We start from the raw sequence: 60,948 nt of genomic DNA, 5'->3' as shown, positions 1-60,948 counted from the left end.
TCCCCTCCTAATTTTTATTTTTTTTACAGTTTAACCAAAAAAATTTCAATGGGTAAAATGGTCCAAAATTTATCATGTGATGGTTTAAAATTGTTCCATTTTTTTATCCTTTTTTTTTTCTTCCAATATTGTCATCTACATCATGAAGGTGAGAAAAACACACAAGAAGGTGGGTTGAATTGTGTGAGTCGTTTCTTCTTGTAAGGTGTTAAGAACAAATCTGGACAAAATCTGATGTTTCATATTCTGACTCAGAGTCTGAATGCAGCGGAAATAAATAACATGCAGATTAAAGATAAAGAGTCAGAGAGAGAAGAAAGACACAAATCAATTTATACTGATTCTGTCCTTCAAGGTGTTACTCTTCGTTACAATCCATACATAGTTCATCATGTAAATAACACGTCACATCGAAAAATACATCCTCAAAACATAATCTAATAACATAAATAAAATCCCAACAGTCCTAATAAGAGCACCACTAGTCAAGACTCCAAAAGGAAGCGGTAAAAGAATGCTTCAAAGCCATCCTCGAAAACTCACAGCAACTATACGTCCAACCCGCAGCAAATGTCAATCATCATCACAAGATTATAAACATGTATATTCATATTATATTAGTTCTCATACAATTCACTAAGTCGGTATAACAAACTTCAATCATCATCACAAGATTATAAACATGTAATCACATCATCAAATAATCGTCAAGTTGAACACATTGCATTCACACATCATTGCCATTGTCGAATCACACATTTTTCAAATAGTCACACATAGTCAAGTACACATCTTTCGCATAGACTCACATGTAATGTCCCTAACTTGACTCTATATGCATGTGGTACCGTTTTTGAATATCAGAGGTATGTATTTGAGTGATACCTCATCGTCAAATATTTGGATAATCATAAGCATATTACTGATTAATCCACTCATCGTCAAATATTCGTCGTCAAATAGGACAGACCATGAATGCATGAACATCACATCATGACTCGACAAATAAAATCAACAACATTGTCATATCATCATTGTATAAACATCATCATATATCATATCACAATATTTGGATAGAAATCTTGGTGATTTTGCAAGCAATCTTGGTGATTTGTCTGCTTTTTAGGCGAAGCTGATAGGTATTATTCTTGCTTTGGAATATGTGGCTTCTCATTCTTGGCACAATATTTGGATAGAAAGTGATTCGACTTCTGCGGTTCAGGCCTTTAAGAATGCTGATATTGTTCCTTTCCGTCTTCGGAACCATTGGCATAACTGTTTTCATTTGGGTCTCCAGGCTATATGCTCTCAAATTTATCGTGAGGGAAACTGTTGTGCAGATAAATTAGTTGAGTATGGACATGCGGTTGTGGGTACTGTTTGGTTAGACTCCATGCCTTCGTCTTTGTTGGCTGATTTTTTCCGTGATCGTATAAGTTGTTGAACTATCGGTTTCCTTAGTTTCATGGTTGCACGCTTATTCTTTCTGAGGATCTTGGCCTAGCCCCCCCTCTTGTACATATTATTTTCTCTTTTTTTTTTAATAATATTTATAGAGTATGTGGTAGATAATAGAGGTTTTAGTTGGGTACCAACCTAGTTTGGACGTTTATGTTGCCTCTTGATGTCGTCCCTACATCTTTGCTTAGAAGAAAGAAAGAAAAAAAGATACAAAATTTAGTAAAAATGATTTTTTAAAATTTCATGAAATCTATAAAACGTCACTAATATACAACAGTAATTTCACTATTTGATGAAATTTATTAAAAAATTCAATTAAAAAAACTATGGTAAACCTGTGTTTTACGCGAAATCTATCAAATTAATTGCACTTAAAAAAACTTTTTTCATCAACTTGTAACCACCTTGTACATACAAAGACAATTCTGCTTAGATAGGAATCTCATAACCCTTCTTTATCCCAAAAACCATTCTTAAGACACAATGCTTAATTTATACAATAGCATCATATCATCAATAATGTTTTGAGTTTGGATCTAGCCAAAATGTTTGAAGTGTTTTACCTCGTTTGTGCCTGCTAAATGTGATAAAGGGGGAAAATGCAATTTATAAATCTCATTTGAGTTTATTGGAATAACTGGTGCCATTCATTCTGAAAATTTATATATTGTCGCTGACTTCATTGCAACATCACAGGTTGCTGATAAAAGTTTGAGTGTACTGTCAATGAACCATGAGATATTCATGGGCAAAGTTGTCAAATGTGCATAGACAGACTATTGCATGTTCCCTAAAACTTTTAAGGTAAGTTAAGTAAGAACAAAAAGCTGCATTGAATTTATACTTCCAACAAATAACAACAATGAAGGAGGTGTTTGCAGAGTTTTTTTTTTTTGAATCGGCAAAATATTATTAACCAACAAGCCCGTGCAAGACGCACTAATAAGCTCGGGTGGAGAAAAAATACAAAGAAGGGGAAATCAGTTGCCATACAAACTCCGGCTCGAACAAAAATCCCTTTAAAAACCACCCATAAACTAAGGAACACACCACAAGAGTAATGACGCAGGCATATACAAGTGACAGACCACAAGCATACCCCTGCATCAACACCAAAGGCCGCCGAAACTACTAATAACAGCCAAAACCTGGCAAGCAAACAACCACCAGCCAACTGATACGTCTCGCCCCAGCTGTTAAAACATACAACAGCACTGCTGCCACAAAACCAGGTAGCGCACAGACCTCCTAGCACCGCACCAAAGCTATACAAGCAGACAAGCCAAAGAGCACTGACACCCAAGCATACCCCTGCCTCACCAATCAATATACTTCAGCAGCAAGATGCCGAAGTAACATGAAAACAGAAAATTGAAAGTGGCAGCCGCACAAACCAACTAGCCAAAACTGCACACAAGCCTCACAGTACTCGTGGAAGACAAATCCAACAAGTAACAGCAAAAACTATCCAAAACCGAAACACACCCAAAGTCCTCAAAAGCTGCACAAACCAACCTGCATAGGAATCCCAAACCAAAAGCTTCTACCTCACGAAATACACCGCACCCAAGGACCAAACTATCATCTAGCAAGACAATATCTTGGATTCCAACACCATTCATAGAAAAGGCATGGCGGGTTATTCGTCCTATTCAACATCCATCTCCAAGACAAAACCTTAATCTCCTCAACTATGTCATCCACCACTCTACTAATACCCTTAAAGATTTTGTCATTTCTCGCTTTCCACAAAGTCCACATGGTTGTGTGCCAAATTAACCATAGTCCTTTAGTTACTTTTTTATTTCTTTCCCCACACTCCAACACTCCCAATGCACAAAGAAATTAGATGGAATTAAGAACAAGACCTCCAACCACAACATAATATTTAGCCACACCTTAGACGCCACTTCGCAGTGCAAGAGAAGATGTATGGCCGATTCTTCCTTCAAATTACACAACACACACAAGTTTGAGGCATCCGGTGGTAGAACATTCCTCAAGGCAAGATTAACTCTAGTTGGGATACGATTAAGGAGTACCTTCCAAGTAAATGCAATCACTTTCGACGGCGCTGGACTCTTCCATAATTGATCAAACACCCCTCTTTCCTCTTCATCCCACAAATCTTCCTTCAACACCACTCCCTCCAACTTCAAATATGCCGACTTCACCGAGAAAAAACCATTATCTTCTAATTTCCATCTCCACTCATCCTCCTCATTAGACCAAACCATACCCTCTAAATCTTCCCGAAGGCTAGTAAACAACTCCTCCTCCCACACAAAGAGTTGTCTTCTCCAATTAAAATTCCAATCCGTTCCTACCCCCGAAGCCGCCCCTATTTCTCCCACCGTAGCCTCCTTTTGGGTTGAAATTGAAAAAAGTCTAGGATATTTTTGAGCAAAACTCCCTCCTCCACGCCAAATATCCTTCCAAAAACTAGTTTTGAAATCATTACCTACTTTCCGGAAAACCTCCGAATTGAACCAACCTTGTGCTCCACCAAAGTCTTCTAGCTTCACTAAATCTTCCACCAAACGGAAGCATTCCTCGGCCAAGGTGTAACAACTCCTCCCAACAAAACCTCTTTGCAATGACCATACTTCTCTTCTAGAACATCCTTCGACAAAGCAATTTCCCCATTTAGCAACCTCCATCTCCATTTAGCTAGTAAACTCACATTCATCACCCGAACATCCTTAACCCCAATACCTTCATTTCTCTTTTATTGACACACGGAATTCCACTTAACCCAGTTTATTTTCTTCCCCCCTCTCACTCCTCCCCAAAGAAATTCTCTTTGGATTCTAACAACCTTCTTGCACACTTGAACCGGCATTTTCAAGAAAGACAAGTAAAAGATTGGAAGGGAATTAAGAACCGAATTTAAGAGAATAATTCTACCTCCAAAACTAATATATTTATGACTCCAAGAATTCAATTTCCCACTCAAACTTTCCAACAAAGGTTCCCAAGTAGACATACTTCATTAAACATGACATTTATCATTGTCAATAATAGTGTCATACCCCAACTATCCCAAATATCTACTTCAATCAACATCATAGAAAATGGTCAGGTCAAGTCACAATTATTATGTTCTATGCAAACATAGTTTATGCTTCCTTCCTTGTTCCAAAAGAAGAAGAAATCTGCAAATAAAGTACAATTTGAAGGTTATTGTTATTTCAGCAGTAGCCTAAAAAAAAGTATTTATTTGTAATTCACCTTGTACATAAAGAGTGGTGTGTGAGCTGCTAATATCACTCACTCAATACATTAATGACTTTCAAAGAAACAAAAGGAATTAAAATCACAACAATTGATCTCAAAGTACATTATATTCAAAAGATTATCTAAACAACCGGAGTTCCAGAGAAGCATGTGTTGATAGTAGAAGTTGCAAACTATTTTTAATTGAATTTGGGAAATACTGGAACTATGTTATTATTAATTAAAAATTCATATTTCTATATGGAAAAGATAAAGAAGTTTGTATAACATGTTATTGCAGAAAAGTCAGCATGTAAAATTTGCACAGGTGTACAATTTATAGTTAATAACAATTGGTGATATGCCTAAGTCTCTAATTATATCCATTGAGTTTCAGGAATCATACAATAGATGAGCAACTTGGTTAGCACTGCTAATAATGAACTATTGAAGAGAAAGAGGAAGACTTAAACTGCAGCAAAATCTGATTTGAAACATGGCCAAATGCAGTAGTTGCAAAAACAATTTGAGAAGTCCGAGCTTGTGATTGTGATGTTTTTGTTACTCAAAGTTGAACAATTTTCTAGTTCTAATCAATTGACTTCTTTCATGCTTGCGAGTTTTATAGGAAATACTAGTATCACCAATGTCATTTGCCCTATAATAATCCACCAACTACTCAAATGGAACTAATGTAAAGAGACAAAAATTAGAGCTAATATTTCAAAGATCTGATAAATCATACATGATGTAAAGAGACAAAACAAATAGGGAAGGAAGCAATGTGTCAAGACTTCAGGGATTTCCTTGAGCAACGGGTATCTAGTAGTTTGCCAATGGAATAAGCTATAAATCCATTTTTTATGTCTAATGTGATAAATATAAGTGATGATTTAATAATTAAACAAGATGTTGGTGTTTCTATCTGTTATTGTTGGTGAAAACTACGAACTCTCAAGATCCTATTATTTGATGGTTCAATCAAAAAAGCTTAAAGAAAATGTCGTAATTTTGTTACTATCACGATAATCCAATGGATAGATGAAGCAAGTTAATAGTTTGGACAGTTCCCAAGCTTATAATTAGAAAAGAAATAGGAGATCTGTGGTAAATTCTAATTCAAATCTATATATTTCTAAACATATAATTCTCAAAAACCAGCCCTTTACAGTGATAACAGAGGAGCATTTCAAAATCTATAATTGCCAAAATTGAAAGTGAAGGCAGTGCAACTGAGGAATCTTAATTCTAGTTAACCCCATATCACTGCATATGTGATTGCAATGATTTCCCCATCAGAACAATGTCCATAAAAAGCTAAATGTTCAACATGGAAACATCTTTGTTTCACATCTAAGTGTTGCAGGCTAGAACTAAACAATCTAGAATTGCTTTCAATATCAGTTCATGGACAACCAATTCAAGGAAATATATTAAGCAGATTTAGCAAACCAAAGCTAGCACACACAAACTACCTAACATCAAATAACATTGGAAAAAGTGTAAGACTCATGCAGCCAATGAGTCGTCACTTACGCAATTCAAGGCAAAGAGAAGAAAAACAAAACAATTTAAAACTGCATATAACACCCAAGTGTTGTTGATGGCAGAAAGCTAAAAGTCCGCCATATAGACACACAATTGCGGCGTGACAGCATGGAGGCACTGGCATTCCTTCAAAAATCGCCAATGGCTGTTGCTAAAAATCCACAATGGAGCCGTCGTTTAACAACACTTACATTATATAAATATATTACACTTAATATATTTAGGGAATTATCATGCACAAATTGATGAGTAGATGCCCATATGTAAGCTGACATTTTAAAATATTCATTTCTCATAAAACTAAATCTTAAACACAAACAACTTACAGAGTTCAAACTTTCAGCACAACACTTTCAGGGTGAAGAACGTACGTATCCATGTTCTCTCAGTTGTGAGCAATTTTCTTTCACATGTTTCACTCCTTTCTCTGTGACATCATTACAACCGTCCACAAATAATTCCAAAAGTCCACAACAGTTCTTTGAGATCACATAAAGTGTTTCATCATCAACCTTTGTATCTGACAACTTCAACACCTCCAGCTTGGGAACTACAAAGTTCACTCCAAGTAGATTCACTCTTGAACAGTGGGCTAAGTTTAAATGCCTAATATTAGAACACCTCCTTAAAACTTGACAAATGCCTTCCGATATGTGGTTGCATGAGTTCAAATCAAGCAGCTGCAAATTGGGAAAAATGGAAGCAAACATTATGATGTTTTCATCGCTTAACCATGAATTCTCAGCCAAGTAGAGATACTTTAATTGAGGGAATACACCAAAATCCGGCAAAGAATCAGAATTCTCTACACTCTTACTCCCAATATTTTCCATTTTGATCTCACTAAGTGAAGGACAATTCCTAACGAGTGTAAACAAGGTTGAATATGTGAGGTCCATACATTCACTAAGGTTTATAGACACTAAATCACCAAGAAACAAAGACAACTTATCAACATAGTGATCATTCAAAAACCCAGCACGTTGAAGATCCAAATGTTGCAAACCTGCACACTTGGATAACAAACAAAAGATTCCAGCATAGCTATGGCCAAAGCAATATTTGAGGACAAGCCTCGTCAAAGGTAGCCCTTCCCGTGCAATAGAGTAGAGCATTTCATCAGAGATATTCAGAAACCACCAAGTAAGAGAAGTCAAACCCTTCAAACTCAGCAATGAGTCAATAAAATGCGAAGAAACAGACACTTCGGCATCTTTTAGATTAAAAAAAGCATTGCAAAACGATAAAGACCTCAATGTTGGTCTCTCACGGATAGCAGAAGCAATTCCAGCAATAGTCATTTGATCACACCAAAACATGGTAACCTCTTCAAGAAGCTTACAATTGTTAAACAAGTGAAAAATCGATTTGTCGCTCATGGGAAAGCCAGAAAGATTAACCTTGCGGAGTTTGAGAAGTGCAAGTGAAAGAGCCTCTACCCCATCACAATAGTTATTGTAATGGGTAACTTTATTTTTATTTTTCCAACCTGAGCGGAAGCTGAGGTTGAGTTCTTCGAGCAAAGGAAAACATTCCGCGATGAGGAACAGGTCAGTGGTATTGAAATCTGCAATGTCGAAACAAGTGAGAGAGGTCAAAGTTGTAATATTTTGAGTGAAAACTCGCAACCCATTTGCGGGAATGGTGTGTCTGTTGGAGATAATGAGAGATGTGAGTTTTTTCAATGGGAAATGAGAGATTTTACAGAGAAACCCGTCGAGTTCATTGTACAATGCGAATTTGAGGGAGTTTAGGTTGGTGAATCTTTGGAAGATGGGGCGGATACTGATGGTTGGAGAAAAGTTAACAACGGTTATAGATAAACGGAGACGGTTGGTTATTGAGAGGAATTGTTTGGAGACAAGGGAAAGAGAATTCAAGATAGATTCTGAGTGACGGGAGAAGAAACTGTGAGGAACTGTTTGGTACTGGTTGATGATGAACCTGAAGATCGATTCCCAGCATTCATCAGGTAAATATGAATATGTTTTGATGGAAGAAGAAACCATTTGTATTTGTTGTGAGGATTTGAGAGAAGAAGAACTTCTCTTCCTTTTCATTGTGGATGTGAAATTAGGGTTTTGCGGAGGTGTGAAAAGTGGGAAGAGAAAGAAGAAAATTGGTATTGGTTAAATTAGGGTTTGGAAAATCACGATTCAAGGTGGTGATGGTGTAACCATTAACTTCTAACAATGCTTTACAATTAAGCGATGCCGTTTCTCTCCACCAATGTTTGGTAGAACTCCCACACGTTGAGTTGGGATGATTAAAGTGTTGGGGATAGGTGTGTTTTTGTGCTTGTTAGATTCTAACTTGCGATGGGTGTTTTAATTATATTTTAAGCAATGCAGGGGCTGTTAAGCAATTTTCTAAACTAATGACCTAGAGATGATGGATGTCTTGTTCTCTGAATGTGTAATGAGTAGTCACAATGGTCCTTTAGAACATCAATATCGGTTGAAAAACAATCGTGTCTTTACTGAAGTTGTCAGAAAAATATGGCACTTGGCTTTGAAAAGTGACTTTAATTGTTGCCACCGTTCCTATACAGTACCACCGTGGTATATGTTGTGTTGGAATAGAAAACATATAAATCACAAATAACACATACATGTTGGATTGTGATCGATTGTTGTGAATTTAGTGGGACCTATTGTAGATATTGGATGAGTAGTATTGATATTTAAAAAATATAGTGGAGTAGTTTAAATAATTGAGAAGTGTGTAATATTATAAAGGCTTAATACATTCCCTTGATCCCTTTACTTATTTTATTTTCTCAGTTTGGTCCTTTAACTATAAAGTGTCTCAATTTGGTCCCATAAATCTTCTGTCGTTTACTATTGTGGTTCTCTCCGTTAGTTTTTAACCTCAAATGTCTATGGTGGACTAACATTATAGATAGTCCACCATAGACCTTATTAATTTTTTAATTTCAGCCATTTGATCTATTTTTAAAAAAAATGAACAATTAGGTTATACAGGAACATTGTATCTTACCGTGCAGCACCAACATGTAATCTTATTAACATTTCTTCATCTTCTTCTCTCCCCATCTTCATCTTCATCTTCATACATTCATCAAAATATTCAAATAAGCCCGGACTTATTAACATTTCTTCATCTTTCTCACTCCCTAAATTTTTTAACGGTAAAAAAAAATCCCAAATTAATTCTCATGAGAGTCCATCATCTCATTTTTCCATAATTGTCTTCACCATCACAATCCCAAATTAATCAGAATCGTGAATACAACACCGTCACAATCTCTAATTCATCACCATCGCACCATCACTGATTCATCCTAATCTCGTTCTCTCTTGAATTCAACACCCACAACGTTCGTTCGTTCTTAACCTCATGGACATGACAACTCTGAATTCAACACTGAATCTGAATCGTTTGTTCTTACCTCATGAACATGACAACTCCAGATCTGGAATCAGATCCACCGTCACCACCACCATCATCATTAACACCTTATTTTGAATATGACACTCACTCCTTCACTCCTCGTGTTCTTATCACTATTCATAGCACTGAATCCTTGTTTTTGCTGCAGTTTTGGGGCTGTTGCAGAGTCGTATTCAGTTTGTAGCAATTTCTCCTTCTCTCCCAATTATTTTTTATGAGAATTGATTTAATTTGTGTATCAGTTAGTGTAATGACAATGGAATTGCAGGAATGGAAACGTGGAAAGGAGATACTAGAGACATATAATTGATTTGGTCCTCTTTTTAGTTTTGAAAAAAATGGAATTGCAGGAATGAGTAATGAGAATGGAATTTCCAAACAGCCTTCTGACATGAAACGATAGCAGCACACTCCACCATCACTTTAGAATTTGGGATTTTTGTCATTATTTAAGATTTTTTTTTTCTGGTTATGTTTGATTTGGAGAGATATACTTTCTAAGTTTGAAGATGAAGAAATTGGAAATGATTTTTCAAATTTATGAGTTTTAAAATTGAGTTGAAAAGATTAATTTTTTGGGTTGATGAATTTCTGAAAAATTTGTTGGGATTGTTTGTGGTGATGATGATTTTATTGTTGATGAATATCTGGATTTGTTGTTGTTGTTGTTGATGAATTTTCTGATTGAAGGGTTGTTGTTGATTGTTGTTGTTGAAGAAGATGAAGAAGAACATGAGGGGAAAGATGAAGAAAAACAAAAAAAATTGGTGTTGGTGGTTCACCATTACATACAATGGTCATTCAATCTAATGGCTGAAATCATATTTGAAATATTATACATTCTCAAACTAATGGAGATGACCAAAATAGTAAACGGCAGAAGATTTGTGGAACCAAATTGAAACACTTTATAATTAAGGGACCAAACTGAAAAAATAAAATAAGTTACGGAACTGGTGGATGTATTAAGCCTATTATAAAAAATTAAGTGGGGTCTATTTATACCACTCATATAGTGGTATGGATGTGGGTGCTCTTAATGCATCAAAAATTCAAAATAGTCTTCATTATTCATTTTATTAGTCAAAATAGTCCCTATATTAGTCATTCAATATTGTCATATTAATCATTCAATATACTTATTTATTATCATAATAGTTTTTATAGATACTTACTGACTGTCATTTCAGTCCCTATATGAAAAGAGTTATCGTGAGCATTGAGATATTATTTTAGTGTCAGAGACTATTTTGACTAACGGAGTGTTCAATCAGAGACCATTTTTAAATTTTGATACATTGAAGGACTATTGTGACTACTTGTTACACATTTAAGGACCAAAGTGGTTATTAGCCCGAACCAGAAATGGAGAACACCCAAAACTAAAGACCCATAAAGAAACGGGTACCCAAATCCAGAAATCCAAATTTTCATTAAAAAAAATGAAGCTAATCAAAACTCACTTCATATCTCATACTTTATACTTTGCTTTGAACCCTTTAAAGAAACAAAAATATAATACTGTTATACCTGGAGCTCCAACGCCGCCTGATACAAAGTTAAATTTACTTATGAGTGTTTTGGAAACCATGTAATGAATGCTTGGTTTGGAAACAGGTTGAACTACACATGCCAAACATGACTGGATGGATTCAAAATTGTCCACCATAAAAGGATAACAAATTTGAGTTCATTGTAAAATCTTCATAAATAATTTGTTGTTTAAGAATGTATAGCGATTCTCTTGAAATTGATTTCGTTCTGAGATCGACCACCATTAAAATTTAAAATAAATTATCAAGTTTCTGTAAATCTAGTTATTTGGGAAATGCATCATTCAACAATTGATACTTGATAGGATAAGACAAATCTTAAAACTGCAAATAAGAAAAGTATGAGGTGGGATTTAGGTAAATGAAAAGCATTCGTGTTCTAGCAAATACGACGAAAAATGAAAAAACTTAAGACATCCAAACATGTCCTCAAGATGATTACTGCAATGTCTGCAAAGCGTGTAACAAGACCATTCAGGAAGAAAACGAACAAAAAAATCAATAATGTAAGAAGTCTAAATGAAGTGAAGTGAATAATACAACACATCGTGGAATAATATGCATTTCGCTAATAGGTGAAGTAATAAACAATACATATCATGGATTATGGATAGTCCAATACAAAACAGTTAGCTAGTGATAATTAATTACACTTGGAATAAAATAACTCTGAACATGATATAACCAAAGGGTCCATGATAAAGGCAGATTCTGGGTCTAACTTGGGCTAAACAGAGGGGTCACCGTCCTTTGAACTATCTCTTCAATCTCCTCAGCTGACAAAATAGATGTCTCACTTTCATAATTCCCATTTTCCATCTGCTGGTGCAACTGGAAAGTTCATCGAATTAATTTGTTTTCATTTCAACTACTATAACTTGGTACATAATTTTCAACAAGAAACTCATGCATAAATATTATCAAGCTGTGAAACTATCTGCAAAGTAAGCAAGCTAAACCAAGTTGAAATATTTGAATATTATACAGAAATTTTAGAAAGAGCATCATAGACTGACCATTGAAGATTCAACAACCAAGGATATTAATATCATGTAACTCAGATAAACTAAGGCCCTGTCTAGATAAACGGTTTAATTATCGTTTATCGTGTAAGTACTGATGTACAAGTTATTTCTATAACAAGATATAAATAAAGTCAAACAGTTTTCATATAAACTGTAAATTGTTTTCATAAGCTATTCTGAAAAGCACATAGAAATACGTTGAAAACCGCTTATGAACATGTCTTAAGCTATTGCATAAGTTCTCCCAAAGAGTCCCACAAGTTGTTATGATGCTAGATAAGCTTAAATAAGTCAATTCGAACAGACCCTAACTGAAATATGAAAGCCCAAATGAACAAATCCTATTCCTAGCAGACTTGTCCCAGTACCAATCACGCTAACATTTAAATAATATTTTCAGACCCATTCAGAGATGCATTTGATACTTATGGACCAAAATCAAATACCTTGCAATAATGTGATATATAATGATAGCAACCAAAAGACAGATTTCTGCATTAATTGACTACGCCCATTGGATAATCCATAATTCGAGAAAATTAAAGTGCTTGTAATTTGAAAACTAGTGTGCACCTTCTCAAAGATGGCAGATTGATCATCCAAGTTAAACTTGAGCATGTATTTCAGCATCTCTAGTTGCTGTGAAGATTTACTCTCTCGATATTTGTCACAATTTTGCGGCAGCATCTCTATCTAGTGTACACATGTGAGTACAGAAAAGTTCAACATGAAGTTGAAAATCTTACATGTTCCTGTAAGTTTTGTTGATGGCGCATTTTTTCTGCAAATTCTTCTTCTCCAAGTTCTGCTTCATCGCAGGCCATCTCTTCTCTGACATTTCATAATTTTTAGTATAATGCCCTTTTTGCATTAAAAAAGTGTTTGCTAATAGTAATAATCCTTTTTTGTGCAAAATGAGAAAAGAGAACATAGATAACTTTGAAAGATTCAGGTTCTTTCTCCTTAGATTGATTTTTTGTGGAAAAAAAAAACTCCAGATAAGTTGTTTAGAACACACAAACTGGTCCAGAATATTAGAATAAATAAAACATAAGCATAACTATGCACGACCATCTTTCAAAGCCCTCCAGCATGAAAAAAAAACATTAAACTTATTCCAACCAGTATGAGGATTATGTGGCTCCAAAGAATGAAAGTGTTGTCCCTTATATGTAGCTAAACATTAAGAAGCTCCAACTGTGATGTCGATAAAAGACGTAAATTTGCGCGGAAATTTAGTCTAAAACTCTCTTCTCCACTTCCACTCAACAGAACAGAAGCAAAAAAAGGTGTGCTGGACTCTTTGAGAGACCTAGACACTCCTTCAGTCATACTTGCTTAGGGAGATGATCCCTGCTTCTTATTTAACTTCTAAACAAAAACCTTAGTGAGTAATTACCTAGCATTTTTCCACTCAAAGCTAGAAAATATATTGGCATGGTATGTACTTTCATGAATTGCTCAAAGAAGTGAAGAGAAAACGTTACAAGGATAAAAATGAGTTAATGCTACACATAAAGATAGAGAGAACTTACTTGGCGAGGAATTTATAGAATTGAATCACCAAATCTTGGTCATTCTCATATCAGTGCTGATTTTTTCAAGACATGAAATGCCAAATCCTGGGTCTGTTGTATAAACAAATAATGGAAAAAATATATATATAAATAGACATATTAAATGCAAGATATCCTAAAGAAAATTATATAGTAGTAAAAAGAAACCGCAAACCTATTGCCTTGGTCACCAAAATAAATTACTATAAAGTTTGATTAGATGATAACATAGATTCTGCATATAACAATCCGAGTATCAAAATGCCCCAATTTACCCCACAGCTATCCTAAACTAAAATAGAGAGAAAATAAATGTAAAATACAGGAAAAGAAATGTAAAACAGATTTGTTCATACATCAATATCAACATTACCCCCACAGATATCCTGTTAGAATAGTCTTACCTAGATGAATCCTATTAGAGCAGGCAGAACAGAGCACAGGAGTAATGAGTTTTAGCAACCAAGAACCAGGAAGATCTACACAGAGATGTGAAGGAACTCTCCGCAACCAAGCTACCAACATTGGCAGGGTAACAAATTCTGTCAATAGAATCAGTAATAAATAAGTGACTGATAAGAACAAGGGGAAGAGGATTTGATCTATTTCAGAAGGAGAATATTGGAAGAGAAGGAGGAACTCTACTTCACTTGTAATAAAAAATTCACATCGACACATGTTTGTAAAACAGCATTTCAAGGTGATGATTGTGAAGGAATTAGAGGGAGTAGAAGGGGGGAGCTAGAGAAAAATGGACTCGAGGGTTCTTTGAATGAGAGAATGGTGAAGTTAGACATTCAAAGCATGGTAGGGCTTACTCCGGAGAGAGAACTCAAACTTGGGGTACTTTTCTGAAAAGTGTGGTGACAATCCTAATTGACAGTGGACTAGTGGAGCAACCCACAACTTTATTTCTCAGCGGGTGGTGAGAGATCTCAACATACCAGTAGAGAAAATTCCTACAATCCTACCTATCGGGTGATGGCCACAAAGTGCAGTCGAAGGTTTGGAAATCTAGCTACATGGATTGGAAATTCAGTAGAATATTTACTAAGCCAATCAGCTGTGTTAACTTGCTAAAGTCAACACTCCTAAAATTTGGTTTATATTAACCAATTGTAGAGTAGACATAGCTTACAAAAAACCATGTAACTAACTGGTCAAGTTAGTTACAGGTTGTTGAAGCTTGAGTGCAGCTTAACTGGCCTATGATGTAAAATAAAAGAATTCAGAACTAAAACTTAGATTCAAAGTATTCTGTCAATTGAATAAACCAAGTGTATCTTCTAACATATCTTTTCAATTTTTCCCTGTTAAATTAAATACGAAATATGTAATTTTACTGGAACTTTTCATTAACCAAAGATATTATCAAGCATGCATTTTATTAATAAATATGGTTAATTTGGTAAAACTAGCATGTAGTAGTCAATTTATTGTTTTTCTTAATAGTTGTGTAGAAAGAAACCTTAAACGGCTGTTAATTCGAAACAGAGTATGTATAAGAGAGTTGATGCAGTAATTTTTTGGGAGGCAATGAAAAGAGATATACAGAATTTTGTTGCAAACTGTGACATCTGCCATAGAAACAGATACTTGACCTTGTCCCCTGCTGGTCAACCCTAAAAATTGACTTGTAAGGTGAAGATTGTCCAAGCTTCCTATGCTCTGTTTAGGTCATGACTTTAGGCATTGTGGGACTAAACCCACCCCCTCACACCCAACACAATGAAGGAGTTGGAGGCTGCAATTTAGGCAACCCAAATGCCGCAAGTAAGGCAGCTAGGGCAGACACCAATTAAGGCGGAATTTCCAACAAGGTGTATGTCAAAATTCAATCATAAAGGCTGAGGTCCTTAGCATTAGCAAGGAAGAGAACACAGTCCAGAAATACAATAGCAAGATTCTGAATCTCATATTACGCCCCACAAGTGCAGCAGAGCTTTCAACGCACTGGGAACAGCTTCCCTCATGTAAAGGTGAAAGCTTCCATCAAAAGCAATTTTCCCTTTTGAGGACAAACGAAAGATTTCAGGGGAAATTGACAGTAGTAAGCCTTTGATTCAAAATGTATGGAGTAAGAAAGAAAAGGAAGAGCTGCACTAATGGAAATAGGCCAGAAGTGTTACTTTGAATGCGTTACTTGTTCAAAATCAAACTCTTTGTTTCCAAAACTCAAGCCAGCACAGCTCATCTCAATACAATAGCTTTTGATTAAAATACGGTTTAAATCCACTGAAGCTAATCAGCAAAATCACAGGTTCAGAACTAAACTGTAGATAACTGAAACCACCCTTTACATCAATTGCTGTCACAGGTAATTTGTGCAGAACCAAAAATCCCCAAAACTAAAATTCATGTAAGAACACATGCTAATACTTAAACTATAATAAAGCTTCGCGGGTGGAGGGGGGCGATAGAACCAAAGGTTCAGTTGAGAGAATAAAGCCTCGTACAGGGTTCGGATTTTCATTCGATGCAGATACAATAAAAAGGGGAGGCTTGTAAGCCTTTAAGAGGCTGCTATAACTCAGTCTGTGAACTCAAAAACCTAACACTACATCATAGATACACACACGTGTAGAGATGAATTTTCAGGAAAAAATGCATTGTGTGACAAGCAATTTCACCTAACATTACTAACCCAAATAGCAATTTCACCTAACATTGAAGATGAACTGTCCAATTAAATTGATACCCAATTCAGATAACAACAAAAGAGCACAGAAAATAGGAAGAACATAAATAAACCCCCAAGACAAAATACCCAAAAGAAATTCACCTGCTCATCCAAAACAGCATCCACAATCCTTTTCTTCACATCTACCACACAAGAAATCATATTACAACTTAATTCAAAAAGGGTAAAAATCAATTATTCAAAATAGAAAAAGATAAAGAAACTGTGAAACAAAATATGGGTACCAGGTTGTGAAGTAAGAACACTGAATCGCTCAAAAAGATGAAAAAGCTGCTCCCTAGTTAACATTTCAATGCTGAGTTTCAGAAGCCATTAACAATTCACAGAAAGAACACCCTTCTCACTGCCCAAACAAGGCGTAAAAGAATCGTATCTATATCATTTTTTATAACCTATTATACCCTTTTCAAAAATTAAATATTGGATCTTTTTATTTGACGGAAATAATTAAATTAAATATATAGAACGCATCAGTTTGCTGTTCACAAAATTAACCAAAGCAAAAGAAATTGAATTTAATCAAATTTCATTCAATCAAAATTAACTAATAAACAAGAACAAATTCAATCAAATTACATATAAATTTTAAAAAATAAATAAATGAATATTCAATCACACAATCAAAAAATAAAAAGAATTAAAATCAATTATTTAAGCACAAGAAACAAATTTCATTAAACATTGAGCTGCATTTATACATTGACCATGATCATGAAAAAAACTAAGAAAAAGAAACCTATGAATGCATAAAAACTCGGCCATTATAAAATTATTAATTAAACAAGATTCAGAAATTAAAATATAATAAAAATACTAGATAATCATAACCCTAATTTCTTTCTTGATCTAAAAATCTTCATCCAACTTGAAGCAAAAATCAGCAGCACCATTTCCATTCAAGCTATTCATAACAGATGCTTTCTGATACTCCCCAACGCGCTTCTCAAAAAAATTGGTTTTTCCCTGAAGCGAAATCAATTCCATCCAATCAAACGGATTCTGAACATTGTAAACCTTTTCACAACCAAGCTCACCCAATAACCTATCAGCAACAAACTCAATATACGTACTCATCAAACCCCCATTCATCCCAACCAACGCGCAAGGAAGCGCGTGGCACACAAACTCCCTTTCAATTTCAACAGCATCACAAACAATTTCTTTCACGCGCTCTGAACTTAGCTTCTTTCGTAGAAGTGAGTATAACAAACAAGCGAAATCACAGTGCAATCCTTCGTCGCGTGAAATAAGCTCGTTTGAGAAGGTTAATCCCGGCATTAAACCGCGCTTTTTCAACCAGAAAATCGCACAGAAGCTTCCGGAGAAAAAGATTCCTTCAACACAAGCAAACGCAACGATTCTTTCTGCAAAAGAATCGCTTGAATCGATCCATTTCATCGCCCAATCAGCTTTCTTCGCGATACATGGAATTGTTTCAATTGCATGAAATAAGCGATTCTTTTCAGCGGAATCGCTTATATACGTTTCGAGGAGAAGAGAATACATCTCAGAGTGGATGTTTTCAATTGCAATCTGGAAACCGTAGAAGGCACGTGCTTCAGAGACTTGGATTTCTTTCATAAATCTACCGGCGAGATTTTCAAGGACGATGCCGTCGGAGGCAGCGAAGAAGGCGAGGACATGAGAGATGAAGTGGCGTTCGCCGTCGGTGAGGTTTTGCCAGTGCTTGAGATCGGAGGAAAGATCGACTTCTTCAGCGGTCCAGAATGAGGCTTCGGCTTTTTTGTACATTTCCCAGATTTTTGGGTATTGGATTGGGAACATGCAGAATCGGTCTGGGTTTGGGGCAAGAAGGGGTTCTTCTGGAAAAGCAGGCATGTTTGGTTTGGGAAATTGAAATTGAAAGAAAAAAGTGATTATTTTGATAGGTTGAAGTGTTGTGAGTAAGAATGAAGAGGTGAAGGGTTTAAATAATGATTTTTTAGTGGAAATAGGAGCGGGAGAATTTGTAAATTTTGGGGGGGTTTTGGATTTGGAAAAGCGTGCGGGAGAAGAAGGAAATTGGAAACTACGCGGGTGAATTTTGAAATGAATTTGGGGAAGCTTTCATGAGAAGATTTATCTGGTGGAGGGTAGTTTGGGGAGAGAAAAATGTGGGGAAAACGGTATTTTGGGGTTTTGAGGAGGGAAAAATCAGGGATAAGGATGAAATGGTGCGTTGGGATTTTTGGATTAGTTTGAAAATTTGGGGTTTTTTGATCGGTGGTAAAATTTGTGACGTGGTAGTGTTTAATTGACTTTTGAAATTGGAATGAGTGTCTGCTGAGTCCTGTGATTTTGGTGCCATAATTTTTTGGTGTCATTGGCACCTTTGTGTCTATCTCTTTCTTAACAATTCATTCTCTCTCATCTAAATAATTTATTTTAATCATCTATTCATCATTCTCTCTCATCTAAAATGAATCTATGTCACCAATGACACCAAAAGCTATGGCACCCAAGTATTTCCCGTGATTTTGTTGTTCCGTGCTCGTCTGTCTGCTCTTTCTACTCCGCTAACGCATGTATATTTTACCTTTTTTTTTCATAAATTAAATTCTGTATAGTTTGCCATTCACAAATATAAGAACTAAAAGCCTAATGAGTATAGATTTATTGATGTTCTTTTTTGTTTGCGTGTTGTGATAGAATATGTATACAATATATTTACCCTTCTTTGTAAAATTTAATTTCAACATAAATATATATGTATGTGGATGACATGAAATACATTCCCAGTTATAACACATATTAAAACAAAGATAATATAACCAAATATTAATATAAAAACACATATTAAAATATAGATGAAATGAGAACTATATTTGAAATCATATTCAACATCATACAATCAGTAGCATTAATAATAATATTGTACTTTTATCATCACTAATATTTCATTTGTCGTCATTGGTGGAATTTGATGGGAAGGCCAAACATGAAATTAGAATAAGAAGCATGTCTCATTTCCCTACATTTTATTTGATACAGATGACTTTCATTAGTTATTAATCGGAAAGACTAAATTGTACGTGAAAAAGGCTCTAAAACATCATTTAAAATTTAAAAAGTTGATTACTCCCTCTGTTCCTTTATAAGTGTCACTTTTGGAGAAATTTTTGTTTCAATTTAATTGTCACTTTCAAAGTTCAATGCAACATTAAATGTTGTTTTACCAATATTACCCTTAATTATTTATTGCGGAGAGAGAAATCTATGAAACATAATATTAAATGAATAAGACTATTTTAGTAAAGGTATAAATTATTGTATCAAAAGTAGTAACATTATTGATTGTCTTGGTTTGTGTAAAATGTCAAAAAAGGAACGGAGGTAGTACCTTTTAAGAATTACAGCTAATTCTTCGTACACCCCTTTATCGAAAATTTCTTGTCTTTCGAAAAACTACAAATTAATTGCAAAATTTTATATGAAAATATAATTTATTGAACACCATATATAAGAGTAATATATAAAGCTTATAACAAAAAAAAAAAAAAAAAAAAAAACTGATTAATAGAGATATATTGCTTTAACTTAGATGTTGTAGATTGATAGCTCTCCGTAGTTATTGGATTGTGCAAATTGCTAAAATAAATAAATTATTGTTTTGTCTCAAAGATGAATTAGTGATAAATAATATATTTGATAGATAATATTTTTTATTAATGAATGCATTAAATACCTATATTTTCTTTGAGCCAAAATTTCTGTTTTCACAATATTCCACATATGTATTTTATCTGTTATTATTGTTGAACCCCACCCAAGAGAGTACACCTTCAGACGATGAATTAAGTATTAATGAAATGATGATGAGGTTGTCATAGGAAGACGTGGTTTTTGACACCAAGGTAAATATCGTCATCAATGTTGCACATAGAAGAAAGTGACTCCTCATCCTTCCAAATGTTCCATTTTTTTCTGAAATTATCCCTCGTGACTTTTGTGATAGGTTTGAAACATGTTATTGTCTATCATTAGTTGTTGAAAACAACATGTTAATTTAAGATTTAAGTGTAACATACTTTTTTTTCAAAGTATATATCAAGATGCTTTTTTTTCAACTGCTTACATAGATGGAAGATATCATTGTGTTCTAACTTTCCTGCATAAGAAAATAAAATAAGATAATATTATATATTGTTTAAATGAACATGATGTAATCGTTTTAGTTAACTTTTATTTATGATGTACTTGTGTATGTTAGATGTTAAATGTAATTAGTAATCAACACATTTTGAACCATCTGCATTCCTAGAGGCACAAGTGCCCTCAAGAAGTCTCCCTGAAGCTCAGGCGTGTCCCTCCAATAGATCCCGCCTCTAGCAAGCATCTGACAGTACAATAAACTTATATGAGTAGTCAAAACCTCACAGATTCATCACTTCACCTTGTCCCAAGACTCGTGTTTATGGGCTGTGGACTATCAAACATACTCTTAAAAACTTAGAGCCCCCCCGCGTAAGGGCATAATCACCCTTAGGGGATCACAACATTACAAGTATCTGAAAAACGCAAGATAACTTGTAGAAACCCTCGCAAAATTCATCAATTCGCCTTGTCCCAAGACTCGTGCTTGGGGGGCTGTGGACCGTCAATATATTCCTAAAGACCTATGAGTCCTCCAAAGGGGCCCAGGAATCCTTCAGAAAGGCCAGGACGCCCTCCATAAGGCTCCTTGGACCATAGGCACTGCCTTAGCTGGCTTCTAGATGTTTCTAGAAGCCAGACAAAAGACCTAAACCCAGCTTACTTAGGGCATAAGTTACGCTTAAACAAGCCCACAATAGGCTATAAATACCACCCTTGGGATCAGTCTCAAGGCATCTCATAATACATTACTAAACCCGAATATCTATTATTGTACTTTTGCAAGTACACACATGAATTAAATATAAAATTTAAGCGCCAAAAACAAAAAATTCAGATAACTAACTCGGTATCCTTTGTTCAATTGCATAATTGTTAAAGATGATCTGACATTAGTTCTATTTGTCTTTTTTTTTTTCTTTTTCATATCTTTATATTTGAGTCTAAAATTTGTTACTAATTCACATTTGTAGCACTAACACTTCTAATCATAGGCATGTTCGATGTTCGACACATGTGTGTATCCAACATCGACATTTAAGAAATATCTCTCCCTAAGACGTAGGTCAATTTTTGTCCGAAAGGGTGAACAAATATCAGGTTGTTTTGCACTCTTATCCTTTATCATGTTTTAGAGTTTGTGCTTGTTTAATCACTTTGATTTTGGTTTTCGCTAATATTGCTCTACACATCAAAATGAATGCATAGAAAAAATAATAATGAATAGAAGCATATTTTAGTGTTACTTTTTTTTTTTGTTGTTGCAAAGTATAGTACTTTTTAATGAAAATAAATATAAAATAATTGTATAAAAGATACATTAAATTAATAAATTCTAAGTATTTTTAATATTTTGTAAAAAAAAGTATTATATAAAAGGATACATTAAATAATGGATTGTCCTTTTATGTCGTTTTACATTTATTAGCTAGTTGAATCGCTAATTTTACCAGATACTTTAATTAGTTTATGAACTATAAGTCATCAACTATTCGTTATAAACTACAAGTCATCAGCAATCGGTCAACTTATCAGTTTATCCACTGTATTTATCAAACAAAACCTTTAAGTCATTTTTACCGAACATGATCTTAAGTCATTTGGATTGGTTAAAAAAATCATTATATTTTTTATGTCAAACATAAACTAACTCAATTCTATGATGATGAAATTAGTTTGAGTTGGCTCAATCGAGTCATTATGCATATACATTTTTTCAAAATTTCTCAAAAAAAATATAGTTAAATTACATTTTATTTCATGAAAATTTTAACACTTGGCCTAAATTTCATTATCTTAAAAAACTAAAAGTTTAAAAAAGCACAATTTTTTTTACAGAATAAACACAAAAATCCAAACACAATACAAACGTAGCTTTATACCGTATTCTTTCCTTCTTTTTTTTTTTATTATATTTTTTTCTTTTCTTTTCCTCTCTCCTTTCTCTCTTTCCTTGTTCACTGAAACTGTATGCCTCTTCCAACCGCCACTCTCGCTTCCTCCCTGGACATCTTTGCTTTCACCTCACCACCGCACCTCTGCTCCTCTCTCTCTCTCTCTCTCAGTGATACGCTCTCTCACTGTTCGGCGTTCAGACTGATCGGATCTGAAGTGAAGAGATTTGGTCAGAAATAGCAACATCGGCGCGCAGGGAAGAAGGGTGGTTGTAAACGGAAGAAGAGGACGAAGGTATGGTGGGGATTTTGGCGGACCAGATCTGAAAAAGAAAGGACAACGACGTCACCAGCGCGAGGGAGAAGAGACAAAGGGTGCGGTGGCGAGGACTGTGGTCGGTGAGGATGGTGGTGGTAAGGACGCATGATGGTGGGTGGGTAGGGATATCAGAATCGCACACAATAGAGAGGAAGAAGAGAGGGTGTATGGTTATTACAAAACTGCCCCCATTTTCTTTAACTATGAAATGTCCAAATTGTCCTTAGTGTCTGTAAAACCCTTATCTCAATTTAGGGGGGGTGTATTGGATCATGATTCTAAGGGATTTTAAAAGACTTTTTTATCTTGAAAAAGTCTTGTGGTATTCAATCAAGACTCTTTCCAATTTAAAAAAAGTCTTGTGTTATTCAATCAAGATTCTTTGTCATTTAAAAAAAGTCTTGTGGTATTTAATCAAGACTCTTAATCACTTAAAAAAAGTCTAGTGGTATTCAAAATCATTCAAATTTCGAAGGATCGTTTAATAAATCAGATTTTGATGGATTTTGTGGGATTTTCTAGTGAAATTTTAGCATGAAAAAGTCTTTCATGAAAACATGAGATTTCTTATGATTGTTTTTTTCTTTTAAGATTTTACTATCTCTCCCTCTCTCTCCTCCCTTCTCTCTTACTCTCTCTTTTCCTCTCCTCTCTCTCTCTCTCTCTCTCCCTCTCTCTCTGATTCCTTCACTCTCTCTCTCTCTCTCTCTCTCTCTCTCTCTCTGATTCCTTCACACTCTCTCTCTAGCTCTAGCTCTCCCGTAAAAAATAAAATAAAATAAATAAAAGAGTCTTTATTGAGATTTTGTAACTCTAACTCTCCCGTAAAAAATAAAATAAAATAAATAAAAGAGTCTTTATTGAGATTTTGTGAAAGAGAGTGTGGTATGATATTTTTTTCAATTATTTCTTAAAATTCATAAAATCTCTTGAAATCCATAAAATCATTTCAAATCCTTTAAAATCTTTTGAATTAAATCCATTGAAATCCTTAATAGTCTTTTAAAATCATCAAAGTCATCAAAATCTTGCAAAGTCTTTTAAAATCCTCAAGACTTTTTTAAACAAAAATTATCCTTTAAAATCATAATCCAATACACCCCCCTTAAACCCCTCTCATAATCATAAAAGTAAAACCCTTATAAATTGAGAAAATTTATTTCCAAAATTTTCACTCCCGCGCTTGTGTTCGATAGAAATTGCCTGCCGTCCATATCCCGTCTTTTCATCGGCTCTCAATTGGAGGTAAGGTAATCCTCTCCCTATCTTTTGAAGATAACTAATTTCATTGTAATAGATGCAAATGTGAATATTATTAGTCAATACGACACTAACACGTTAACACCGGTAGAGATTTAAGTATATTAATAATTGAATGTAATCATATATGTCCGTGTCGAACACCGAACACACCTTTAATGAGAAGTGTCAGTGCTACAAAAGTAAATTAATAACAAGAGAAAGCTATTGTGAAGAAGTACAGATAACTAATATTTTTTGCAATTGACAACACTGATAGCTACGTTGTATAGCACACTGTAGCGGAATTGTGTAGCGGTAGTAGAGCTCGGCACGACTCTGTTGCGGCTCTGAACTGCTATTGCGTCCGCTGTTAGGGTTTCTGGGCGAAATTTCCTAAATCTCTTTTTTTATAATCGTTGTCGATTAGAACCCTTTTAAGGATATTGTTGTGTTTTTCATTTTATTGTGTTCTTTCTCACAAACAATCGTTATGTTCTGCTTCCTGCTTTTAGTTCACTGCTTTAGCATTTTAGGTGGTCGGTGGTACGGGACACTATCTGTGATTAACAACATAGATATAATTCATGGCTTTTATTTGAATGTTATTTCGATTCGATTATTTGACGAGCTTTGCTGACTTTGGTATATTGATCTGTTTGTCACTTTTCCTCAAATCGAATCTCAGGCAACATGTCCGAGAATCCTGTACAGGCCTTATTTCATCACTTTGAGCAAGTCACAAATTTTGTTCAACATCATGTGTCTAATTTTATAATCCATATTCAGTTATCAGGACCCTCTGGTAATGCCTCCGTTGAAGTGCCATTTTTAAAAGCTACATCTGTACAACCTCGTGATCCCGTTCTCAAGGTATCCATCATCAATGCCTTGCAATCTTAATTTTTCAGCACTTTTATCATGAATCTTGTGCTAGTGAGTGTGGTTGTGCTTCTGAACTATAATCCGCTGTTATTATTATCACTAGTATCCCATGTATTGACTAGTATTTTTTAGAACCAATATGTTATTTTGCTACGGTTCTACTATTGCAACACTTTCCTGATTATTATAATCCTAACTGCTTTGATTTGCTTGTTATTAGTTAATAGTGAATTTTCATTTTTATTGGAAGGGTTGGAGGTGAAGCAGAGCTTTATACTTGTTGATTACCATTTTTTGGAAGTGATATAGGCAGTTTTAATCCATTTACCTCAGTACTTATGCTGTTATCTATCACCAACTCGGTTTCTTACTAGGGACCTTTTAATTTTTGCTTACTGTTTACTGAAATCTAAATGTTTCATCATTTCAATTGTCAAGAATTAAATTTTATGTAGGGAAGGGTATCTTGACCATTGTTGTTAAAATCCTGATCAGAATCGTTAAATCCTACGCTTTTGCGATTTTGCTTTGCCTGAGCAGAATCCTAAACTATGCAAAATCTGTTTGAAATCATTTATGTTTTAGTCTAAACTATGTAAAATCTGTTCGAAATCATTTATGGTTAAGTCTAAACTATGCAAAATCTATGCGATTTTAGGTTTTACGATCTTGCTATCCTCATTCGACCTGAAGCAAAGTCTCGATTTTGACAACCTTGATCTTGACAGTTATAGTGGAGGAAAGAATAGTACAACATATCCAGATATCCTATAATTACAAATTGCATAAATGTTTCAATGTTTTTATGCATTTTATTATGTTTATTATTGTAATATATGCAAACATAGTGATTATTTGTACTCGTTTTAGAGAACTTTGTTGAGTCAAATTATTTATCAATCAAGGATACAGATGTGCAGTATATATTTATGCATATGAACTTGTTTTTATTAATTTATTTTTCATCATTCTGTTTTTGTAGGCAAAGTCCTCTACACCTGTGACCAAAGAAGACCTTGGAAGGTCTACATGGACTTTTCTTCACACTCTTGCTGCTCAGGTTTTGTGACTTTTGTCATTGCAATTGTTCTGAAACTATTGATTCCTCCATTCTGTTCAATCACATTGTTTTGCCATTACTTTATCTGAGAAGTGGACAAACATATTAGTGAGTAGTGGTCATTTTCTCGCGTTCCTGTTAACTGCTTTAGATGGGATTTGGATGTTCTATCAACAAATTTAACTTTGTATTTTGTAAAAAATTTACGTGGTTAATCACTAGGTAATGATTTTGGTGTAACTATTGACAACATAATCCCCCGTTAGTAATATTGTATGAGGAGCCATTTCTCATTATCATGGTGTACTACCATTAGTTTACTAAAGTTTCAATATCTTCGAACTTTTTGTTTTCCTTAATTTTCACAACCAAACTAATGGATTAGTAGTTCTGTTTTGTTGCTGGCTTTCAACTTCCCAACTCTTTACATGCTGTTACTTGCTTTCATCTACAAAGTTGATTCATTGTGTTTTATGTCACACATAATAAATATTAGAGTTAATAGTGCATTTGGTCCCTAAAATACGTGTCTGACTCTGATCACATTTTAGTACCTGCAAAATTAGTTAATAGATTTTGTCCTAACAATTTTAGATTCCTTCACTTTTAGTCCTTGGTAGTATTGTTCCATTTAAAAAATGATGATGTAGCAAATATAGTCAATATATTTAATGATGTGGCATTTTTTTTTTTATGTATTTAACATTTTTTGAAAAAATATTTAAATAAAAAAATATTATGTATATAAACCTAAATATTATTATTTTTAAGTTTTCTCAATGTGGTCAACGAGTTTGATTCAAAACAAAAAATGAAAATTTTGACATTTTTAGATACACAGTTCTGAAACCTAGTTTCTATTTTCATTTTTCAGTATCCAGATAATCCTACAAGACAACAGAAGAAGGATGTAAAAGAACTGGTATTTTCTTTCCCTCCTGTTTCCCTTGTTATAAATAATAGAATTTCAAATAGTCAGAAGTTAGACCACATTGAGGGTCTTATTTGAGTATTTTAATTGATAGGAGAAACCCTTTCAGTTAAATTTATTCTGTGATATTGTCTTATGAAACTTTAATGCCTGATATATGATTTATCATGTTGACAAGATTGCAAATTATGCTTACCAATAAGTATAAAAGAAATGTTCTTCTGGGCTCATTTGGGCTTAAATGTAGTTTTGGGCTTCATATGTATTGAGTGAGTATTGACTTTACAGCAACTAAATCTTGCTGGCCCGTTTCCAAAATCAATAAATAAATAAAATTTGCTGGCCTTATTTTGTATCACCATGGTTGGCCTTATTTGTATTATCATGGTTGGTTTTCTCTTGCATCACGATGGTTTATTATGTTACTGGTTTTTTAATACCTTGAACATTATTTTACGGGTTTAATACATTATGTTTTCTGGTTTATTCACTTTCTGTTTCCACAACATTCTGGTTTAAAAACAAGTATCTGGTTTATAAATCAGGTTTTCTGGTTTATACACAAGTTTTTGTATATAAGAATGGAGTGTGATGCAGGTTCATGACATGTGAAATATGTTTTCAGGACATGTTTCTGTTATATGTACCATATGTTTTCTGGTTTATACGCAAGTTTCTATTTGAATACAATTAGAAAAACAACATCATTCAGGACTCAGTACACCATTACATGGTATAATTATGGACACCTCTAGAAAGATTACAACAACAGCACCCTTAACATGAACATTGTATTTCAGAACATGTGTTGCAACTAATGGAAACACAGGTAAAATTGCAAACACACTAGATAAAAAAGAATATAGAACCATTACTTTAATCTTCATTTTCTGCTCATCCTCACATATCATTAAGTCAGTTTCTTTTTCTACATCAATCTTTATTAGTGAATATAATATAACCTCCTTGGCACAATCGCCCATCTCATCATTGTAAAAAAAGTTGCGTTCTTTTTCCTCCTACAGGTACAGATCTTGTCTCGAATGTACCCTTGCAAGGAATGTGCAGATCACTTTAAGGAAGTTCTTAGGTATATCAATCTTTCACCATTTGATTGATCTGAATTGTTTGTGTTGGTTTTGATCCCTTTCTTTTTTATCCTTTCAAATTTTCTTTTTTAGACTGTTAGACTATCACTTTTTTTTCTTTTACAAATTTCATTTTAGTATGATTTGGACAATAAATGAACGATATCCTTGAGGCAGTGGTTAGAGTAGATTTAATCCCTAGCTTCATTGATTAAGGCTTTACCCCGCAATATGACGTGTCTTCCCAATTATAAATTGAAAATGACAATTTCCTTTTATTTGGTCATGGGTTTGGTATATGTCCCCCAGGTTTTGTATTCTTTTCTATTTTTTAATGTAAAGTGTAGGTATACTACACATAGTTGATAGGGTGTAAGATGCCAACATAGTTAGAATTTCTCTCCATGGTGATGTCTTTTCATGCTATTTCTTTTGCTTTAAAAAAAAAACAGCAACAATCTTTGACAAGAATATCACAGATTTAAGTTGTGTAATCAATCTCTTTCAAATGCAAGATAAGGCTGCCTACAATAGACCCACAATGGGTCCGACCAATTCCCTGGACGTTGTCACGACTGGAGTTTTGTAGCATTGCTTATGATTAATTGCATAAACTTTGTAAACTAATGATGGATGTTATTGAATCCTCCGGAAGTTTGAGTAATTTACAGCAGTTACGCGTGGGTTTTCGCATGTTTGATTTATCTTTTAGATAGCTGATCAATAATGAATTTAGATTTCTTGTTTGTGCCTCAACAGAATAAAGTGTAGCATTGCCTATAAAATTGATCTTATTTCCTTGTGATTTTCCTATAATTTCCGGAATGTACAATTCAGTCGGACATTTTTGTCGTAGAACAAGATCAATCCATTTGGAATAATACAATTATAGGATAGATTGATGAAAACACTTCGAATTACCATCTGCAAATCCATGCCTTATTTACTATCACTACAAAATAGACCAATATCTCTGTTCATCAGAACTAGGAGGTCGTGACCATAATTGTTTCTTTTTACTCCAATATAGTAGCTCTTATGTATCTTTGATATAGTATCATGTTTCAGACAAAGACACACATGCTGCGGTTTTCACATGTTGCACTACTATGTTCGAACAACAACTGAACCTAATTTTTAATATACACAAGCTCTTACTTGAGTGCTCCTTGATATGTTTGGCAGATCAAATCCTGTACAGGCTGGGTCACATGCTGAATTTTCTCAGTGGCTATGTCATGTGCATAATGTTGTCAATAGAAGGTAAGTTCTGTCCCTTTTTCTTTCAATCATGTTAATGCTGACTAGTATTGTTGTTATCATATGACTTATACCTCAAACCTTTTCTTTATCCTCGGATTTTGTCGGCCACATTTATCGTAATGGGCACGTCCTGTTAAAACTTGTGATATGATTTTCTAGCATATAGACAAATATATTTCTCAAATCGTGAAATCTCTTACAAATGTTCCAATTTTTATTCCATGAAAAGTTTCGTAATGACAACAGACAACAATCTGTTACTGGTTGAGACGTCCTTGTTATGTTTATGCCTAAAAAAATGCCCCTGCCCCTTTTATTATTATATATTTTAAAAACTTATAAGTTTACTCAAACTTTTGTTTTCCATTTTCTGTTGCATTTTATAATAGAGACCAAATTATATAAAAACATGCATGGGTTTCCACTCTCCACCTAATCCACTTTCAAAATGGGTCTCAACTCTTCACCTAACAACATATGTGATTTGGATTTATTTTTTTTTTAAATTGTTTTGGTTATGATTGTGGTTAAAGTGAAGTGATTTGCATTTTGATGATTTTACTCTGAAAGCGAGTTTGATATAAAATTTGCTTTTAATTTTTCATTCAAGATCAAAGGATGGTAGAAGGAAAAGTCAAATATAATATTCATCGTAAAACCAAACATACTTTCAAAGCTTTTGACAACTTATTCTTGCCTCCGACAAAGGATAATTGCGTTTCCCACATCAAAATTTGCTTAAAAACACATGAAAATGACGTTTTTACCCCCAACGGTAGTTAACTACCGTTCCACATATACAATTTAAAAAAAAAAACTCCCAATGGTAGTTAACTACCGTGGAGCATGCAAATTGATTATTATCACCTAACAGTAAATAAGTGCTCCATCCCCCTGCCTGGATTAGGTTAATCTGGCTTAGAGTGGCATATAACTTGTTAGAAGATAAGTTTGCTTTACGCGCACACAACACCAGTGGATGAAGAGCATGCTCTAAGACAGAAATTAATCGTGACCATGTATTGAGTAATAACCGATCTCACTTTCATCGGCAATTTCCGCCATTAGATGATGAAATTCTATTAAATGTATTTCAGCCACGTAGCAGAAGATATACGATATTATTCAATTAAATTTAAACAAAAACCATGCTAGTGTTCGGAGGGGACTGAGATGTTAGGTGATGAAAAAGAACGACAAAGATGTTGTTCCTTGTGAACTTATTATTTACCGTTGGAGTTTCTTTTTTTTTATAAGTTGTATATGTGGAACGGTAACTACTGTTTAAAAGATCGAAAGGTAGTTAACTACCGTTGAAGGTAAAAACGTCATTTCCTTATGTTTTTAAGTAAACTTTGACGTGGGAAAAGTAATTTTCTTGACAAAGTGGTATGGATCAATCTGGACTCTGATCCTTGCCATCTCATTGTTGTAAATGAGTACTTTCCACATCGATAATTGCTCTTTGGGCCCCTTAGTTTTGGTCAAAAGCCCCTTGATTTATCGAATCATATCTTTTGATCGCACAAAGCCTATTAGATCGTGTCTCCTGATCGGCTTTTTTCTATCAGATTGTAACTCCGGATTACTTATTTCATGGGGTGAATAGTCCAAGGGGCGCATAGACCAATCATCTACCACATATTGTAATATGGGCTTTGTGTTTTATCCGCGCAATCACGCATTAAACCCAAATGGCTCTTACACGATGGTGCGGTATTAATTAAGTATATAAAACTTATTTAGCCTCTACTTATCAACCCAAGTTTTTAGGGACTTAACAACCTAAAGCTTTTCGAGGTTGTTGACTATGAAGCCAAAGCACAGACACAAACAACAAATACGATATTGACATGTTTACATCATAATACTAATAGTTTGAAAAAAATAAAATAATTGAATGTAACCATATGTTTCGGTGACTGTTAAGTGTCGGACAACTACACATGTCGGACACCGAACACGTCATTAATCTGAAGTATCAGTCCTACATAGGTTGTTGTTTCTTGTGGTTCATACTTGAGTCGCTGGTGCTTACAGATTTTGCTTCCAAACTAGTGTATTAATTTTCCTTTGACACTTACATTTGTTTGACAGCATCAGCAAACCAATATTCCCATGTGAACGAGTTGACGCAAGGTGGGGAAAACTGGACTGTGAGCAGAATGCATGTGAAATTATTGGAAGTATATCAATTTTTGGGAAGATATGGTAGATTTTTATTTTTTACAAAATAATAGTTATTTTTTGTACGGGAAATAATAGTATTTATACCATACAAGCTATTTATTGAATTCGAACTGTTGAAGAAATCTTTAAGATTGTTATCCAGTGATATTTTTTATTTTTTTCCGATAAATGTTATCCAGTGACTTTGTACTAGATTTTATAAGTAAATTCTATGTGTAATATTTTGTTTACCTAATTTATTGAAAGATAAATTTTTAAACCAGGATAATATTGGTTTTATTGGAAATCAAGATCAGAGGGATTGGCCCTGTTTATTGAAAATAGTTTGCTGTTTGTTATCTGGGATTGAAAAGCAAAAAAATGGCCTATTTTGCTACTAGGATTTTTTTTTCTTCTTCAAGAAGCTAAATTAGTCCATCCAAAATGGCATCGGGGAAATCGAACCTGAAACTTTGAGTAGAAAGTATTAGGATTGTTTTAATTGTTTTGTATAAGAGAAAGTAGAAGCAAAGAATGATAAAAATGACTTTATATTAACAAAAACCTTATATTAAAAAAACAAGTTCAAATTTAGTACAAGCAAAAAATAAAAACGACAATGGCGTTGCAAAGTAGAATTTCCGAAACTCATTCCACCAAGAATGAAAATTGAAAAAAAAAAAAAAGAAAAAAAAAAATTAAGTTTGTAAACCTTAAGCTACCGCAATGAATGAAACTTTATCCTCTGATCGATAAAAATATCCTTATTTTAAAAAATTTTGGGGTTACGCTCCTTCCAAATAATCTAGTTAGTCACCAACCAAATTAGTTTTTAAAAAGTAATTTATTAATTTTAACTGTGCATAAGTTAATAAAATAGATTTTTGTCATTTAATATAAAAAAAGAGAAATGAAACAACATGAACTAATAAAAAAAAAAGCAATGTTATTTGAACAACTATTTTATGTAACAACTTATTGGACAACTAAAATATACAAAGATATATAGGTCTTGGCACAAAAACCAAAGCAATAGAGAGAGAAAATGAAAACATAATGTGAGTATAAGAAAAAAAATTGTTGGTGTATAAAAGTTGTCACAAAATGATTGTTCAAATATCATTTCTCTAAAAAAATAACACATAAAAATCGCAATGTTGTCAGAGAGTACATCAAAATTGAACCATTGTTTGTGATCGTATCTGATCAGAAGGAGACTGCCGATGCTTTGAATGCGGTGGTGAAATGCGCCAAAATGCTTCTTGGAGCGGATGGAGGGTGTGTACCTGCAGGCACTCTGACACTCAAGTAAGTAGAGATCAGAGAGAGTGAGGGTTTAGAGGAAGAGATAGATTCTACCTTGGGGACTGCTGTGAGTCCCCTATTTATAGAGGTGGAGTGCTGCAAAGCCGTTGTAATGACACATCTGACTCTGGCGGTTACGAAATCGGGGGAAGTATAACCGCCAGAGAGTTTATTGTGGGAACGTGTAGAGAGACGTTGTGGTTCGATTGAACCAGTCTCTTTCGCTCCGCACACCCCCTTGTGTGGAAGGGGTGTGTCGCAAGTAACTTTGCCAAACGTGGTGTTTGAGTTTTGGATTGTATTGGGCCTAAGTAAATGGGCCAAAGGTCCTTTTGGCCGGTCCAGAATAATTTGCATGTGGAGCAAAAAAAATTGGCATGAAATAATTGCAAAACATAGTGGTTTTTTAGTCATTTTAGAACAAAAATGTTGGTCGGTCTTTGCTTTCCGTCCATATTTGCGGGGAAAGTTTTTGTGATTATTACTTTTTTCACTTACGCATTTTTCACGCATCCTGATTTTTTCTTTATAAGATACTCTTTGTTTGGATTATATAATCCGAACTTCTTTAAAGGGATTTCTGGATTATAAAATCTAAAACATGTTGAAACCTATAAATGATGTTGTAGTTGATATCAAAGGTTGACCATCATACGATCCTTAGGAATTGCAAAACAATTTCAGGGATCGTATGAATGGTCAGTAGTGACCATAATATATCATACACCACTCATAAATAAATATAAGAAAGAAAATTTAGAATAAATGAGAAATGAAGAATGAATGAAAATGTGGAAGGATGCAAGACTATTTAAATTGTCTAAACCGACAAAAAAAAAAAATGAAATTAACAAATCACAAATCGTCCAAACTTTTGATGTAAAGCCATCGTCCATAGTCTGATACAGTTCAATTGATATAATCCAAAATATTCAAATAAGAATTCAGATTATATATTATGAACTATCCCAAACTGTGTTTAAACTTGATGTTTGAAGGGTTTTGCATGGTGCATTATACATGAAAAAAATTAAAAGACATAATTCAACCGCGTAAATTAACATAATAAGATAAGTGATGATGAAATGGAAGATGTTCTAAGATTTTTTTTTTTAATGAAATAAAAATTAAACGTGAGGTCCTTTAGAGCCCTGATTTCAAATACTTAAAAAAAATTAAACGACATAATTCAATAACGTAAAACATATAATAAAACACAAGGAGTACTAATTTTTTTGTATGTTTTGGGACAAATCAATTTCTTCAATATCTTTTAAAGATCATATCTAGGAAGTATCCATCTCGATTTGTCCTCTAGTAATGTACTGACCAAATATTGAGAATATTGTTCTCACATCGACGTCACTCCTGAGCTTCATATGGGTGAACTGGACGCTTCCAACTAAGTTCTTCATCTAGTTTCTCCATGAGAGCCTTGATTTCTTCGTATGTTCTAAGCCAAATCAATTTTTTTTTTAGAATATCTTTGAAAGATCCGACCAAGGAAGCGTCTAGCTTGAGGGATCATTTAGTTCTGTACTGACCAAATATTGAGAGCATTATTCTCACGTTGTCGTCATTTCTGAGCTTCATATGGGTGAACTGGACGCTTCCAACCTAGTCGATTGATGTCATTGATACTCAAAAGTATATACCCTCCTTGTGTCTTTGTGGTTGAGTCAACTGTTGATTTGGTCTAGCTGATCATTCAACCCACACAATGTGGCATCATTTTGAACACTGAACAAATTTGGTTTTTCCATGTTGTAGTAAACTACAACTAGTTTGGCATCCTGATCAATGACTGAAGTGTCCAAATTTATCTAGTGTGGTTTACATCAAATGAACAAGCACATTGACTTAAATAAGTTTCAGTGCTTCGTAAACCGCATAAATTTTTGATGCAATGTCGACCACAGAAAAATCCTATACTTGACAAGTTCATATTATACAATCTGGACTGTCCCGCACCCCACAAAGTAACACAGTCTTGAACCAGTTTGAATTATATAATCCTAACATTTCTGAGATAGTTTCAAATTACATAATTTGAACCAGTTCAGAATGTGAACGATGGCTTGCTCAACAATACTGATTCATTCAACCCGTTTTTCCGAGTCCCTTGATTGGTCAAATCAGTTTGACCATGTTTTTTGACCCTAATTAATGAATCGTTACACTTTATGCACCATCATTCACAAATCTCTTTTTAAATACCCACCCATCCTTCACAAATCCTCATTCCATCTCACATTCTCTTCTCATTTCTCCTATAATGTTCCATCATTGACCTTTCATAGAAAAGTTTCATTAATTTTCTCAAGGGATAATATGAAGGGTCAAAGGGCAGTATCCCACTTTACAAATTCGCACCCTCTGTCTGGGTGTAAGGTTACTCATAAGAGTCTCCTTCTTTCAACTAATTTTGTTTTCTCCCACTCCTCCCCATTCTTCTTAGGATGGGAGAAGAAACAAACCTTACCCCATAACACTATTTTTTTGACAAGCTCTTTGGACAACACGGTCTTTAAGATTCCATCTAGTTTTTTTTTTTTTTTTTTTTTTTTCCTTCTAAAGAGATTAATGAATTAATAAAATTTGATATATATGATTTATCACATAGATTAAATATGTATATATTTGTAGATCTATTTATCTCTTATAAAAAAGACCAGAAAAAGTGCTTATTCATTTATTGAATGAAAAAATTATATGGATCAATGATTCATGTGTGACTTGTTTAACCCACCCAATAAATAAGTTGGTGTGAGATAAAATGTTGCAAATCCTCGAATTTGTCACAATTTTATTAAGAAAATGCTAATTCATACCTTTAAAGCAGAAAATGGTAAAAATAGATTTAAAATATAAATCTTGCATTAAAAAGATAAATTTATAAATTTTTAAGACTATGATAGCAAAATTTTCAATATTAAATTTTACATTTAATTTCTTATCACATGGCAAAACTCATTTTATTATTATTATTATTATTAGGCTTAAATATGATTTTCGTTCTTGTAATTTGGGCCCGTTTTGATTTTCGTCCCTGTAAAAAAAAAAGTTTGAAAAACATCCCTGTAATTTTTTTTTTGTTTGAAAAAGGTCACTGGCCCCACATTTTTGATGATATGGCATGGGTTTTGCCATGTGGCAGTTGCTGACTATGCAACTTCTGCTACGTGGCGCTGACGTGTCCATGTAATTAAAAAATTAAAATTATCTTTTTAAATTAAAAAAATATGAAAATAAATTCAAAAATCATTAAAAAAAACTGTTAAAATTAAATTTTCGACCATTAATTTTTTTTAATTTGAAAATTATATTTTTTCTTCATATTTTAAAAAAAAATTTAAAAAATCATTTCATATTTTTTTTCAGAAATTTCAGATTTTATAATTTAAAAAAAAATATTTTTTTTTTGAAAATTATATGATAAAAATAATTTTAATAATTTAATTTTTTTTTCAGATTTTTTAATTTTTTTTTATATTTTTAAATTTTAAAAACAATTTTTAGAATTTAAAAATTTAATATTATGTGACATGCCACGTCAACGTCACGTGGCATAAGTTGCACAGTCAGCAAATGCTACGTGGTAAAAACCATACCACTTCAACGTTTTAGTGGGGCCAGAGACCTTTTTCAAACAAAAAAAGTTTACATGGATATTTTTTAAATTGTTTTATTTACGGGAACGAAAATCATATTTAAACCTTATTATTATTATTATTATTGTTGTTGTTGTTGTTGTTGCAGTCATTTTCCTTCAAATTAATTAAAAATTTGGTTGGTTCCCACTCGACCACAAATCAAAATTTGCTCATCGTTCCCACCAACCAATGCCATCATCATACTACCAATCATTTCGCGTCTGTACTGTCATGTCTGTCAACTAGCAATTGTTGCCATTACAGTCTGCCTAGTTCAGCCACCGCACTCGACGGAGGTCATGGCGGGAACCACCGCCCATTTACTCATCCTCACGCCACATTCATCCTCATTCCCTCGTCCAAACCCTCTATTTCTCCCTTCTTCCCGCCCTCGTCATCTTCCCTCCGCCGTTAAATCCCTCACTCTACGCCATCGCCCCACTCCCTTCAGACCATGTGCTCAATCCAATCAGTTAGATGGTAGTGGTAGTGGAAGCAAAGAGTCAAAAGGATTGAGCTGGGTTGAACCCATTTTGAGCTTTGCTAGGGGCAATGTCTTACCTCTAGGTGCCTCTCTCTCTATCCATGCTTTTCAAATTTTGTTCTCGTATATTTCTCGCTGCCCAATTGTACCAAATTAGTCTATGACATTTTCATACTCAGAACAAATTAGTATCACAATGAGTCAGGACTAATTTGGGGATTGGGATTCAGTGACTTTAGGGCGGGAAAGTCACGCTAACTTTCCCACTCTAAAGTCATTGAATCCCAATCCCTAATTTGGTATGATTTTTTGTCAATGGCTAAGTTGGGCAGCAAGATAATTGTGAAGACCAAATTGGATTGTTTACTCATTTGATTAATTTGTTCCTATTTTGTCATTTGATTATGTTATGAGGGATAACTTAACAGTGGTGTTTGTGTTCTTTTGAGGAAATTTGTAGCTCTGATTTCTGCGGTGACGTTAGGATTAACATGTCCTAGTCTTGGTTGCGCTGTTGACAAATATCATGTATCCAAAATTGGGCCGTTTGGAATTTTTGTTATCTCAGGTTAATATTGGAGCCTAATCTTTTGCATCTATTTGTTGTTGTTTTCATTTTATTACAACCTGGTATCTAAATGAATGTTCTGGGTTTTACCGCATGGTTTATCTTGTAGGGTTGGTGTTGCGAAGCGAAGAAATTGGTGCAGCTGTAGAAGCATGGCCTGTTGGACTCTTTGGGCTAGTATGTATCAACTTTCATTTTTTATTTATAGACCGCTTCACTACGGCTTTGTTTCAAAATGCTTGCCTAGATTTGATTGATGTGCCTGTGTTTGTATTCTAGTTGTTTAACTGGCGTGTTTCATGATGTTGCTTCAAATTTATGATCAGATTATAGGGTCCCTCTATTATGGACCTCTTTTTAAAGGGTCCAAGCATGGACCTCTCCAATACAATTGGCTATAGCCCGCTTCAATTTTGTTAACTTAGTTTTTTTATTCTGCTCCTTTCCACCGCTTCTTCTACATGTAGCGTGTCATCTACTCATCTTCGATGTAATCTCAGATCCAACCACTTTTCAGATTTTGATAAACCGTTTCATTGCTTAATATTATCTCGACTTTCTGTTGTCGAAGCTGTCTTGTATCAGTTAATAATATACACTATATTAGTAATCAGTTAATTATCTTAAATCTTTATCATATCTAAACACTTTCCGGATTTTGATAACCTGATTTCTGCTAAAAACTTTGCAAAATCAGATTTGGTAAAAACTCACAAAACTGATTTAGTACCTTCTATCTTAAATTAAATAAATATGCTATAGCCCTATTTAACCATGTCAAAACAAGATGAAAACTCATTTTAAACCCCGTCGAGCTTTTAAGTTGGAAAAGGCGAAGTAATGAATGGAGTGGAAATAGTGATACAAAGTAATTGGTGTAAAAGTAATCTACAAATCTTCATGAAAAATGATTTTTCATAACCGTGAGTATTAAAGCTTGAATCTCTAACTTAGGAAAATTAAAATGTGCATGTGTTAGGGTAGTGGCGAAGGGAGATAGAGGCAGTTGTGAAAGGGTTGTTCACCTGTATGAAGCAAAGGGGCGACATTTTTTTTTTTTTGTTTTTTGATTTTTTTATCAGCCGGTTAATTACCTAGTGTAGTAGGTTGAACTAAAAGGTCCATCGCTGAACCTTTTTGCAAAGGGTGCATATTAGGGGCTCCCCCAATTATATATACCGTATGTTTTATTCTTTACTTTTGTGGTCAAGAATAAAACTCTCGACTTGTAAGATTCAATTGTTGTATGCATGTATTAATCATTTTGTAATACAATTGCAACTACTAAGCTTTATCATGCTAGGTGGGTTTCACTGAGTCGCTGAATTGATACATATTAGTTTCCTAAAACACAGATTCTATGGAAATAGGAACATAGGGGGTGGTTTGTTTATATTACGGAAAGTTAAAGACTAGAATAAATAAACAAGATGGCTCGTTAGAGAGAGACACTCTATCTCAACAACAGATACAATACAAGCCTCTCACTCCTAAACTATCAGAATATTCACCCAGTATACATGATACATTGCTGCTCACAATATTATAAGTTTATAACTAACTCGCCTGCATGATCCATGAACCTCACTTTCTTATGCAACTCCCTACTTTCAGCATGTATGACTTCAAGATTCTTATTACGAACTTTGGGCCTTCTCTTTAAAACTTCCATCTCTTGGTTTCACATGACTATTGATCAATGGTTTTAAGATTTGGATACCTATCTAAACCATTGTTCTATCAAATATCGATTGTCTCTTTTGTTCTTTTATATTTGCATATGTTCAAAAACATTAACGTAAGCTTTTATTTTTTATTTTTAATGTCTGAATATGTAACATGCTCTTTTGTTCTTTTTGCAGGTATCTATTTTATTTCTTACACCATACTTTTCCAGGGCAATATTACAAATTCAGCTCCAACCCCAAGAATTTATTACAGGTTTAGCCATTTACATTCTACTCTAAGCATAAGTCAATGTTAGCCATTTACATAGTGCTTTTGTCATAGTGTTAGATTTCTTTGAGCTTGTGTACCCTCATTGATAAATTTCTGACCTTAGATCTTTTTAAATTGAAGAAATGGCATTTGAATTGTCCATCTCTCTATATCTTACCACCCTGCTACTGCCATGCTATCATAATTCTTGGAAAGATGGAAGCTAATTTCAGAACTTTTAACACCTAAAACAATATCTTTCTCTCTCAATTTTGATCTCATTTATTGCAAATATCCAACGGCTTATGGTCTTTAATTTATGCACTATTCCATCACAATTGCTCTCATAGTCACCAATTTTCATGCAATTCAAGATACATATTTTCTTGCTTTGTACAGGGTTAGCCATATTTTGCTGTATGCCAACTACATTATCAAGTGGTGTTGCACTTACCCAGGTAATCGTTATGTTTTCTTCTTTCGTCAGTTACTTTTTTCCTTTTCTGTTTTTATTTCTATTCCTATAAGTTTATATAGCTTATTTCTAGCACTTGCAATGCAGTTGGTTTTTATCTGAGTTTTGCCACTTTGATTCTGCAGCTTGCTGGAGCAAATACTGCACTGGCTCTTGCAATGACAGTAATATCTAACTTGTTAGGAATATTAATTGTGAGTCTTGAATAGTCTCTTATTTATCAATCATCTCAACTTTAAATTTGTTTTGCATTTTTTTGCAAAGTTCTTTTTGCAGAATAATCCTATGCTCTGATTAAGTTTTAGGAATTGAACGGAAAGAAAAACGTGAGAATCTATATTGATAGAAAATATTGGATCCTACAGAAAAACTTAAGAGTGGCTTGCTTAGGATCTTGGGAGTAAGAAGATGAAAGGAATCTTCTCGTAATCTTTGCGGTCATACTTTGCAACTAACACAACAATTCCTTATATAGAAAAACCAAGAGTTGTAACACATTTTAGGGAAATAATTCCTAATTAGATTAGTGTCTTACTTGATCAACTAGTGTTTGGATTTATGGACTTGAAAGTTGAAACACGACTCTAGGAATATCAGAAAAAACCTCTAACACTCCCTTATTACTCCGAAAGTTCGAGAGCTTCAAGTTTATCACAAAAGTAATAAAACACAATTGTTAGCAATTAGGATTCATCTGTATGAAGATACCTACTACTTGATCTTTGTATATGCAAAACTTTAGCTCAATATTTTTTACTTGAATGTTTGATATGATAAGATGAAATCTGACCTTGAGTATGCCTTGAATGATTATAAAATACAGGTTTCTTAGTCATTGCCATTAGGATTATGGAAACCAGGATTGTTTCCAAATGTACTAGACAATATTTTCAAACTTAAGCCAGTTAACAAACATCCAAACGTAACAGTAGCAGAGAAGGGTAAAAAAATCAAACTCAGATGACATATACTATACTGATTGCCCTTGCCCACCACGGTTACGTCTAATTTCAGCTTAATTCAGTAGGATTTTCACCATGTCAAGTACTCTTTACAACTTCTTTATCTTTTTCAGGCTTTACTATCGAGTATTATGTATGTAATCCACAGCCTCTTCAGGCTCATAGGTCAAGTATTCTTTCCTGAGGTAGCTCCTTTGAGCTTAGACACTTTGTCACATTCTCCAGCACAACTAGCTAGCTGACTATCTCTAAGTTTATAATAGAAGAGTGACAAATTTTTTGTGCGTGGCTCTTAAAACACTTAAAAGTAGATTATACTAGTAAAATGAGCTATAGTAAAATGAGCTAAGGAATCAGCTACAAACTGATAAAAAGTGGATTATACTAGTAAAATGAGCTAAGGAATCAGCTACAAACTGATAAGGATTGAATCATTTCCTTCCTCCGATCGATCAAATCAAACATTAGAGTTTTATACAGCTTGGAAACTGTTAGGAAAAACCTTTAGTATATTTGGCAGCTTTGTGGTACAATTTCCAGCTTTTCAAGCTAGGCTAACCACTATTAGAGTTTGAGAGTTATTTATACATGCACTTACCTTTGTGTTAGAGTATAATTATTTATATATGTGCTTATTAGGTTATTTTATACTATTGGGAAGAAACTATCTTTCTTTTATTGCTTTTTATTTATAGACACAGGGAGACTGAAAATAGCGAGTCAAACGTTCCTTTTTGTATTCTCATGATTTTCTTTAACAATTGGTACAAACAAGAGATTATGTCAGCATTTTGCATCAACCTTTTATACATGTCATATCTTCACATTAATAATGTTGTCTCTTTTCTCGTTTGTCATCAAGTTCCTATATTTCAACTGGTTTGGTTGTGATTTTATTTATCCTTTTTTTTTCTTCTATCTTTTTAAACAATGTGAAACTTTTAGTCTACATATTGTTTTTTCCATCTAATCTTATTATTGTTTTCGCTGTTGTATTTTATGACAATAGTTCATCTTCTTCTAGATTCCATTTTCCATCACAAAATTTGTAGCTAGTGGAGTTGGAGTGACTTTACCCACCAAGCAGTTATTTAAAAGTCTTGTTCTTACCATATTAATCCCCCTTATTTTGGGAAAGGTAATTGAGTTTTCTCTTTCACATATCTTTGATACATAATATGCTATTGTTTGAATACTTCAGAATATGTCCTCCTTCCATGAGCTTACTGCTAGGTTTCTTTATGTTTATGAGGTTGTTTCACTTTCTGAATTTGTAATTCTGATTTTTGCAACTATGATGTGGTTTGACTAAGATATATTGCATAATGAAATTATTTGTTTTTTTACTATCATGAGTCATCTCAAAAGTTAGGTTGTTTCATGAAAGTGTGTTAGTGGTTTTAAATCTAACACCCCACTTATGCAAGAACTCTTTGGGCTTAAAGTGTGAACAGCTTAAGCACAACACCCAAACCTTTTGATGAAATTCACACTTAGAAGAATGGGCCTGGGGTCCACAAGGAGCAAACTCTGAAATGTTTTTGATTTAAACTTTGATATCATGTCATGAGTAAAATGACTCTTCAAATATCCTACTTTGCCACTTTCTTCTTTCTTGATTGCATATATAGTTTTTGGTATTTCATCTTTTACTTGTTGACCAAATTGATTTAGTCGCATCATTTCATTTTATCAGAACTATATGGAGTTGTAAACCCTGGTTGTAGTATGCATTTCTGTATTTTTTTGTGAACAGTTTAAATTTTGTCTGAGGTCTGTACTCAAATTATTGTGTTACACTCAGTTCGTTAAAAGTATTTTAATATTTTTCATTGCTTTGAATGGGCAGGTTCTACGTGAATCTTTTAAAGGTGTGTCCTATTTTCTATGCTTGTTTGAGCAGTTTGTTTGTAACCTGTTTTGACAGAAAAAAAGCGATTCTCATTGTTATATGAAGAAATGATAAGTAGTGAAAATGAAATTACAATGCTGTTTTCTAGAAGTCTTTGTTGCAAAGCAGTATACAATAGTTATGGGCAAGTAATTTTGTATTTTTGTATTATTTGCTTCCATTTCACTTGTAATTATTTCCTCAAATTTGACCATTGTGTCAAGTGAAAGTTGGTTAACATAATCCCTCAATACTTAAGAACATAATACATAACAACTGATAAAATACAATAATCCATGTAATATAGATGTCAAGTGAAAGGTTATGTACTTTGTTATACTGTATAACTATAAAAGTTAAATGCACCTAATCTTAAAATTATGACCATAGAAGCCTCCTTAAAAATATGGAAGTGCTTGATGATAAATTTCAAAGAGAGATTGATAGGCTTGTTATTGTAGTTAAGAAGTTTGCTAATTAATTTGTTAATGGGTTAGTTAGTGGGTGTCTATGTTGTCAAACATGCCTCTATAGCAGGCTTTCACAGAGCGGTGGTGAGGTCCTGTGCAACACCTTCCACCAGTGAGCCACGTTCAACAGGTGTGGCGGTCGCAGCCGTAAATCACGTCAACATCACATTCTCGTTTGGGGCGCAATCCATGTTTGCGCATGTGATTAGGGTTCACAGGAGGAATCTCACAAACAAATACCCGTAATATTTAACCGATTTTTTAAGGGTATATTGGTCATTCCGAAGAGAGATTAAGTTGGTTAGTTTATTTGGCTGAGTTAGTAATAGAAATAATAAGGCATATGACCTATAAATAAGGAAGAGAGATTTGGGGTTTCACTTAGGTGCCATTGATCTTTGGTTTCTTTGTGTCTATATCTCTCTTAACCAATCATTCTCTCTCATCTAAATAATTTATTTTAATCATTCATCCATCATTCTGTCTCATCTAAAATACACTAAAGGCACCAGTTACATCAAAAGCCAATAGCACGTATAGGCTCGTGGCCTTTTAGGAATTGGGGAAGTCCAAAGTCTCTTGAATACTTTGGGATTTTTCACATTTTAAACTGGGATCTTCCCTTAATTCTTCTTCTAGACTAGTTGCTTTCTATTATAATGCTGCAAAAGAGAAAATCGTAGCGTATTCACTCATTCACTTTCACTTTTCCCCCTCGGCCTTATTCATATATATACAGTTATATAATCATCCTAGTGTCAGCGTGATGACTCCTCATCCCGTATATAGATATACAGTTAACTGCCTTAACGTAATCACTTTCTGGTGTAAGAGTCAAAAGAATGATAATATATGCATAAAGGAATGTTGGGAATGTGACATGCCTATATGCTACATTGCTGCTTCCTTGAGCTGATTAATTTTCTTTTCATGTGGAGTTGGTGAGTCAGATTTAGTACACTTTATTTTATATTTGATTAAATAGGGTAAGTTTCATAGTCAGTTACTATCGTGAACGTGATTATACGTTATCGCTTCCCTACTGCATGTGTATGTAAATATACCAGTCAGTGAAAGAACAAATTAGAATTGTTTGTGCTCGTGGAAAATATACCTTTGCCCCTGTTATTGGTAAACCTGTTTTATGTCTTTTTTTTGGGTATTCAGCTGACAGGTTTTTGCTGTGATTTTATTTGCCAGACATATACTAGTGGTCTAATTTTTTTTGCTCTTTATTTAAGGAATGTCTTGCTCTCCTTTGGTGTTATTTCTCTACTTTTCAATGCAATAATATGATATGTGTAAAATCAGTCAAAAAAATATATGATATTTGTAGAAACTATTTGTCTTGATGGAACTTGCGTTACAGATGTTGCTGACTTTGTTGACAGAAACCGTAAGCTTTTCTCAGGGATCAGTGCATTTTTCCTTAGCCTGGTAGGAATTTGCTTCCTTCTCTTGAATTATTATACTTAACTAAACTTTAAAAAAAAAAAAGATTTAAATGGTCTGTCGTTAAACATGAGTTGTAATAGGATATTATTATGTTGTTCGATCAATGTAGTCAAGTCTATGTAGTGGGAGAAGGTTTCGGTGGGTGCTGTTTGAATCATTATATTTGCTTCAGTATTTTATCATCAAGGTATTACTGGAAAATTATGGTTTAATCAAAATATTATCCTGCAGGTACCTTGGATACAAGTGAGCAAGTCAAGGTCGCTTCTGTTAATAGTGAAGCCCAAAGTTTTTCTTGTAGCTATTGGACTGGGAGCGTACGTCCAGCATGTTTGAGTTTGTTTACATTTTGGTTAACATCATGTGATAACGGCAATATGTTGTCATTAATTTTCAATTTATTAATTGTTTGTTTTGGAAGAATTAATTGAGTGGGAAAAAAAATTAACTATACTATGCATTTCATTCTACAACTAATAGTTTATCATTATGTGTGATGGTCTGTGTGCCTGGTGCTGTCATTTTCTACATACGGATCACGGCCACTCTAAAGTGGCACTCACTTTGGAGTCTAAAATAATTAATATCATCTGTTGATAAAGTAATTAATGATTGATATTAGAGGCACATCATACCAAATCACAAGTTTTTTGAAATAACAACTCTTTATTTGCTCACTTTATTATCTGCTTACTTCAGATGAGCCAAATCCTTTTCAATTACATACTATGTTCTAATTGCCTGTAAATGTTTAACTCTATTTTCATGGGGGTGATACTTGACCTATGGGGGTCTTTTGCACATGCATATTTAATCTTCTGATAACATTAAGTTTTGTTTAATAATACCCCGGTCTTTTCTTTGACGTAATTTACTACAGGATGCTATTCTTAGGATTGGCTATTTAGTTAGGTTAGTAAATCAGTTAGAAAGTTAAGAGGATAGTTAGCAAGTTTGCTCTGTACATAAGATCATTCATTGTATAATTTACATGTTATCAATTACAATGTTACCTTCAGATTTTGTGTTCTTTACATTTCATATATGCATATAATTTGGAGCCATGGCACCCTCTGATTACCAACATAATTTGTTAGAGAAAGTATTCGAGGGGACACTAGTATGCAATTTAATTGAACTAGTCACTGTGGATTCGTTGTTTTAATGGACATCCAGCATACATGGAGTTATGGTAACTAACACTGACTTTCGCGGTGCATTGCAGACTTCTTCATCTGACCTTATTGGTATTCAATAGCATTGCTGTCCGGAGTCTTTCAATTATCTCTGGTGGTGGAAAATCAACCTTTTCCCGTGAAGAAAATGCCAACGCACTCATACTAGTTGCAAGCCAGGTGAAAACTCAACCAGTTATTTATTACTTTATCAAGATCGATCACCTATGAAATTAGTTTCAGTTTGCGACATAAGAGGCACTTTCTGACAGAATCTAGCATGAAAAAGTTATCCTTCATTTGATCTTATCTCCAAACACATGTTTTCATATCTTTCAGAAAACATTACCAGTAATGGTAGCGGTTATAGAGCCACTTTGTGGTGCATTTGGAGAATCTGGGTTACTGGTTCTTCCTTGTATTGCAACACATCTAATCCAGGTGATTGATTTATATTTAACAGTTTCTTTTAATATCTCATCCTCATGCTAACCCGAAAACCTTGTAGATTATTGTGGACTCTTTTCTTGTCAACTTCATGCGTCGCAAAGACAATCCCGGTAATGTCAAGGTGGCTTAAGAGACGAAATATTAGTCAACGTCATCATTGATTGTCGTCTGTGGATTGATGATATGCTGGAATATCGTGAAACACATCAAGCTACACATGGATATAAGAGTGTTAACAATTTGCATGGCATTTCGTTTTCCACCATGAGTTGCCAAAATTAGTATGCTCTTGTACATTGTTCATTCTGGCAGTCCGTCCCAGCATATTGTTTCCGATCTTTATTTTCAGTCCGTCCCAGCATATAGTTGAATATAATGGATATGGTAGAAATAATCTCTGATTTCTATTCACTTATGGTGGATTTGTATTTATTTCTCTGTCCTTATACCAAGGCATCATGTAAGCAGTTCACCTGATGGAAGTTGGTTGATAGCATATTTGGACTGACATATTATTAGCTTTTCTGAAAAGCAATGTATATAAGTTCCTTTCATTGTTTCAGACTTTCAGTTTAATTAGATTTGAAGTTAAGTGAAATGAAGGCTAACTTACTCTCCCGCATCCAATCTTCATTGTACACGTTAATCCTTGTACCATCTTAGGATTTCTGCAGGGACTTCATAGCTCATAAAAAGTGGCAAATAATTAATTAAAATTCAACAAATTTGGATTAAAAAATATGTATATCTAAAAAATTCATATATTATGTTTTTGCTAACAAGGGTTGTACATTTTTTTTTTTATATTGATTGGTAATTTTTCAACTTTACAAAAACAATATGAATAAAAATTCCAGAAGTAATTTTCCTAGGAAAAATAAATCCAGAAGTAATTTTTATGAAATATACACATTTATTTGTAAGAATTTTAATATAATTTTATGGAGACGATGAATTTTTTTCTCATAATACTTTGAGCAACTTTTCTCTCCTTTCTATAGGAGGAAAAAAAAAAATCGACATCTACCTGGTGTCCAATAGGATAGTGCCGACGTGATACTCGTGGAAAAATATTTTACAAACACACAGTTAGACACCGTATTGGATAATGTAGTGATATTTTAACAACAATTTTGGTACAACTTTGAGATAATTTTGTTGTCTGTTGTTCTTTTTTTCATTGGTCAAAAACAAAAGAGAGAGAAAAAGGAAGAGAAAGAATAAAATTATAATGTGAGTATGTGAGAGAAAGTTGTACCAAAATGGTTGTATAAATATCATTTCTCTCTTGGATAATACTAGTTTTTCTTTTTTAATTATTTTTTCTATCTCCTCTGGATAAAAACAACAAATACTGTTTGACCAAAAAAACAAAAAATACTGTAAACATTTAGCGAAAGTCAAAATTAGTAGTATATTTTAATCAATTACTTTTTTTATTTGTCCACCTTGCTTTACAGTAATCAAGAAGTAATGGCATGCTATTATATATATATATATAGTATAAGCTATGACAAGAACAGTCTGTGTTGTTTAATACTCAGTTACACATTTTTTTTTTTAAGGAATACTCGGTTACACGGGAAATGTCATATTAAGTGATTTCACATAAATAAAAAAAATCGTATATAAATAATAATAAATAACAATATTATCAAATTAATATTGTTAATTATTGATTGAAAAAAATATATTTTAAAATAAACGTCATGTTCATTTTTAAATGTTAACTTTTTTAACTAAACATTCTAATTAACTATGTACACTACTTTTAGAGTATTATTTTTTTTTATTTTTTGTTGAAACACATCAATAATTATTAGTGGTAGTTTAATAAAAGGGTTATGTATGTATTTTGATAATTTTGCAGTGATTCAGATGAGGGAATATATACTTTTCCAACTACGGAGAGGGTATACCTTGAAAGTGATTGATACGGAGGGAATAAATGTGTATGCACACCAATGTATAATTTTTCAACTATGGATGGAATATGTTGAAATTCACGTGAGATTAATTAGAGCATAGGGTTGACAAAAAAATAATTGATGTTACATTCAAAACTAAAAATTACCCCTTTCATTTTAAAATACACCTCACATTTTTCCAATATGTATTATTTATATAATTAGTTTCATCGTATTTTTTACCTGATATTTAAATAAAAATGTTATTATGTAAAATATTTGATTTGTTTCGATAAATATTTTTAAGGATTAATAGTGTTTTACACCCCTATAATATAAGTTATTTTCGGATTTACTCCCTGTAAAATAATTTTTTTGATTTACCTTCTGTAAAATATTTTTTTTTCTAGAATACACCCTAATAGGTCATACAAAAACGAATTATTATTTTTTTTCTACAAAAATTTTGGTTTTTGTATGGTCTATTAGGGGGTATTCTGGAAAAAAAACTTTTACAAGGGGTAAATAAAAAAATTATTTTACAGAAAAAAACTTGAAAATAACTTATATTATAGGGGTAAAATACCATTAATCCTATTTTTAAAATAGTAAATTTATATAATTTTGATAAAGTTGTGCATTAATATATATGATGTGATTCACAACTATATATATTTTGAAATAGAAACAATATAATTTTTTAAACAACTTTTCTTGTAAATATCACAATTACGTACGATGGGAAAGATGGAGTGTATATATATATATATATATATATATTCACTTGAGTGTTGGCACTAACATAATAACTTTGATTGGTTCCGTGTTTCAACTGAGAAAATGTTGAGAAGAATTGCATCAATTTTGTTGATTGGAATTTTGGGTTTAGCATATGAAGCCATTAAACCTCCACCCCCAAGAACATGTGGTTCACCAGGTGGTCCACCCATAACAGCACCAAGGATAAAGCTGAGAGATGGAAGACATTTGGCCTACAAAGAACATGGTGTTCCAAGACAATTAGCTAGCAAGAAGATTGTATTCTTACATGGGTTTGGTTCTTCTAGACATGATGCAGTGATTGCAACAAACCTACCTAAGGTAATAATTAATTCACCTTAAATTTGATTTTAATAATTATTTGGTATTTTTTATTTATTTATTTTAAATTTGGTTAGGGGTTGCTTGAAGAATTGGGAGTATATGTTGTGTCAATTGATAGACCAGGGTATGGAGAAAGTGATGCTGATCCAAAAAGAAGTGTAAAGAGTTTGGCTCTTGATATTGAGGAACTTGCAGATAAGCTGGAATTGGGATCTAAGTTTTATGTCATGGGATTTTCAATGGGTGGACAAGCTGTTTGGGGTTGCCTCAAATTCATTCCTCACAGGTAGGTAACACTGTTAATGCTCCTTCTATCCTATCTTAGACCACACATTTTTAATATTTTTTTGAGTTAAATATGTTTTTAATAAATATATAAATTTTTCGGTGGTGATTGAATATTTTATAGAGATTAAAAATTGAACGAAAATTTTATAAAAAATAAAATAAAAATTTGATATATTTATAGGGATTAAAAACATATTTAATCTTTTTTTTTACGGTATATCATAAAAACAATATTTTAAAATTGACAAATTACACAATTTTTGATAACATTATTTTTAATTTTTTATGTAATAAAATGTCAACATTTTTATTTATTTTGGTTAAGTAGCCTATAATGACCAGAGCTCACACATTTTAAATGTGGAGAAGTCGAGTGTTTTGGGTTCAAACTACGACCTCTGTATATAATATACAATATTTTACCAATTGAGCTAGGCTTACGGGGGGATATGTCAACATTTTTATTATTTTTTATTAAAAAAAATCAAAAAATGGTAAACAACTCTAAATCTTCATCATACATATCCAAAGACCTATATTTCATTGAAAAAGTTTCATTAAACCAAAACTCGGAGATCTATTGTTCTACCTAACATTGATCATCGTTTTCCCACCCACTCCAAAAACAACTATGACTTACATGAATGATGAAAATGACATTTCATTATAAATAAAACTCAAATTGAATTATGGTAAAATTTCTAAAACTTGTGAAAATAGATGACAAAATCTTGTTTCGGTTCCTCAAAAAAAAAAAAAAAAAAAAAAAAACGGTGGGGCCAGTATTGAATGTAAATCAATTTAAAATATCTTTACATAAAATGTGACAAAAAAATTAAAATAGTCCTTCAAATACTAAAAAATAGTATTAGAAGTAAATTAATCTAATTAAAATCCATTTCCACATCAATATAGTTTTTATTTTTTATTTATCATTTAGTTCAATCATAGTTGAACTAGTTAATAAACTAAATTAGTTTTTGTGATTTTGGTGAGATATGAAAATAACACCTATAAAATAAAAACAGAGATTTCATCCCCTACGCCGAAATATTTTTTAACACGATGAGGACTAAAATGTTGTAAAGGTAGAATTTGTGTTTTATTTTTAAATGGATTGTCTTTCTAAATTATAGAGGTTATTTGATATATTAACCTTAGTTGAACCAATTGAACAATAGTATAAAGGCTCACGGATTCATCTCTAATCCAATTTTTAAAAGAGAAAGGTTTGGTGTACGCTCATACGAGTGTATACATTTTGAAAAAGAAAGAGATATGATAAAGTGTGAAATGAGTGTAGGAGATTATAAAGTGTTTAAATGTTTGTATCTTTTTTTTGGTCAAGTAGCCTAGCGGCTAGAGAAATTCACCTTAAAGGTGAATAAGTGGGGTGTCCGGGGTTCGAACCCCGACCCCTGCATATAATATGCATTATCCCTTATCAAATGAGCTAAGTTCGCAGGGACTAAATGTTTATATTTAAATATTGGTTTTATGACAACAGACTTGCTGGGGCAACATTGATGACTCCAGTAGTAAATTACTGGTGGCATGGGCTTCCTTACAACATGTCCACACAGGCCTATTATGAGCAACCTATACAAGACCAATGGGCACTTCGAGTTGCTCATTATGTTCCATGGCTTACATTCTGGTGGTTCACTCAAAACTGGTTTCCTACATCAAGTGTAGTAAAAGGCAATTCTGCTGTTTTGTCTCCCCAAGATTTATCAATTGTTTTCAACATGTCTGTTAACAAAGAACATCGGGTACGTACTGTACTAATTTATATATATAATCTTACGATTATGATTGATCAACAGTGTAAAATATCTTTATACTGATCGAACGACTACTTAATTTAATGCAGTCACAAGTGAAACAACAAGGTGAGCATGAATCTATATGCCGTGACACGATAATTGGATTTGGAACTTGGGATTTTGATCCACTTGATCTTGACAACCCTTTTTCAGATAATACAATCAAAGTTCATCTATGGCAAGGTGCTGATGATAAGCTAGTCCCCGCTACGCTGCAACGATATATTGTTCAAAAACTTCCGTGGATTCAATACCATGAATTGCAAGGTGCTGGTCACTTGTTTCCAAATGTCGAGGAAGTGAGTGCAGAGATCCTCAAAACACAGTTGATGGATACGAAATAGTGCACGAAGTTAAGCTACCGTTGTTAATTTTGGTATTTAGTGTTTTGCGCCCTTAAAAGTGCAAATTGGAAGTGACATTTTACTATTAACATTTACCAAAATTTGAAACAAACATATGTACTAAAGTTCAACTTACCTATACATTTATAATCCAGTATTGCATACACAATTATTATGCTCAACGAAAATACAAAGTTGTGTCCATCAAGTGAAAGTTTGCTAAAGGAACTTTTGAGTCACCATGGAATCCATACTTCCATAGTATGGATATCCATATGTTGGTTTATTTTTCATTCAACCTTCATTTGTGTGTGTTAGTTTTGAATTTAAAAAATCAGAAGTACTGGCAAAGGAATTACTGGGTTGAGTCACGATCAGATCGCTCTCTTTAAGACGTTTCGCTGCACTACCCAAGTTGTGCAAGGTAGGTAGACTAACAACTACGCCATCTCCAGGATAAAATAGCCCAGATCACTATTACGATTATACACTGCACGGTATACAATCGCTCGAGATATACACCTCAAAATATAGTTTAATCGATCGATTAAAACTATTCAATACGGTATGTAGCCGCTCTAATCGAAACCGAAAGGGACAGAAAGGAGTAGAAGCACAAGAGTGACTCGTTAACACAAGTCGAAGGGAGAAGAGAGGAAAAGCAAAGCACATGAATCATCGACTGTGAAATTCGGTGTCAAGAACGAGGGGGGCGAGCTCTCATTTTATAGGAAGAGTTAGAGCTGTCAAAACGGGCCGGCCCTAGCGGGCTTCGGGCCAAAAAGCCCGGTTGACAAAACGGGCTTGAAATATACTACCCGAGCCCGGCCCTACACGGGCCGCGGGCTAAACGGGCCGGCCCGTATTTTTTTTTTATTTTTAAAAAGTACTATAAAACACTACTATAATTTTTTTATAAATAATATTTTTAATATGTTTAAATAATGTCTAGCACAAAAGTAAATTGTAAACATTTTCGTACAAAACGTCCTAAACTAAAACGACGAGGAAAATGATTTTAAATAAATTAGATATGTTATGGTTATAGATATTTATATATTCGATCTTTAAAACTATAAATAACGAAATGAATAAATATAATTTTATATTACATTTATATTTGTGCTAATTCATTGAATTTTCACTTTTGTTTTTTACTTTGATAATCAACTAAGTAAATAATTATTTGAAAAATATATATAATTTATAGAATTTTTTTTGTTATGCGGGCTAACGGGCTACCCGCGGCCCATTCGAGCTAGCCCTAACGGGTACCGGGCTTTTAAGGGCCGGGCTAAAAAGCCCTATTAAAATTCGGGCTCAATATTTTAGGCCCAAGCCCTATATTTATTCGGGCTAAACGGGCCGGCCCATACGGGCCGGCCCATTTTGACAACTCTAGGAAGAGTTTGTAACAAAAAACGAGAGACTTGGGGATTAAGTCGGCTGAATCCTCAAGTAAATAAGATTTGTTTCTTAATTGGATATATCCGAAAACGCGTAGCGCTTTTGGATAATGATTAGATTAATTAAATAATTAATTTATATATAGCATTTTTGACCCACCCACGACCCAAGCCTGGTCCGGTCGGTCGGACGGCGGCTTCGTCGCCGCGCGTATGATATATATGTTTTTGTAAGCGTTCATCCGTTCACGAAAGTGGGTACCCCAAAGGCACACCCTTGGGGGTCACTCTACCCTTATATAAACACTTTCTAGTTGGTGTTGAAGTAAAAATAGTGTTCATAACACACGCAGCAGAATAAAGTTTGGATCTATTTTGCGCTTAAATTATAAATTATAAATTAGATACTAAAAGTGTACCTTTGTATCAATTCTTGAAGCATGAAAAATTCTTCAATGATATGAAGACTCTACGTGTATCCACACCGAGACCAATTCTTACCCTCACACACATTACTATCAAATAGAAAGTTGACTCATTTTAATGACCTTTTTAATTTTATATGGTCAATTATTGTAAAGAGCAATTAATAAAGGTTAATGCTAATTACTTAAAAGAAAGAAAATGGACGTTGTTGACTACATTAGACATTGACCATTTTAACTTCATATAATTGTGTATAATATACATAAAACCATTTCCATATATATACACAATTGACTATATGAATCAATTAAAATGTTCAAGGTACAATTGACCATTTTTCATATAAAATCAAAGACGTTTCTTCAACGTACAATTTATTTAATTTAATAAATAATTATAATATGCTCAATTTAATTATATATTATTTGTATTCTTTGTACTAGCAAAAAATACAATAATATTCCACTTAGAAAATTTATATTTTGATTAATTAAATTCTTCAATTAATCATCAAATAATAAAGTAATTCTTTAGTAAGAATTAGAACACTCGTTTGTGTGTGACCCTGTAGGTTCAATACTAAACTGGTAATAGATTAATCAAATTAATATATTAATCAAGGTAGGCGTCTAGTAACACTCCTTAACGTCCAGGTAGTATGAAGTATTATTTTACTATCAAGAATCAAATAGAATGACATAATATTTTTCTTCCGTCGTTACAACTCTTGTTAACTCTAGAGCATGGTACAATTGTCAAACTCTAATAAGTTAACATATATGACTTAAGAAACTCATTTCTTCTTTCATTTAGTTTCCCTGGCCAAGGTTTTGATTTTATCATAGAGTTCAAACTCATTATCAAGAGTTGACGGATCCCATCTTGATTAGTCATTAATTATACAAGCATTTAATCATATCTAATATCCTTTCAACTAGCACCCTAAGGTATTAGGTGTTCAGAATCAAAATACTATAAATGACATGTTAATTACTATGACAATCTCAGCTCAAAGAAAATTATTATATTCTTTCTTGAGAACTTTTCTATTGACAATTTAAGGTAATGTCGACCATTAGTAATTCTCAGTTGAGTCAGTTCAATGATCACATCTCTATATGCATCATCTATATATGTAATTTAATAAATGAGACTTATTAATCTTTATCCAATAAAGACTATCACATATATATTGATCTATCCGAATTATTGATGTCCTATTCACAACAATCATACGATCAAGAACAATTTAGATTAAAAAATAATAAAAGACTTGTTTCTTATTATCATAATCTCTATCATGATAACAAGTCTATAGTTTTAATCAAGGACATTATCAAATTAACTATTTCACTAAACAGTAAACAAGATAATGAATATTTATTAATTTTAAAATTGGTTACATAATTGATTGGATCTTGGGCATCTCCAACAATCTCCCACTTGCACTAGAGCCAATCAGTCATGTATTTCAATCCTATTCCCCACCTGAAGGTTCACTTCACCTTTTTCTTAAAGGTCTTGCCAACAACCATGACAGCTCCTTTCTTCTTTTCAGAGGTAAATTGATTCTCATAATCAATCAACAAGTTAAGCATCTCATGCAAATCAGAGCCCATCTTGTTCATATTAAAATTCACAACAAATTGTGAAAATGATTCAGGAAGTGATTGCAGAATCAAGTCTTGAGAAAGCTCTTTCCCAATTTTGCACCCCAACTTCTCAAGTTGTTCGATGAGATCAATCATCTTAAGCACATGGGGACCAACTTGATCATTTTCACTCAATGAGGACCTGAACAGAGTTTTAGACAACTGATATCTAGCTGTCCTACTTTGACCACCGTACATCTTCTTAAGATGTTCGATAATTTCCGATGGATTCATATCCTCATGTTGCCTCTGAAGGTTAGAACTCATGGAAGCTAGCATGATGCACTTAGTAGTGAGACGTTGCTCCAAGTACTTCTCATGTTGTGAGGTGACCATAAAGTGAATATCCAAAGGTTCATAGTTTTGTTTTTGTCTTACACTCTTGATGTGTTGTCGAAATTATAATGGTCATTCTCATGCCAACCTTTTTGCACATGACATTAAATATGTTCTTTTTGTTCATATGTTCATTTGTAATAAGTTTCAAATAACATTTCCTTGTCATGATATAGTTTATGCTTCAAATATTTATTGCTTCCTCAAATGTAACATTCCATTGCCCTGTACGTGCTTGGCCTTATTTGAACTTAAATCCATATTTGAGACCAATGCTTGAGATCAATCTCTTCATCATAACTTGGTGCTTTCCTTGATAATTGTACAATGCTTTTATACCTTTAACTTAAAAGAGATACTCAAAAGCACAAGTTATATAACAATTAAAATCAGAATTAATAAAGTTTAATTTAATTAGTTTGTTATCTTTAAAACTAAAAATAGGGATTTAGATTTTATATCAACAGATACAACCATACATATTTGAAAAAAATGATCTACAATGATTAAATAATACAAATAACCATCTAAAGATCTAACAGGAGCTGGCCCCCAAACATCAGAGTACAAAAGTTCCAAAGGTTTACTACTTGTGAGATGATGATTGAAAAAAGGAAGTTTGTGGCTTTTGGCACAATGCCATGAATTGCACTCATGAGATGTTGGAAGCTTTATTGGTAGATGATGACTGTCAATCAGATGCTTTATTATTTTAGACGAAGGATGACCTAACTTATGATGCCATGTAGATGCAGACTGGATGCTTGTATGCAATGCTTGAGGTGAGCTTGATGGAGAGGATGCAATGGACAAATGATAGAGATCTTGTTTAAGTGGACCTTGGAGCAGTGCTTGACCCGAATTCAAGTCCTTAACAACAAAACGATTTGGAAAAAATTCAACAGAACAACCGTTAGATTGCCATAGTTTTGAAACAGACAACAAGTTGGATTGAATTTTAGGTACACATAAGACTTGTTTAAGGTGAAGAGGTTTAACAAATGTTTGAATAATAGAGTTACCAGTATGAGTAATTTTCAAACCTGTTCCATCACCAACAATAACTTGATCTGCTCCAGGATATGAATTAGCTAGAGTGAGCTGCTGCAGATCTTGTGAGATATGGTGAGATGCTCCAGTATCCATTATCCAATTGGCATTTTGTGTTGCAGCCTGGTTTTGAGCAATGTTTGCAGTTGGTTTAGTGCCATTCCTTTTTGGAAAGCCCATTATCCTTTAGCAAATCTTAGCACTATGTCCTGCTTTGTCACAAAACTGACAAACAATTTTGTTTTCACCGTTCTGCATAATAGTAGGAGAGGAGTTGCGATTGATGTTGTTTCTGTATTGCTTCCCCTTATTCCTTGTGACAACATTAGTAGTTGCTACCACATCAGCAACTTGTTGATCTGCACGATGATGAATGGTTTCGAAATCCATAAGCTTTTCAGGCAGTTCAGCAAAGGCAATAGGAGATTCTCTGCTTCTAAGTCCCGTAGATATTTCACGATACTCAACAGACAAGCCATTGAGAGTGTGAATCACAAGGTCAGTTTCATCAAGGGGATGATCAATGATTGATAGTTCATCCGAGATGGCTTTAATTCCTTGAAGGTATGTAGCCATCGATTGATTTCCTTTTGTGAAATTGGAAATTCGTTGTTTGAGTGCCATTATACGCACACGAGAGCGACTGGCATACATGGTTTTTAGAATCTCCCATGCTTGATTGGAACTTTTGACAGTTCCTAGATGTGTGACCACGGTTGCAGCCACAGATGAGATGATACCATGCAGAATGAGTTGATCTTGTCTAACCCAATGAGTAAAGGCTGGATTGACAGCTGCAGAATTGGCCTCCAAAATCTTTGAAGGACACGGTTTGGTCCCATCGACATAGCTCATAAGATTATAGCCTGTTAAGAGAGCCATGAACTGAATTCTCCAAGCAGGATAATTGTCTCCATCAAGTTTTATGGAGAGTTGGGAACCAGCATTCAAGATGAGTAATTTGTCAACTGGTGATGACACAGTGGGTGTCAGTTGGGAATTTTCAATTTTAGAGTTTGATGAAGACATAGTTTAGGGATCGTGAAAAAAAAAAATTGCTTGTAAGCTAATTAGCTCTGAATATCATAAAGGAATGATAGTTGCTTTATTATTGTTGCCAAAGAGATGGCTATAAATAGTTACAAATTACAACTGAAGCTCCAACTCTTAAGGGAGCTGATTCTCTGAGTTTTAGGAACTCATAATAGTGAGGGGAGCGTATAGCTGATGTACTATCAGTAAGGATGTCTATCAGTTGCTGTTAGTAAGGAAACATGTGATACAAGTGTTCCTTAATTCTATAACAACCTATATACAAGTGTACCTTAATTATAGTGCAACCTATATTATCTATTCCTGGTATAGTTGATAACTTTGTGGTCCAACTTTCTAATCATTAATTACTATAAACTAGGGACAGAGCCACAAATCAAACTTAGGGAGGACCAAGTTGAAAGTATAATTTATTTATTTATTTTTTCCAAATGCACAACATATACAATAAAATTAAGAAATTATAACATATATTCAAAGTTAAAATATATCAAAAATTATAAAAATTTTAAGGATATAAAAGATATGGGTATCTTGAAGTCGGCCATTGAATGATTAGACAAGAAAGATTTTTGAATAACATAGAAATAAATATGAAATAAAGAAAATGAAAACGTACGAACTCACGATAAAATCGCAAGCAGCGAACCTTTCGTAGTGTCCAAGAAAGAGCAAATATAATCATAGATAACAAGTCAAAATTTTTAAGCAAAATTGCAATGAGTCAAAACCTCACTTTCCTTTCGTAGTGTCCAAGCAGTGAACCTTTCTTAGTTCTTTTGTAAATGGCAGTCAAAACCTCACTTTCCTTTTCTATTTTAAGGATTAATGTTGTTAAACCTATAAACTCAAGTGTTTAAGGCCAAATATATTGAGTCAAAAAAAGGTCATTATACAACCTCATATAAAAATTTACAAGAAAAAATAGATGTTTTTGGTCCTTGTAAATATACTAACTTTTCGTTTTAGTTCCTCTAAAATTTTCAATAACTGCTTTTGGTCCTTATTTTTAAGTAAAGTTTTGTATTTTTTAATGAAATTGTGCATAAATGTGTAGAATATTGTAAAAATCTCTCCCAAATTTTTTTAGTTTTTTTTGGGAAAGATTCTTATAATATTTTCAATTTTTCTGCAAACTTTTATTCAAAAATATGAATTCTATATATAAGTTTACTTTAAATGAGAGACTAAAACGAAAAGTTTATCATATTTATAGGAATAAAAACATATTTACTAATATAAAAAAATAAAAAATGTTTGTGGGACGGTGGCCTTTAGTGGTTCCCGTTCTAGCTCCACCCCTGCTATAAACAAGCGTTTTGCATCAATCTTGTATACTTCATGTCATATACTCACATGAAGGGTTTTGTTGACTCTCCAATTTTTTGTTTCACCTAGAGCAAGTATTCAAGGGGACACTAATGTGCAATTTATTTAATTTTGCAGTGATAAGAATTAATTTTGAGTCATGAAGCACAAACAGCTTCGACACAAAAACAACAAATCGATACTGTTAATTTGAAAGACAACGACATGTAGATATCGTCAATTTGAAAGACGGAGGACACCAACACCACTACATGTATATATTTATTAAAACATCAAAATTAAGAATTAAAATATATACATGTGCATCTAAATTGAGCAATTTATGTCATTTTAAAAAGTTCTAAAACAAGATATAAATATTTAACTTTTTATTTGTTCATCCATTATAAAATAGTTGGAAATGTTATATCAAAATTAATGTCTTTGAACCCCTCATTGATTGACATTGCGCATACATATTTTTAAGTTTTGTAGATGTGTTTGAGACATGTTTAAGAAGACATCCATTTTAAACCCTCGTTAGAGCATCTATAATAAAGACATCTATTTTAAATTCTTAAATGATATCATTTGTACACATCACTCATTTATAATTTATAATTTTTTAATAGTAGTATTTAATAAGCATTAAATCTCTCTAACCTATAATCTCTTATAAATGTCTTATACAACACTCATTAATCATCTATCGAAAACCTAACATCATTACATTTCAATATTCTTATATTAAATATTTTAGATTCTTCAAAAAAAAATATTCTTATATTAAACGTATGTGTAAAATGAGCAAATGATTCAGTTATTTCGGAACCCAGGTAGGTTCAATTACTATGGTTTAAGGCAATAAGTACAAGGAACATATGTGTATGGTCCACACTCCACACCACCCCGCAAATCATGCCTTGATGAAACACTTTACTTCAACACCAAACCCCTTTCACTCTACATAACCCTACTCTTCCTTAACTCACTCACTTCACACTTCCATGGCAACACCTATCACTCATTTGCTTTCTTTTTTCTTGTTGTTCAGCATCTTCCACTGCACATTATCTCTTCTGGACCCACAAGATGATGTTGGGTTTCTAGTTGAACCTGATGATGTTAACATCGTCCAAAACAATAGAAATTCTAGCAAAAGATGTGACTTTTCTGTTGGAAAATGGGTTTATGATGAATCTTACCCTCTTTATGATCCTAACTGCCCTTATCTTAGTACTGCAGTTACTTGTCAGAAGAATGGGAGGCCAGATTCCGATTATGAGAAGTGGAAGTGGAAGCCAAGTGGTTGCTCCATCCCAAGGTCTGTTCACATTGCCACCTTTTTGTTTTCTTCTATACACTTTCATTTAGTCAATATTTATTTATTTATTTATCATTTTGTTTTTTATATTTAGTATATATATGATCCATCATTGTTAAAAGGGCAACCCGGTGCACTAGAGCTCCCGCATATGCAGGGTGCGGGAAGGGGTCCCACCATTTGGTGTATTGTACGCAGCCTTAACCTGTTTTACATAAGAGGCTCTTTCTAGGACTTGAACCCGTGACCTTTCAGTCATATGACAACAACTTTACCAATTACGCCAAGGTTACCACCCCTCATGATCCATCATTGTTATGCACCGAAAATTAAAATTTGAGAAATGTTAATGTGTGCTCTGAGTGGATTTGTTAATAAGTCCAAAATATAATTTTTATTTAAGGAATGATGCATTCAATAAAATAAAACTTTAAAAAACAATTTTTTTTTACCTAAAAATTTGTCAATTGTTTCTTTTTTTTTTTAATCTTTAACAAGTGCCCCTCGGAGCACTTAAAATTTTCAATAGTAGTCTTGCATCCATTTAATTGATAAACAAACTTTACTAATCAAACATGATCTAATGGTGTTGGTTTGAGACTTTAGAGTGTGCTCTTTCGATTCCTTCTCTATCAATTTCGGTGGACTAGTTGTATAGAGATTTGCTGTGACTTTAAATGAGC

At 33.5% G+C, this 60,948-nt stretch overlaps 6 protein-coding genes and 1 pseudogene across 9 annotated transcripts in view; 4 read left to right on the top strand and 3 right to left on the bottom strand.

Annotated features, from left to right (window-relative positions):
* Positions 1–2,275: 2,275 nt before the first annotated feature.
* On the bottom strand, positions 2,276–8,525 carry LOC25483255 (F-box/LRR-repeat protein 2). The gene is made up of 2 exons (XM_013611919.3): positions 6,552–8,525; positions 2,276–4,616 (listed from the first exon to the last, which is right to left on the bottom strand). Exon 1 carries the CDS (start codon positions 8,283–8,285, stop codon positions 6,579–6,581), a length of 1,707 nt encoding a protein of 568 aa, XP_013467373.2. The 5' UTR covers positions 8,286–8,525; the 3' UTR covers positions 2,276–4,616; positions 6,552–6,578.
* A 3,187-nt stretch (positions 8,526–11,712) lies between these two features.
* Positions 11,713–16,518, bottom strand: LOC11435076 (uncharacterized; annotated as a pseudogene).
* Positions 16,519–17,121: 603 nt separating this feature from the next.
* On the bottom strand, positions 17,122–18,653 carry LOC25483253 (ribonucleoside-diphosphate reductase small chain). The gene has a single exon (XM_013611917.3). It carries the CDS (start codon positions 18,311–18,313, stop codon positions 17,321–17,323), a length of 993 nt encoding a protein of 330 aa, XP_013467371.1. The 5' UTR covers positions 18,314–18,653; the 3' UTR covers positions 17,122–17,320.
* A 5,336-nt stretch (positions 18,654–23,989) lies between these two features.
* LOC25483252 (FAD-linked sulfhydryl oxidase ERV1) lies at positions 23,990–31,669 on the top strand. 3 transcript variants are annotated; one of them, XM_013611916.3, is made up of 7 exons: positions 23,990–24,030; positions 24,708–24,892; positions 25,887–25,964; positions 26,839–26,886; positions 27,921–27,985; positions 29,169–29,246; positions 31,344–31,605. In XM_013611916.3, exons 2-7 carry the CDS (start codon positions 24,713–24,715, stop codon positions 31,459–31,461), a joined length of 567 nt encoding a protein of 188 aa, XP_013467370.2. In that variant the 5' UTR covers positions 23,990–24,030; positions 24,708–24,712; the 3' UTR covers positions 31,462–31,605. The 3 variants fall into 3 exon arrangements, 2 of the variants coding, with proteins under 2 accessions (XP_013467370.2, NP_001407734.1); NR_185197.1 differs by lacking the exon at positions 23,990–24,030 and adding an exon at positions 27,521–27,724 and having other exon boundaries at positions 24,213–24,892; positions 31,344–31,669; NM_001420805.1 differs by lacking the exon at positions 23,990–24,030 and having other exon boundaries at positions 24,213–24,892; positions 31,344–31,669.
* Positions 31,670–36,509: 4,840 nt separating this feature from the next.
* Positions 36,510–46,803, top strand: LOC25483251 (probable sodium/metabolite cotransporter BASS4, chloroplastic). The gene is made up of 13 exons (XM_013611915.3): positions 36,510–36,940; positions 37,318–37,425; positions 37,535–37,602; positions 39,288–39,366; positions 39,763–39,821; positions 39,964–40,032; positions 41,825–41,938; positions 42,650–42,671; positions 44,531–44,598; positions 44,848–44,933; positions 45,842–45,971; positions 46,131–46,232; positions 46,300–46,803. The coding sequence occupies exons 1-13, from the start codon at positions 36,673–36,675 to the stop codon at positions 46,369–46,371; spliced, it is 1,245 nt and encodes a 414-aa protein (XP_013467369.1). The 5' UTR covers positions 36,510–36,672; the 3' UTR covers positions 46,372–46,803.
* A 2,082-nt stretch (positions 46,804–48,885) lies between these two features.
* Positions 48,886–51,879, top strand: LOC25483250 (uncharacterized). Of its 2 annotated transcripts, XM_013611910.3 has the most exons (5): positions 48,886–49,249; positions 49,327–49,538; positions 51,048–51,312; positions 51,414–51,432; positions 51,520–51,879. In XM_013611910.3, exons 1-5 carry the CDS (start codon positions 48,989–48,991, stop codon positions 51,708–51,710), a joined length of 948 nt encoding a protein of 315 aa, XP_013467364.1. In that variant the 5' UTR covers positions 48,886–48,988; the 3' UTR covers positions 51,711–51,879. The 2 variants fall into 2 exon arrangements, with proteins under 2 accessions (XP_013467364.1, XP_013467365.1); XM_013611911.3 differs by having other exon boundaries at positions 48,896–49,249; positions 51,414–51,879.
* A 7,957-nt stretch (positions 51,880–59,836) lies between these two features.
* The window catches only part of LOC25483249 (protein trichome birefringence-like 36), a 3,799-nt gene continuing 2,687 nt past the window's right edge, over positions 59,837–60,948 (top strand). Inside the window, exon 1 of the mRNA XM_013611909.3 lies at positions 59,837–60,265. Coding sequence (XP_013467363.3) covers positions 59,949–60,265 — 317 coding nt within the window. The 5' untranslated portion in view covers positions 59,837–59,948. The remainder of the gene's footprint in view (positions 60,266–60,948) is intronic.

The sequence above is a fragment of the Medicago truncatula genome, chromosome 1 (assembly GCF_003473485.1).
Source record: "Medicago truncatula cultivar Jemalong A17 chromosome 1, MtrunA17r5.0-ANR, whole genome shotgun sequence".
Taxonomy (NCBI): domain Eukaryota; kingdom Viridiplantae; phylum Streptophyta; class Magnoliopsida; order Fabales; family Fabaceae; genus Medicago; species Medicago truncatula.
Note: the sequence above shows the minus strand (reverse complement) of the source record. Positions and strands in the feature narration are given on the sequence as shown.

Excerpts from the sequence above, each read along its gene's own strand:
- LOC25483253 (XM_013611917.3), bottom strand. The coding sequence starts at position 18,313 with ATGCCTGCTTTTCCAGAAGAACCCCTTCTTGCCCCAAACCCAGACCGA.
- LOC25483252 (NM_001420805.1), top strand. The coding sequence starts at position 24,713 with ATGTCCGAGAATCCTGTACAGGCCTTATTTCATCACTTTGAGCAAGTC. Across the intron at positions 27,986-29,168 it reads CACTTTAAGGAAGTTCTTAG|ATCAAATCCTGTACAGGCTG; the intron begins GTATATCAATCT and ends TATGTTTGGCAG. Across the intron at positions 29,247-31,343 it reads CATAATGTTGTCAATAGAAG|CATCAGCAAACCAATATTCC; the intron begins GTAAGTTCTGTC and ends TTTGTTTGACAG.
- LOC25483251 (XM_013611915.3), top strand. The coding sequence starts at position 36,673 with ATGGCGGGAACCACCGCCCATTTACTCATCCTCACGCCACATTCATCC. Across the intron at positions 39,367-39,762 it reads ACCCCAAGAATTTATTACAG|GGTTAGCCATATTTTGCTGT; the intron begins GTTTAGCCATTT and ends TGCTTTGTACAG. Across the intron at positions 42,672-44,530 it reads TCTACGTGAATCTTTTAAAG|ATGTTGCTGACTTTGTTGAC; the intron begins GTGTGTCCTATT and ends CTTGCGTTACAG.
- LOC25483255 (XM_013611919.3), bottom strand. The coding sequence starts at position 8,285 with ATGAAAAGGAAGAGAAGTTCTTCTTCTCTCAAATCCTCACAACAAATA.
- LOC25483250 (XM_013611911.3), top strand. The coding sequence starts at position 48,989 with ATGTTGAGAAGAATTGCATCAATTTTGTTGATTGGAATTTTGGGTTTA. Across the intron at positions 49,250-49,326 it reads TTGCAACAAACCTACCTAAG|GGGTTGCTTGAAGAATTGGG; the intron begins GTAATAATTAAT and ends AAATTTGGTTAG. Across the intron at positions 51,313-51,413 it reads CTGTTAACAAAGAACATCGG|TCACAAGTGAAACAACAAGG; the intron begins GTACGTACTGTA and ends AATTTAATGCAG.